Source organism: Bombus affinis, chromosome 12 (assembly GCF_024516045.1).
Source record: "Bombus affinis isolate iyBomAffi1 chromosome 12, iyBomAffi1.2, whole genome shotgun sequence".
In the NCBI taxonomy this organism is placed as follows: domain Eukaryota; kingdom Metazoa; phylum Arthropoda; class Insecta; order Hymenoptera; family Apidae; genus Bombus; species Bombus affinis.
The window spans coordinates 11,763,452-11,835,540 of NC_066355.1; the positions used below are offsets into that span (position 1 = coordinate 11,763,452).

General features: G+C 40.1%; 2 protein-coding genes across 5 annotated transcripts; both read right to left on the reverse strand.

Moving 5' to 3' along the window:
* Positions 1 to 32,913: 32,913 nt before the first annotated feature.
* Positions 32,914 to 45,864, reverse strand: LOC126922843 (uncharacterized). The gene is made up of 4 exons (XM_050735788.1): positions 45,707 to 45,864; positions 43,525 to 43,974; positions 42,054 to 42,454; positions 32,914 to 38,654 (listed from the first exon to the last, which is right to left on the reverse strand). Exons 2-4 carry the CDS (start codon positions 43,961 to 43,963, stop codon positions 38,448 to 38,450), a joined length of 1,047 nt encoding a protein of 348 aa, XP_050591745.1. The 5' UTR covers positions 43,964 to 43,974; positions 45,707 to 45,864; the 3' UTR covers positions 32,914 to 38,447.
* Positions 45,865 to 46,351: 487 nt separating this feature from the next.
* LOC126922821 (probable methylmalonate-semialdehyde dehydrogenase [acylating], mitochondrial) lies at positions 46,352 to 52,442 on the reverse strand. Of its 4 annotated transcripts, none has more exons than XM_050735750.1 (8): positions 52,277 to 52,442; positions 49,957 to 50,029; positions 48,970 to 49,169; positions 48,732 to 48,810; positions 48,077 to 48,444; positions 47,307 to 47,735; positions 46,810 to 47,088; positions 46,352 to 46,727 (listed from the first exon to the last, which is right to left on the reverse strand). In XM_050735750.1, the coding sequence occupies exons 1-8, from the start codon at positions 52,307 to 52,309 to the stop codon at positions 46,626 to 46,628; spliced, it is 1,563 nt and encodes a 520-aa protein (XP_050591707.1). In that variant the 5' UTR covers positions 52,310 to 52,442; the 3' UTR covers positions 46,352 to 46,625. The 4 variants fall into 4 exon arrangements, with proteins under 4 accessions (XP_050591707.1, XP_050591706.1, XP_050591709.1 ...); XM_050735749.1 differs by lacking the exon at positions 52,277 to 52,442 and adding an exon at positions 50,737 to 52,221; XM_050735752.1 differs by lacking the exon at positions 49,957 to 50,029 and having other exon boundaries at positions 52,277 to 52,436.
* Between the last annotated feature and the right edge of the window lie 19,647 nt (positions 52,443 to 72,089).

Here is a 72,089-nt window from a genome sequence, read left to right on the forward strand (position 1 = left end):
AGGCCGGCCGGTTCTCGTTAAAGCCCAGCTAAAGCTTCGAATCTTTGATCTTAATTATAGCATTAATTAAGAGTTTATCTGACTGGCAACTAGTCGACGATTGTCTCGGTTCTAACGGGTTTTCTTCTTTTTCCGTCGCGTTTCGTATCGGTTCTCCCTTTCCTCTGAATAATCGGGCAGGCACTTTTATAAAATGAGAACTGGTTCGGTGGCACGGGTAAACCGCACGTGTCGAGCCCCATGGAAAATTAGATTTCGCGTAATTGGGTCGAATAAGTGGAAACGAGCGAGCAGCCAAAGGTAAAAATAACAATCACGATTTTACGTAGCTACCCTCGCCCGCCGTGGTTACCGTTCACGATGTAATTAACCGTGGAATGCTAAACAGCCACGATTTCGACCGGCCACTTTCCAAAGCGAATACATATAATCCTGCGATTATTTGTCGTTTATCGAGCCTTCGTAGAGTTACTGTTACTTTATTCTAGAGATCTAGAGATCAAAAACTACGTTGTATTTGAGCAACATGATTTCGTTGGAGGAAAAGATTCACGATGACAAATGTCACGATGTGTCATCGCTATTTATCGAGAGAGACAATGATCATCGAGTTAACACGGTGTATACACAGGCTTTCGACTCAATGGATGATGTTATTCTATAATTCGTAAACCGACAGCCACGAGCTTCGTCGGAACATCGTTGTCTGGATAGCTAGCTATCTCTCAAATCGTCACCTTCTTGTGAAATTATCGAATTTAACCATTTAAATGCTCTATCGGTTCGTTGACTGTCCAGATATTCGAAAAGAACATCTGAAACCGTATGCTCCCGGGATTATCCATTGGAAGAAGCCAACGTTTTCGTATCGCTCCATACCGGACTAACTCGAGTAACTTCGATCGTATCGAGAGACGTTGCTCAACTGCGAACGGCGTTAGCGAAATCGTCGACTTGTTTCACGGATCCCCCAACTTCCTTTAAAGCATTCCTATTATGTGAAAGTGCAGGAATCGTAGCTTCAGATTAACGCTCGCTCTTTCATACTTTGGTTCGTACACTCGTGTGTTCGACGCTAAAGGGCCCGTGCCCGTTAAATAAATGAATAATCGCCGATATCTACCGATTGCCTTCTGCTTATGTATTTCGACGAGCCGACAAAAGCGGAAGAGGATCGCAGTCATGGCGGCGCTGATAGAATAGAAGAAAGAAGAAGAGAGGGAGAGAGAAACGAGGAAGGAACTGGAACAACGGAACGGATTCGGGGCTCTGTGCTCGCAAGATGACGTCATAAACCTTATTTATACCTGCGCGTGTTTCAAGCGTACAAGAACGGTGCCGTTATTCGGGGCACACCTCGTCTCAGTTGGCGCGGGTGCGAGTGCGAGCGAGAACGCGAGCGAGTACGCGAACGCGAACGCGAACGCTCCGATGCGGGCGTAAATACGCGAATACCCACGCCTGTGCACGTCCGTGCTTTGCGGTTGAACACGCACCAGAGCACATCCTACACTCGAGGATTGCATCATGCAACCAGGCTGCGTTGTTGGGTTACGAAATCCTGGAAAATCTACGAGCCCACGCGAGCCAGGGTCGCGTACAATCGATTCCTTCAGCGTTCACCCATCGGGGATTCAACGTACAACATACCAATACCATCGAGGCGGTAGGATCGTTTCCTACGTCGTATTTTTCTCGTTTATTTTATTTCTTTTTAAATTAACCCAGATATTTCGCAATTCTTCGTTTTTTTTTTTTGCTTTTTCCTTACACAATAAGCGCATCTACGTTAAATTTAGTCCGAGGTAGTTAAGTTATTTGGAAAAATCAATTCGTACTTGGTCAAAGTATCAAAGCATTCGCGTGTTTCATTTAGCCTGTAACTTCAATTACGTTTGTCCGTGCAAACGTTCATCAACAATTTCGCGTTCGTGCTGTTAAGCTGCGTATCGCGAAAATTTCCCCCGTAGCATCGAATACAGTGATTCTATGATAAAACAAGAAGAAGAAAAAGATAAAAAGAGGAAACAAAAAAGGGGGGAAAGGGGAGGAGAAAGCCGATTCTCCGGTACGGAAATGGAGAGAGTCGAGGTGAATCCACAAAGCGGATCGCTACGGAGAGATTGTGCAGAAAAAGAAGTAAAAATTAAAGACCGAGGGAAATTCGGTTACGCTTTTGCGAATCACGAGCTCGCCATGACGTTTATGTGTGTATGCTCCTTTATGAATGAGATAGAGACAGAGATAAAGAACGGCGAGGGTCTGTAATGTTGCGACGCGTTTCTCCACGCGTGTGTTAGTTAACAGGAAACGGGGGAAATATAAAATGAATTACGAGTGGAACGGATACGTTTGTGTCGGCCATCATTTACAGTTAATACGAGAAAAATGCATATTCGTGTTTCCCACAGACGATGTTTTAATCTTGCCCGTTTAAACTTCCCTGTGAGCGCGTTTCTCTGTGTTGACGATATAAGATAAGACGCGGCCAGAAACCTGGGAAAATATGATTTATACGCGACGCGACCGAGTCGTCCTCGTCATTAATTTCGGCATTTACGATTTAAAATGTACGAGTAAAAATAATTGCGATTCGACGGTTAATATCATCGGATCGATAGCATCCATCGGAAAACGTCAATTGCAATTAGCTGTTTGCCAGCAATTTGTAAAACTATTTTAATTTATCGATTGATCTACTGCTAAAAGATCCGGCGTTCTCGAATTTACGAATTTTTTGAAATCTTGGTCGTAATCTTTCCAACCAGATTCGTCGCTTTGTAAAGTTACAAAATTTATTATTAACTTGCGTTTTACGAGGGAAAAACCAGCCAGTATGAAATACCGAATCTCGTTTTAAGATACGATGTATCGTGCATGACATTAAAATAAAAATAAAAATCAAGTTGCTACGAAATTCAACAACGAAAGAGGAAAGCGATGGAACGGTAGGGATATTATTTCATACGTAATTGTGAAATAACGAACGTCTGGACTCATAATGCAGATGGTAGACCAGCGCGCAGGCCCTGAATTTAAAAGAGCTCATTAAAAGAATGCAAAGAGTTCACTGACTTTGAGAACAGCCCACGAAGAAATGTTACAGTCGTTTTTTAAATTACGTCTCACGCGTCGCGGTGTTTAACAGGTGCAAAAGTCAATTTACCATCCATCAATTCTACGCTTTTATCGCTGACGAGATACCTATTGTTATATTATACGAACATATCTATTATTCGACCGACAGTCTCGAGATTACGTAACTATTCTTGTAAATAGGACTACTTCTATCTACTCGTGCGACACAAATTCTTACGAGACAATTCATCTATTTTCATAGCTCCACTGTTTCCGTCTAAGTACAATTTTCTTCACTTCGGAATTGCAGCGACTTTAGTGGTTTAAAAGGATGTTTGTTTGTATCAACAACGAATCGTGATAATTTTTTAATTATCTATTATCAATGCCCTATTGCTAATAATCCCAATTCGCGTATACCTATGTACCATATGTGCGCGCAACCAGATGTTTGGTTTTATAGTTGTCATTTGTAATACGACGATCTTGCAATATGTAAACGATCTTGTCAGAATTGGTTGGACTGATCCATAATAACGCACGTGTGCGGACGTCTTAAAGGGTCTACAAATTGGTCAGCTGGAAACGGCCATTTTAATCGTCACATTATTTATGCAAATTCCAAATGTGAAAATGTCAGCTGTAAAGTGAAATTTCGTATCGCAAAGTCAATATCGGAAGAGGAACGTGTCATGTACGAGCAATTAATTAGAGCGAAATATAAAATTTATAATAGAAGAACATCTCGAAAAAGAATTTTCTTGAAAAATATTTTATTCGATGAACGATATCCTGTTAATCTAAAGTAATGTAAAAGGAAGAGATTAATCCAGGAAAGGGATTTAATCGAGACCGATAAATTAAATAAATAAATGAATTTCCATCAGTAATTAAAAAGCCAAACAGAAAGTCGTTTCTTTCGAGACGAATAGCAATATTTATAGTCGATTAAAGCGTAGCTTTATTAAAAAATTGACGTCAGGTCGTCTACAAATTTAAATGGAATAGAATTCGAGAAGCGTAGCTTCCAATTATGCTCGTAATAGAATTACCCTAACAAAATGATCTAATAAAGATCAAACGGCGTTCTGCAACTAGGTTCGAGCCAGAGTACTTCCCTTTTATCAATGCCTCTGAATTTAGGTCATGTTTTTGTAGGGACAGAAAAGTCTTCTGCTAAGAGAAGAAACGTATTATTCTTTGAAAGCACTATAGCTCTTTCTCGCTTCTTTTGCTTGCTTCGTAAACATTTATTCCTTATAATGCTTTGTTCAGAAGAAAAACGTAACATTTTTCTTCTATAGAAACAATTGATCAAATATTCATTGCTATGAAAGCTAGCTGCCCATAACCTATAGCGCTCCAATTATATCATTATGTATAGAATCTATATTTAGTTTGATGTATTCGATCGAACAGAACAAATGACGAAAGAAAAATTCTTTTGCCCGCAACTGTTTGTACGGTGTACATATACATATACAGTAGAATCTCCGGTGCATGTCCAAATTAATCAGGACATATAACTATACGGATGGGAGAATTTTCGGATAGTTTCAAACTATTTCTTGATGTCATCGATCGTAGATTCTTGCCGTTTTTACAACACTTCCGCGTATTTTTCTAGTTTGCGAAATACCTATCTTTTGTTTTCTTTCGACGCTTGGTACAATCACGCGCTTCCTCTCTGACGTCATTATGACGTCGCCAGATAATAAGGCATACGATAAACTTGCAGAAAGGACGTATAACGGTAAAAGGCGCAAAAAAGAAATATCGTTCTGTTAATAAAACCTTCGAATAGTGGAACTTTCGTATGATACAACACTCGGATAATAAATTTTCGAATAGCGAACATGTCGCTGTATTGGTGTACTCTAGATGATTGGAAATTCGGATTTAAAGGGTTAAAAGTCCGGTAACAGGTGAAAATTTGTTTGGTGACGTTACAAATTGCACGATGTACCAAGGAAATAAAACAGTTCCCAGTGAATAATTCAAAAGCATCAAAATCGAACGGCTACCGGGCAGATATTCTCTTTTGTTCGCTTTAGCTTGCTTTCTCCCATCCGATCGGAAGAAATTCGATTTTATCATAAGCTGGTGTCTGACTCGTCGTCCCTTTCTTTCCTCGTGTCAGACACTCTTCTGTTATGTCGTAAATAACAAGGATATATATGGAGAGTCCGAGAAAGGGGCACGTGCGTTCAACGATTTCATCTGCGAACGTTGCGTGCCATTATATACAGTTCTGTTTAACATACAAAACAAATAAGATAGAACCGTTCGTATGCAGCATCGTGTTCGCCTGGGGATCTCTTTTCTCTGCTTGCCTCGTGAATTTTTCCAGCGAAATTTAATCCAGTAGTTCCAGGCGGACCTACGAGACCGATATGAACATTGCCGCACTCGGGATTCGTCTCTTTTGTTCGTGTATAGACGCATTTAAAATATTTCCAACCCCGCGTTTGCTATTCTCCAGATATCCAGATTATTTATTACAGCATTATACGTTTCTGCTAGGAAATTCGAAGAATCGACGAGCCAAGCAAAATTTCTCTTTCGAATGTTTTTCAAAAGAATTTTTATTTTTATCGATATCAAGATCTCAAGCGTTTTAGTCCAGTTCTTCGGTTTAACTGCAATTTGTCAACGGACCGCGAAAACGTATATCTGCATACGGAAGGGCAACGAGATTAAAACCTACAACTCTGTCGTTAGCGAAAGTAGAATTAAGAGAGTAGAATTAAGAAAAGGAGATCGTCTGTTTAGCCATTGATGAAAGATTCACGGAGATCGGTCTCGAAAAATGTGCATAGAATCGAGATTCTGTCGTCGTTCGTATGTATTCGACAAATTGAAAATCTGGATTTTTCTTCCGGTTGGTTTTGCCCTATATCCCCCGACTTTACCCTTCCGAATTCCTGTGTGATCCGCTACTATCTCAAACTGCATCGAATTTGTAGGGAGAGGTTTCGCGTTACGCTCAAGAGCACTGGAAACACGAAATATGTACCAAAGTAATATCCAGATTTACCTGCGTGTTGCCGATACGTTTGTTTGCTTTTCAGACCATGTCATCCAGGGAAATGGTATTTCTCGTTGTTGATTCTTTCACCGATTTGACGACTAAATATTTCTTCTGTCTCCTTTCTACGAATTTTATTCCACTATTACAGCATATTATTCTTTAAAAGGTGTGCAAATTTCAATTATGGAAGAAACGAAAAATCCATTATTTATCCGCTATTAGTTCGACACTTTGGCAAATCTCGAAAGCTTTATACGACAAAATCGAGTGGAAAGAATTCGTGTTACGGATATTTTTTCTGCCAAAAGTTCGAAGGATAAATAAGCGAACAAACAACGTATGTTGTAATTAATCACGAGTGTTTGCGTTCTCATTTTTCACACGTGTCGAGAGTCGAGCGATGTATCGTTACGTAGCAACCTGTGTTCTATTCAAATTGACAAAGATGATCGTACAGTGATAATCGAATGTTTTTCCCTCGATAATATAGATTTCTTCGTTCTTTAATATCGTGTACGATAAGCGATATTTAACAAAAGGATTAAATGAATTAATTACGTCAAATCCATTTACTCGAATGATCATAATTGACCATAGTTAATAATCAACGAAGAAACTTTTAAGCAACAAAATCAAATATATTCGACTATGGGTTCCATTTTCCAGCAGGATCGAATACAACAAAATATAGTTTGACTTTGGCGCATTGATTAAATAATATTGCGAAATGGTATTTGATAATTATCGACACAAAGAAATTATTAATTGTAAGCGAATTCAATTTCACGTCCTGTTTTATTCGCGACACACAGTAAAATCGAAGATGATTTATTTATCCGATAGAGGTATAAGGTCCCCGATGGATACATATTATATATCCTCTCGGGAGTAGGTAAACGGGAAAAAATACACGAAGAAATTCGCGCAAGTATCGTATTTAATGGCGGAAAAGGTATTAGCAAACTCGTATCATCGAATGCTTCCAGCGATAAAGAGGCATTTTAAAGCTAATAATCTTAACATCTGCACCCGTATTAATAATATAATTGGTCTTTTTTTGTTGCAGGTACAAATCGGGAAAATTGGGAGTCGAAAATCGTATACTTGGAGATTTTGGTAAGCAGCACGCACGAATCGAAGAAATTATGTACCAGCGTACCGATAATATTCCTGTCGATAATCCTAAGAACACGACGAATCAAGTTGCATCACAATCGCTTCGCTTATCTTCGAAACATATACGTATTACGCAGGATTCCTCCGATTTCCTCGAGATTACCACCACTGTGCTCGTATAATTTACGTTCTATATTCTACAGAAAGATAACAAGCGGAGTGGAGCAACGATTTCTCATGGCTATGCCCGTGCCATTCTTTCCATAGAAAGTAGCGAGCTCGAGGCAACGGTTAGCCCGTAATCTCGATTTATCAACGGACCCTCAATTTTCCTTTGCCGAAGAGCGCGCGCCGAGTGGTTGGAATTAAAGCATCAGAGTAAACGCAGAGTTCCTCGCATTAAATTATGGAAGAGAGTCGTCTTCTTCTATCTAATTTACCCTTCGCCGCGAGTTAAGCTGACGCTTGAAATTAAGCCAGCCCCTATAAATTCATTGAACGGTAACTCCACTTACGTTCAACTGTAATTCTTGGATTTTATATGGCGAGCTGGCAGGCTCGAACAATCGAGCTCGGTCAGCCTTCGAAGCGGGTCATTGTATTTCTTTGGGTGCAAAGTCTTGGTTTACTTTACTCCGCCGCGCCGTACCGCGCAGCGATGAAAGAGGGTGTTCGTCGAGAGTTCGAGAGATCGACTTATCGAAATTGACGTTAAGAGTTTCAGCGGCAACTAAAACACTCGACGATGGAATTAAGGCTTTTGGAAGCGATACTGGAAAAGTATTCGAGAGAAATCTCGAATGCATTTTCAGAAGAGGAGACGGACGAATCGCATACTTACGTGTTACGTAATTTCGTTGGACGAGCGACAGAGATTCTGTCAGAATGTAAGAATTGGACGGGCAGGTCGATTACTCTTTCGGTTTTCGGTTTACCGCGCCTGCGATTGCACGTCTCCGGAAGCTGACGCGTTCAGCAAAGAGCGTGTATGTATACGGTGACAAAGGCTTTTCAGTCGAACGAAGGACAATCAGTCACAACGCGTTGCATCACAATGTTCACGGAACGAGTGTCTGCCACAGAGAGCCTTCTGTATAAACGAGACGAACATTATCGATCCACATCTTCGCAATGAGAAATAATACATTCTCTGGAGAAACGCCGCTGCATCTCGATCCAAAAGAAAATACGCGCGAGCTGAGAATAAACCGTTTCGTATCTCTTTTTCCCTTGGAAGTACGAGCAGTAACGGCTCTGGGTTCTTTCAGCCTTGCTGACTGCTGTTCTCAAACGCATCCATTTGTATCTCAACCTTTCACCTGATTTCTCGGCTCGTTTAATCCGTTCCGTTCATTCAACATAGTCTATCTTCTTCGCCGAACCAATTGATATTTAAATTGAAACGGGCACGCCGTTTCCATGTACTTGTTTCTCGTGAAATTTAAAAGGAAGCTCCCGCTCGATTTCTGAAAAAGGTTCGCAGTTCTCGATGCTTGCGTCGTACTTATGTTTATTTATATAAATTTTAGCTTGTACGGTACGCTTTCGTTTAGAAAGCGGTAGAATTTTACGATTATTATTTCCAATTTGATCGATATATTCTGATAAAAAAGAAAAGAAAAAGGAACAAACCGGACTAGGCTGGACTCTTCGCTGAAATATTCGACAAATATCTCAACGAAGGAAATAAAAGATACGAGTAAGAAAACTTAATTTGCTCGTAAGTAAATATTCGAGCACACACACCAACGATACAAATTGCGAATAGCCCGCGAAGTTTCCACGCAGCTTATGCAAATGCAAATGTATCGAGTTTCGTCGGAGCCCTTTCCTACCTCGACGAAATATCGAATTCCAGTCGACGATTTCACGCAACCGCTCGATACCCGAATAAAATATCGAAAAACATTTTGAATCGGTTATTCGGAATCGAACGTGGGCAATTTCTCCGAGAATTTCTCCGAGTACAGTAACATAGGCTATTTTCCTTCGAGCCGTTCCATCGAGCGAAATTCCTTTTCAACTTACTCCGATAATCTAGTTACCAGAAGAATATCACCGCACGAACGACGAAGCGACACACGGAGAATCTACTCGATTCGATCCTTCTTCCAATTCGAATTTCAGATGTTCCAGCTTTCCGGCCTCTACCTCCAATCCGCTTCCGTTGATCTCCTCGAATTCCATACGTTTCGTATAGAGATACAGGAGCCAGGTAGTAACGCGAAATATCAGAAATTTTCGCGGGAAGGGTAATGTAGGGCAAACGCCTGCAGATTTTCGCTGGCTTTTTTTCACCGGTAGCCCTTTCAGCTTTCTCATCCCCGTCGGCGTACTCCAGGCCTCTGATATATAGCGCGCTTATCGACCGGTTCTTGTCTCGTCGCGGATTAGAAAGAACGGCCATACCGTGTTCAAGCGTGATTCCAATTCCTCGATCGTGTCTGCCCGATAATCACGCCACCGGATTTCTTTCCACGAAGGAACTTGGACGACCCTTCCGTCTCTCCATTCCCTATTTCCTTGCCTATCCACTTACGATCGATCGCTTTCCATCGAAGCTTTAATCCTTAACATCGGTTAAGGTGGTCGAACACAGTTGGCTCCGACTCGAGCGAGGATCGATCTTGACCAGACTTTTGCCGTTCCATCGATACGAATACCATTAATGCCGGTTTACTTTCGATTCTACCGAGCCGTACAACCGTAGTTCGGGGATTCTTGGAAAAAAAAAAAACTTTACTGTGCGGTGGTAAGGTCGTACCTACGCGCGTAACGGTGCGGATCGTAAAAGATCGTAGAAGGAGAAGAAAGCGACGGAGATAGTAAAAGCGGCGGTGGTATCGCTGCTTGTGCCGGCTGGATATATTTCAGAGTTCTTGTCCATCCGTTTCTTGCACGAGATATTGCCAGAAATTTCTGCGCGCGGAGCTTTTCTTCTACCAAAACGATTTGGTTCTATCGATTTCTCGAGCGATTCGTTGCTATCATTCTGCGGATCGAACCAACCGACGTTAACCTCCTCTTTTTTTTTTTTTTTTAGAATCCACGAACGCTGAATTCACGGAGCGCGCACGAAACGCATAACGCGCTATGCAATTAAACGGATAACAGTGATTAGACAATTACCGCTAGACACGCTCGGGTAATACACGCGGAGATTAACGGTTCGCGGCTCGGGAGATTGAAAATCCAACGAACATCGTCGGATTACAGCGTCTGGTGATTGGTTTCGCGAGGTGGTCGTAACGCGTGATACTGTGCAATTTCGTGTTCATGATTCGGAGCTTGATCACCGTTGCATCAAACGTTCCTCGTTTCAACGCAATCTTTCTTTCTCTTCCCGACAGAGAATAAAATTTGAAAAGTAACTTTCCTAGTTAGTCGGAGGAATCATAAATTTCGAAGAGGGTATAATTCCAAGGCCGGCTACAGGTTCGCCGAGTTGTAAATCTCGAGAATTATTTCTTTCTTGGAGGACAATAGACTCCAAATTTCCTTTCCATTCGTTTCGTCGAACCGTTTAAATCGGAGGTACAGGTTGTCACGGGATTCCGGCGCGGGAGCGTGTCAATTTTGCGCGGCACCCGCTGAATACGCATCCCCGTGCGAAGCTTTCGATCGAACGAGGGTTGTGCGCACACACCTTGTCGCATTATCCTACGCTCGAGTTCGAAGGCATCTTTTATTTTATCCGACGCCAGGGCCGAGAAACAGCCGTGCATCGATTTCACGGAAGAACATTCTGTTCCCTCTGTCGAATATATTGTTAGTCGAGCATCAGCTTAAACAGACTGCACAACGTCGACGGGACAAAGCGATTGATTGTAACACGATAGCGAGGGAATATAAAAGACGAGAGGAGAAAGGGGGAGAGAGAGATACGACTTTCCTCTTCCTCCATAATACTCTACAAAAGAAATCCAGCGTAGTGATTACCGACAGACGCACTCGAGGAATTGGAATAAAACTCCAGAGAAATGATATTTCTTTTTTCATTCTCCTCTTGTTTCCTTAATTTCAACCTGGAGCCGATTAACATACCAGAGCCTTTCACCTCCTGTTTTCATCTTTCTCCGCTTTCAGAATTCCTTTTGTATTTCGAGCGAGAAACTTCAGACTTTCGAATTATTTCTCAAAGATATAACGCGTGTCCACGACGATCTTCGGGCAAACTTGATGCGTATGTTTCGCGCTTTGTACGCAATTTGACTCGTTCGTATCCACGCTTCGTCTTTTTTAAAAGCCCGCAATCTCTATAACATCTTCGGAAATGTGGAACAGAGTGTCCCATACTCGTCCGTTTAAACGCATCTCCTTCTCGTTTCTTTCGGCCGTCCAGACCATCTAACAACTCGATCGCAAGTGCCCGTCTCGGGCAGAGCAATTGGCGTTTCGCGTCATTTCGCGCGAATCAGGGGAAGCTGCAATTCCGTTTACCGTCGAACACGTCATGGAGACGAGCGTTAAAGGAAAAGGGAAAACGTTCGAGCGAGAAGTCTTCAACGAGCAAGACAATGACGATTTCAACGATGCTCAAACTCGTAGAAGCTGCCAGTGATTACATAATCATAGCCTAGTAAACACGTACAATGAGAACGAATCGTTACGCGGATGCTTGGTGGTGGTGGTGGTGGTGGTGCTGCTGCTGCTACCGCCGCTCTCGCTGTCTCGTATCTGTCTTTCTCGTTCTACGCTGTTAGCTATAGTGTCTGCGGACGAAAAATCCGACATGGTACTCGTGGACGTTCTAATGCCGTGCCGTGGTCGGCGAGCTGAGAGGTTTTCATCGTAGGCTATCCACGCTCGTGGGAATCAGGGCTTTTTATCGGGCATAGTCTGCCCTCTCTTTCCCTCTTCCTGCATCGACATCGCCATCGCCATCCATCCTTCTTTATCGTCCTCCACCTTTCTCTCTCTATCCCTTTTTCTCACCTCTTTCTCTTACTCTTTCGTTCGCCCCTCTCCTCCGGACTCTCTTTTCATCTCACCACTCTTCCTCTTTCTCCCAGCCTGGCTTTGTACACGATACAGACTTTCTGCGGTATTACGTGGGTATACAGGGTGTCCGATCTAACGACCCTTATCCGATTCTCGCGTTTTCCAAAACGATCCTTCGTCTTTTTTCTTTCCTCATTTTCTTTTTTTCGAATATTCCCATCCGGTAGATACCGGCAGCTCTGCTTTGTTCGTTTGTTTCACTACGCTCGTCCTTTCCGACTTATCGCGTGTCCATCGTCTCTTTTTTCCCCTTTTTTCGTTTCGTTTCCTCGATTTCGTACGTGGAATCGTCCTCGGCTCGGTGTTTGACGAATCACGGAACAGACGCTTTTATAGAAGAAGAACTTTTTCCAGCTGGATTTTTTGCTTCGCGCTAGATGGAATAATCTGCGCTGATGTCGATTTTCTCGGTGTTTCGCGTTGCTCGACAGGTCGACTTATTTCGCAATTTATTTTTCGTGGAAATACCTAAAGACGGTTTAAATCTTTACGAGTGAAATTTTGCTTGCTTCTTATAGGAGAAAGGCGGCTTATCGAATACAATACACGACGTTGCACGAGCCATAAAGCATTCGGAATGGTAAACGATGTAAACACCAGAAACGAAGGTTTTCAATTGAAACGAAATACCGTACAAGTTAATTGAACATCGGTGCCATCGAGCCGAATCGATTCGACGTTCGCGAGACACCCCATATAAACGTCAGGTCATAGACTTCCTCTTTCTCATTCGCGAACGCCACTTTAGATCCGCTGTTCTCTTTCTCTCTGTCATCTCGCGGCCGTTTCCTTTGCCCCGCGTGACAGCAGCGCAGCCGTCATCGGTATTAGCTTTAGTTCGAAACTAACTCCTGCGCAGAAAAAATCTCAACAGACGCGACTCGTCTGCACTCGGTTTCCACAACTTTTCCATCGCCATGCCACCGCGAAACGAAGAGAGCGAAGAAAGGAAGGCTCGTGCCACTTATCCAACGCGTACCATCGAGACTCCTATGCGCGAGCTCACGGTTTTACGACGGAATCTGTTTATCGCTGGAAAAGAACCGCTCCTCTGCGTGTGTTCACGTGAAATTGAACGTCGAGTGGCACTTCGTCGAGCGTCGAATACACGCAGGAAACGGGAAATTTTTCAAGACGAGGGAGAAAACTTTCCTTTTTCTCTTCCAGATTGTACACGTCTGTCGATTTGTTCTTTCCCTTTCATTTTTCTCAACCCTTTTCTTCCTGCTATGTATTTTGTTTTTTCTTGCTGTGCTCGAGTCTGCTCGAAACGTTTTCCACGAACGTAATGGCGCGCGCACGGACGATGGGCGATAATGATAATAGGAAAGCTTTTTTTCAAGCTTCGGAAAGATTCAAAGAAATTTGTCATTTACGAAGGCTATGCCGCTGACGGTGGAATAACGTGAAAGGCCAATTAACGTTTGTCGTAAAGAGGCTTCTTCGATCGAAAGGTTTCTTTACGCCGGTTCGGCATCTGCTCTGCCATCGACTTTTACAGAAGGGAAGAGAAGCGATTCTTTTAATTGCGACTCGGTAACGATACCTCGCCCCGTTCGATCCTTCGCGTACAGACGCGTAGCGAATGATTTCGATCACCGCTTGCTACGCGCATCCCTCTCGCAATTTATGCTCTTCGGCCTTCCGAATCGCTCCAAATCTATCAGAATTGCACGATTTTTGCCGAACCACCGATCATTTGTCCTATTGTCTTCCTTTCCTTTCCTTTCCCTTTCCTTTCCCCTTTTTTTCCCCCCTTGATTTCGATAGAGACTTTGAAAATTCTATGTTATAATTCCGCTTTACCGTCTAAAGAGTCTTAATTTCTCAAAGATAATGTTTGCGGAAAACGTCGTTTCCGACGCGCGAAAGCTGTAATATCGGAATTCTAATTGGAGAAGCTAATATTTAAGTTTGCCTCGAATACATATCTCCCTTATCTCTAGTGTTACGCGATCGTAGGATAGTTTGAGAGAAATCGAGAAAATCGGCAACTAAACTTTCCAAGCGTTTTCAGGTCGTTGGCTCGCGGTTCGTTCTCGTTCCATTAGCATCCGAAAAGTGAGGTGAGCGCGTTCGAGATCGTCGAGAAAGATGAAAGAGGAAGTCTGTTGTTTGAATAAAGGAAAGAATTATTGTAATCATGGTTTGTCATGCCGGTCATGATAACCTCGGTTTTCTCGTGGAGCCCTCTGCTCGTGCCACGACTATGTGACCGAAATCAACGGTTACGATCGTTTCTTCCTGTAAAATTCAACCGCTGCGGGTAAACGTTCCCATATCTGGCCATCTTCCTTTTACTATCTTTCGCCCTCTCTTGTTCGGTCTCTTCTTTTTCGGCTGGTAGGTAAACACAGCCTGCTGCTCGACGAATATTTGTACGTAGGTTGCATTTTAATTAAGAAGCGATGCCATCTCAACGAAGATTTGCTCAAGCCCGACGGTTTTAAGGCGAACTATGGGGGAATAAAGTTTACAAGTTAAGACTCCCTGGAAAAAAAGTTGCTCCGCGTTTTGCGAACGAGTTACGCGTCGCGCCGTTCCAGTCATACGCAGATATTTGAACTTTTTACGTCGGGAAATTGTTTCGTACGCCAAGCCGCTGAACTTTTATTCTCGCGAAACACAATAATTTTCCCCCTGGTAAGGGGTCCTTGGATGGTCGACCAATTTTCTTTCGTTCGTTTTATTCGCTCTGTAAGCGTCTCTTGGAAAGCGAAAATAGCTCTTTAACGTAGCGTTGATTTTGTAATAAAAGTATCAGCGATACGAAAGAGTAGAAAGAAAGTAATTCGGATCAAAGAATATAAATATCGATCGACGGACCGATCGATGTTTACGAACGTTTAGAGTCTAACAAGGCAATAGAGAAAAACAAAGGAAGGAGATGGCGACAATGACATCAATGGTGGCAGTGGTGAAGGATGCAAAAGCAACGGAGCGTCGAAACCACAAACTCGTGCGATTCGATAGCAGTAACCTTCCGGAAATATATTAAAACAGGATGTCGACCCCGCTTCCTCTCGAATTACCAAGTACGTGCGTCGCTATTCTCGTTCGCCCGATATTACCTCTACGAGCTTCCGTCAATTTTTATTTTTATCATCGACTTTCGGTCTTTTGGTCGAACGGAGGCGATAAATTTCATTCTTCTTCCTATTCCTTTTATTTCTTATCTTAACCGCTTATTAGTTAATATCTTCGAGCTTTATCCACATTCTATGCTGTGAGCTGCACGTTGTACTCGCGTTTCGTTCGATCGAACCTTGCCGCGTAGAACGCAGCTCGGCGTTAAATTTGCACGATCCTTCTTCGTCCCTTGCGTCCCTTTCGTTTTTTTCCCAGTTTCCTGTGCGATCCTTTAGCGCATAAGGCTTCTTACGCGTATCGTGCGATCATTGTTATCGATAGGGACGAAGGTGCAAAAGAATCCGGAGGACGAGCACCGACGCGACGCGTTTGCGGTATTCCTTTACGATCGCTCCACCGTATAATCTTATCTGTCGGCAGATCGATCGATTTTGCCAAAAGCGAACAAGACAGGAGGAGATCGAGAGAGCCGAGTCACTCGAAAGACATTCGATAGCGGTTTCAGAGGGACGACAGCATGGTTCCGAAGCCTGGTTTCTGAAATAACTGCCGAACAACTGCCTTCGTGTAGGACTTTTCTTACGCTTATCTTCCTTGCCTCATCCGTCCGTGTATGTAATTCGATGCTGATTCCACAACCGACTCCGCTTGATCTTCTCGTGGCAGAGCGAACAAATTCTCCCTTTCGAGTAGTACTCTGGGTCTCTCATAATCGTATACTCTGGTCAAATATTTAACGTTTAAAGAAACAGTCTAAATAAAGCTTCTGAAATAATCGTTTAAACGATAATTTCGAGAGGTTTATTTACGGCGGTGAAGCTGAGCAATTATTATTTTTCAGCTGTTGGAAAGTTATCAACGTTCATCGGTAAAAGAAACGTCGATCGTCAAAGCGATATTTTATAGTTCGTACAATGAGAAGTTTCGAAGGCAACTCGCAAAAAGAAACGTGACCGCGTAGAACTCGTCGAAATCGTTTTACACGAAACAACCACGCGATCCATCGGTGTTCGGAAGCAATCGCTAGTTCGCGCGGCAGGGGAGGAAACACGATTTCCGCGAAGCAAACGAATTCCGTGCACGTTGAACGCTACATACAAAACTTTGCAAATGTATTTGCTGAATTTAATTTAACGCGATGTTTTCGTTGGAGCTTGCGAGAGGAAGCGGATCTGCGAAAAATGATCTCAGTCTGCGGTAACGCACAATCGGCCGTTTACTCGATTCTCTTATTTTAATGTCGCGTAGGTAAACCTGGATCGTCGCTGACGTTTCTTTCTACAAAAAGACGGAATTTTTATTTCTATGGAAAAATGTTTCGTGGATCGGGAAGCGTTCGGATGAAGGGAACGATCGGATGATTTCAAACTGAACTCTTTGTTCTAAACGCGCGTCTTGCGATTCGATTATCTCGTAGCAGGCTTTAATATCGCCTGGAAGACCGGCAGGCCGTTTCTCCAGCGAGCTCATCGTGTGGGACGTTGGTCGACGTAAAACCTGAAACTTTCTCTTAATAACTCGTAACATAAATACACGCTGGCCGGCCGGTACCGGATAGAGTGAAAACTGCCGCGTAGCGGCCTGTAAGAAGAGCATAATTTACACCCCCGTAGAAAACCGGGTTGGCTGCTTAACGCCGCGTCGTCCTTTTTTTCCTTTAAACCCTCTTTTTCTTTCGCTTCCGCAGACTCTCCCATTGCGTGCAGGAAATTTATTCGAAAATATCCGGTGAATTATTTTTCTCTTAAGCCCGTTCCCGTTGGAAATTAGAATGAAGTTACCGCGAGAGAAACTTCTCGACTCTCAGCCCTTACACGCGCGCACACACGCGCTCGTCCACCATTCTCCCCCTTCCTATTCCCTTCGTGGTATTTCGTGGTAACTGGTCGGGAGGTGGTGCTAGTGTGGTGCTAGTGTGGTAGAAAAATTTCCACCAGGCGGCAAACGACGAAGCGGAGCCGAAATCTAAATCCGTACGCTTCTCTAACGGCTCGTTTGTCATCGGAAAATTTCCGAGAGGGAGACGTTTGCGGGTAATCCCCCGTGGGAGGTGCACGGGGGGATAATAGAACGTTGTTCCGAAAGAAACAGCTGGAACAGAGAACCGGCTGTCTGCCCGATTCGCCGCTTAAAGACGACGATTCCATTCGATCGAAACGACTTTTTTCGCAAAACTTTGGCGGTGAGCGGCGACGAAACGGCCTTCGAACCTTCGTTCCTTCTTCCGCTTCCTGACTCTTCCTTCGTCTTTCCGTATCGCGTTTGCGCCAGTCGGCCAACTTGAAGCGAAAATGGAAATTCAAGGGTGAAAAGGACGGAAGTTGAAGGAAGACGCGGGCTGACTACCGGAACGAGGCGAGAGTGAGAGATAAGTGGGAATACAGTTTACGCGGGGAATGGGAAGTACTTAAAATTTACACGTTAGCCGGCGTTTTCGTTTTATCCTGTTGCCTTCTTATCTATCGTGGAGTGCGCATCTAAACGGGAAATAGTGGACGTGGCGTTGTTGCGTCGCCACGTTTAAACGTGACGCGTGTTACGTCCACGATTTCCGTTACGATATAACAAATGGAGTTTCCTTCTCGTCGCGCAAAAACACGAAATCTGCTTAAGAAACCCGAGACTCGTCCCTTCGGTATCCTGCTGCATTATTGTGGCTGGTCGTTTTGTTGCTTGCGAGTCGAGCGTTTCTTAACTTACGGACGTTACCGACCGGTTTATAGCACAATCGTGGAGATCGAGTTAAGCATTTTGAATTCGTCAACGAAATGACGATTCGATCGAACCGCTCGTTCTATAGATGGCTGTTACCTTGGCGGCTAAAAGTCTGTGCAAGCGCGATAGCGCGTAAATCGCTGTTCGTTATTGTGACTAAATTCCATCGCCTAGTACCCTGAATATTAATTAAATCGGATGTCCGATTAAATTCAAAATCTTTGCGTTCACGCGTTAACAATAAAGCGATGAAGATCTTGAAAAAGATGCAGCGTGTATTTTATAATATGACGTATTGTATTGTACGTTATATAATAATAATAATATCTATCTATCTATCTATCTATCTATCTATATATAGGTAATATAGCAAACTACGTGTTGTTCTGCTTATGGTTTCCATTAGTACCAGTGGATTACGTATTCATAGGTACTACGTCGAATCCCTGTCAAATTATGCATGCTATTATGAAATAGGATTTCAAACTTTTTACCCAACAACTTACTTCGGTAGTTACCAACAGTTTGATTAAAACTTTCAGCCGCTTCTTTCCTGATTATAGATACGAATAATTGGCATTCCTATCTATGAATATTCTCGGTTACTAGATTCGTTGAAGGTATTCATTCTCTGGTCCTGCAAACAGATTTCGATGACGTAGAATGTCAGCGACGACGATGACAATAGTAGCTCGAGCGCGCGTCTAATAGGTAGAAGTAGTAGGCTTGACCCACTTCGATCGTGACAACAAAGAAAAAAAGTCTGGACGATTCCCCGGGGTCATGAGTCGCGGACGCGAGAAATTAAAACTCGTTCTTCCGCTTGGTTGCCTTAGCGGGCACAGCCTGCCAACAAAAGTCACATGTTCCTGCTGCATGAATCCCCTCGTACACGCGGCTCTCGTTTCTTCTTCCTTTAAATCCCATCTGCGTCCAATTTTCCTGTTTCTTCGAAGACGCGGCCGGTTAACACCGGTACCGGAGCTTCGCCTCGCGGAGAAGCTCGCGTCATTGAGATCTTGCGACAGCCTGATTAGTCCAATGGCACACTGCCTTTTCTTTTTTAATCTTACGCCTGGCGTTTCACCAGATCTATACGGTGTCAAAAATAGACTAAAAATAGACTAAAACAGGCTAAGAAAATTCCTGGTGCCATTTTCGGTTATTTTCCACGATTCGCACGCAAGTACACATTTTGGTATTTTTTCGTCTTATTTAGATGTCTCAACAGTGCTTTTTAAACTTCACTGTCCAACGCGAATTTTGTTCCGCAATATTCGTCAGGTACGCGAATCCGTAAGCAGAATTGCTCCATCAGTCTTTTCGAAAACGTGAATTTTTCCAAAAACACACGACTTTGTGCAAAAATTAGGTATCGCGTGAAAACTAAAGATTTATTTTTTATACGGAAGAAAAGCTTTCCGTATCGTTCCGTTCTTTCAAAATTCTTGCAAACACAAAAGGAGAAAGAACGCAATCCGAATTATAATGGCAAGAGATTTCGAAGCGGCAACTATCAAGAATCAACGTAGCCATTTACATCGAAGAGCGTTCGATGAATTATTGAAACGATAGATTTGAAGAAGAAAAAAAGAAAAGAAGACGAAGAAAAAGAAAGGGAAAGAGGAGGAGAAGGAAAATGTGGAACAAGAACGTCTCGTCGTTCGTTCGTTTCCCATGACGATGTCGTCGGGCAATTAGATTTAGTGCTTCTTGCTCGTACTCCATTTTCTTTTGTCTCTGCATTCTAGAATTCCTCTTTTCTCTCGCATCCTTGTACACGCACACGGATGGAAAGAATGCTCACGCGACCGAACGAAAGGGCGCACAGTTTCGTTTATTCTCATTGAAAGTTTCCAAGCACATCCCCATTTGTCTCCTCGCATTCTTTCGTCTCCTCTTTTTCTTCCGCCCTCCTCTCTACCTCTCTACACCCCTTTTCCCCACTTCCGCCATCGCTCGTACCTTTTTTCCATGTAACGATGAATCTCGGATTGTTATCAAGCTACGAGGGCTCTTTAATTTTTCGCTCGAAACGCTGTTAATTTTAAGCTCGAAACCTTCGCGTACAAAGAACCTATTTTTTCGTTATTTCTATGGTCATGTTTGAAACTGGTAGCAAAATTCTAGAAATTCACCTTTCATAACGATACGGAGTATTCTCTTCGAGTTTCTCTAAAAATCACGGAATAATAAGGTTTTTAGCTTTGTTATCGAAGATGGTACGTGATCTACGTTCGATGCGCTTCTCGATATTTCAAACAACGTATAATTTCCATAACTTTAAATAAATAACGCGGAAATAAAAATTAGTCTCGTTAAATTCTTAGATCGACGTCTTGATTTAACTCGAAAGATACGACTCGAACGAGATCATAGTTCGTGGTAAAAACGCGCCGTCGATAATAGCTTAAGATATTTATCATATTGAACGACTTGCCATACTGTCTTTGAGAGACTGACAGATCAATACACGCTTTCAAACACATCATTCTATTACCTCGAGCACTGACACGACAATAACCTATCGATAACTGATCCTAATTCGCTCGAAAAGGACGATAATAACGGTGTCTCGAAGCTCCTATATCAGTTTTCGTAAGCTACACAACTGAATACAAGTATCAAACGAACTTTATATCCATCTAAACCGAATAGCAGTTATCCGAACGGATAATCAACCGTAATGGAATTACATACTACCGAGCACGATCCAGCGTGAATAATTTACAGGATCTTTAATACCGTCATGGATCGCTGATGGGCTGATGTAATAAATTAAATTAGAAGCAGACACTACGGGGATTCACGCCTATGCCACGCCTCCGTGACACGAGACGCTAACATATATAAATCACGGGAAAACGATGATTTATGTTCCGACGACGATCGTTAAAAATGCCTTGGGAAAGTAGCTTGTCCTCTTTGAAACTCGAGGAGGTCGATAAATCTCTTCCAGCTCGTACTACATAAGCGTAATTACGAAGCACATCAATTTTTATACCGTTAAGAGCTTGTTTCAAACATCATTCGCACCTCTCTACGAACAGTCTATGAGATAATCGATTAAACGAAGAACATTCACTAGGAGTAAATTTTGTCGCAAGAAGATCGATGAATAAATGAAAGAAAATAGAACTCTCTTTTCAGATTCTTCGTCGACGAATCTTACGGCATATAGAACGAAGAAGCGGATAAAGATCGACTGAGAAAAAATTACGTATCGTTAGTATTTAATGGATTAAACCGGATTCGTCCCTAGATACGTTATTCGTTTCTTCCTTTCCGATATTTCTATTTCGTTACGCCGTTTAACGCACGCAAAAGTAATCGCTCTACCATCGACGGAAACAATTTGTCTTTTATCTTGCAACAGTGTAATTTGTACGATCTGTTTGACGCTGTTCGATTAATTCCACGATTTTTAATCCATTCTCGTTTCCCTTCGGTAGTATCGAAAGTTCCATAGTTCACCGTTTGTTAATGGCCGTGTATTCAGACTGTCGCTTTTGGAAGCTACGCGTGCGTCAAACGGTCACGCGCGAGTCCCATACATATTAAACGATCGTGTAATTACGAATGTTTGCTTAAACCCTTCCGTGCTGATGCCGGTGGCGCTGCTACTGACCCCCTTTTCGCTAGTTTTCTCCTTGTTCGTCTTTTTTTCCGGCTTCCTGTCACATTTTGTGTATATATATATATCCAAACAAACACCTCACGGCGCGGCATCTAGTTAGGGACAGAGGCAACTAGATAAAGTGGCGACGAAGTCATTTCAGAGCATCTGACGTGACGTTTTTAACCGTATATGCGTTCTTCCCTATTGCCATTTCTATCTCCCCATCCCATCTTTCCTTTCCCTTTGTTTCGTTGCAAATTTCTATACAATATAAAGCACGCCAAACTCAGATTCAAGTCTATTTACGACATACTCGAAAACGCTCTCTTTTATTTTTCTATTTTTGTCTCACCTTTCTCTTCTCCGTTTTGACGTTTATTCTTTCCTCTCGTCATTTTGCTGTCATTCGGACTCTCCTCCTGATTCACCCTGATCCCCGTTCGTTCACGCAAACACGCATCCACGCATACCAAATAAAAGCGCACTCTGTCTCCCTTCGTTCGCTGGCACGTTCATAATCGCTCTCGTCATCGCATGATTCCGGCTGCATTACTTCGAAGAAAGACCGCTTTCACAAACGCTGCCAAACTGCCTGCGGTCGTTAGCCTTTATGATGCACAGGGCTCGACAATTCGGCGTCTATCGATCGACCATAGCTTCGTTTCTTCCCGATCGTCGACGTTGTCGCCGACCTCGTCCGAGGCGAAACTCAATTTTATGACCACTGCTCGTCAAATCGATTAATACGCTGAATTCCTAACAAATATTTGGGTAGCATAAAGATAACGATACTCTATTGCTATTCAGAGACAATCGTTTGTATCGTAACAGGTAAGAAGAAATGAATTGTTGTTTCGCGTTAACTCTCAACTGGTACCGTTCGATTATACGCGATAATGACGATTTCAATTAGATTCGTTTTTCATTAGTTAGTACTGATACAAGTTTCCTCTCTTTTATCAAAAGTTATGCTTTCCGTAGCTAAGATTCCGTATTTCTAATTTACCGAATTTCCATGATTTAGAATGTTATATAACCTGTGAAGAAGAGACACGGTTTTCAAGTTAATAAAAACATCGAACGTATTAGTTTCTCTATAGAATTTCACGAACGTAATTTTATATGATCCTTATTAGTACGCGTGAGAAGATATTAGTACGGAGGTGATGTAAAGTGTGCCAATTACACAAGATACGGTTGGATCGAATCTCCTACCATGTTACACGTAATCGGAAACAAGCTGGCTTGGATCTTTTTACACCGTCAATTACACAATTCGATTCACTTGCGTGTTATTAATATTATTATTGCATATGCGCTCTAAGCGCCTCGTAAAAATAATGTTTCGAATTCGCAAGTTTTCTCCAATCTTTTATCACAATCCTTTGGTTTTTGTCATATCGCTAATCAGCGAATCAAAGAAAGGTCTGATCGAACGATCGTTGTTTTTATCCCGAATCGAAATCATCTTAACTCGAACTTAATTTTCCAAAAATAGAGATAGTAATCACGACGGCTAAGCCAGCGAATTTCCATTAACCATTCGATTAAACATTCAACGATAGTAAATCATGGCTGGCGGAATGAAGAGAGTAGGTCATCGCGTGGCTGGCTCGTCTTTCGTTTAGAGGCTCTGATCGCGCTAATGAAAATCACGAATCTAATTAAATTCAAAACGCGAATTTCTCTTTTGGAAAAGCACCAGAGTAACCATAGAACGAAACCAATCGATTGTTACGATCGGTAAAAAGAGTTTCCATTCAACTTTCAAGTGGCTTCGATCGAACTGAACGACGAATCGTACCGGATCGAGGAAACGAATCTTTGGTTCGGTCGAGAGAATCCTCGAGGTGGAAAGCAGCTTATTGACGCGTGCATTTGCAACTGGAGACACTCAGGTGTCGCGGCCACGACGAACGAGCGACCGTGCGTGGCTGTGCGGATGGTACAGGCCGACAGAAAGGAGCCAAGCCAAGAAGGAAGACGTCGATGTAATGGTGAAACTATCTTGGGTTTATGCTCCGGTCACTGACATCCAACCGTAACGCTATACTCTCCGCTGCTGGACACCGAGTTTGCCCTCTGACAAACTGCGTCTGCAGATGGCGGATCTCTCTTTCGTGCTACCATCTTCCAGACTGCCACGGACACCAAATAACCATCAGATATATATCTCTGTATACATAGAAAAATACCAACTTCCTGAAATCTGGTGGGTGCGTGGAAATTGACCACTCTATCTCTTCGGGCTGGAACATGGAATCGGTCAGGTTTGGCCTTAACGGATAGAGCAACGGAAGAGCAGGAACACACAAGGCCGAAAAACCTTTACAACGTGACCATTTGGCAAATTAGAGTTATACGGTGACTCAGCAAATTATTTCGATACCTGCTACAAAAACGTCTTACGAATACGTTATGCGCGTCGTACGCAACATTTTGAAATCTCATTAGCACCGCGATGAGCCGTGATTATGTCCATAATGTCTTTTATGAATTTACGAATGTCTTTTTCTGTTCCAAGAAGCATTTAATGAAAATCCGATTTCCGCGAATAACAGGCCTTAAATATCCAACGAATACGAGAGATAGAAATCGCTATATATATATAATAGTAATAATAATAACAATAACAACAACAACAATAATAATAATAATATACATATACATATACATATACATATAGGTAAAGTACCGTCGTGCCAGAATTTTAAATAAAATTTCTATCTTCCCTAAACCCGGTGTGAAGGTGTTCTATCAAATGTTCAAACTCTGAAGTTGCAACGTAAATTGCTAATTACTTTCCCGTGGAAATTCCCATCGTCGCGAAAGTGGAAGATTAATAACCATCGATTAATTTGAAATTAGATTGATCTTTAACAGGCTTTCGGATACATTTAAGTTGCTGTTAGGCGCACTTATATGGGTGGCTGCTACTACGGCACAGCATAAACTGTGGTAATCGGTTTAGGGGCCCTCGCTCACGGTCGATCAGGTATTTAGCAAAGTGTATGTAACGATGGGATTACGTATGATTCTGACACACGAGAAACAGAACAGTTACAATGTTTTTACATCGTCTTATGGAAAAGAAGCGTTTGTTGAAAATCTGGTTACTCCGAGCTGCTGACTCGTTAAATTTTACAATCGAACGCTCGATTAAGAATAAAAGTTACAATTGATTTCAATTCGAAAAGACATAGAAAGACTAAACTGTTCGTAAAGTTCGTAGCCATTTCTAGCGATAACGGGGTAATACCACGATCAAACATTCGAACCACCGTTTTATCGATCATAGAGTTCACCGTTTCAAACACAATGAAGTCCTTAAAAAAGTCTTAAAAACGATTAGAGTCCGTTCTGCTAGAATCCGTTCGTTGACCCCGTCACTCTATGAATTATTTGCGGCCTGAATGGAATCTATTGGTAAATATCACGCGTCTTTTCAATTCTGTTTCAGCCGAACCACGAACAATGGAGATTCGAGTGTCGTCTCTCGAGGCAAAGGGAGAAAGAGCGAACAGTAGGATGAAACATGGTACGGTCTTGATTCCTTGGCTACCACTGCTGAGTGCGGAGCTTCGCAGAGTTCTCTCCGCGCTCTTCACTTCTTTCTTTCCCTTCGATTCTCTCCTTCACTATCCGACAGCCTATTTTTCCGCAACTTCTGATGGCTCTCGAGGTCCCTGTCTTACCGGTAACTCATTCCCTCGGATCTACTCTGCTCTCTCGATGAAGAATCTCTGCGCCTCTATTTTCCAGTGTCCTCGTGGCGGCGCTATTGCGTAAAATCGGAGAAGAGGTAGCGCGTTCCTCGCCCGGAGCAACGTGACAACGAAAAGAAGAAACACTCGAGCATGTCCCAGCAGTGTAAAATTCGAACGTTACGGTCGGGCCTGACTCTTTGCTCTGCCCGTATTTTTCCTTCTGGGTGAGCAAAGTTTCAGGTGTGTCCGTGACAGTCTATCGTCGCAGCGTGTGATTTATTTCCTCGGCCTATGGATCCATCATAGTCGATGCAACGAATAACCAACAATAACAATCTCCAGTCGAGCGTTGGCATTGAAAAACTGACATCGACTGGAAAACGTCCAAACTATTCTAAAGTCCACCGTATCTAGCGATAAATCGCGTCGTAAAGTTCGTTGTGTAACGAGAAGAATATTTCTTGTATTGGCTCGCGAAGCGATATTCAAATACGTAAAATTCTTCGATATATATATCGAAGAATCGATTCCTGTTTTTTGAACAAAAGCTATACCGTTTTCATATGCAAAAAAGAAAAAAGATCTGTGATCAACGAATTACGTTTCATATGTTTATTATAGATATCGCACGCGAGAGACGCGAATCGGTTTTTACGATTAAAAGAGTTTGAAACGGCGAAATTTTTAAAAGCGATACTATATCGGAATGAATCGTTTTCAAAGTATCGATGCCGGAAATTCGATAAAGCGTATGAAAGCTAACATTTCCTTGAAAAGAGTCGATTTACGAGGGTAAGCAGGGCAAAGTACGCGATAAATACCTAGGTGGAAATCAAGCATCCTCGACAGTACTCTTACGCCTGAAATTTGCTTTTTACCTGGCCCTCGTGCTCTCTTACTTTGAGAAAATAAAGGTGAGCAAAGTTTCAGGTGTGTGAGTGCGTTGAAATCAACAAGTAAACTCGAATGGTAAGAATCGACGGAATTGCGCTGCTTCGATGGATCTCTTGTAGACAAAAGTTGTAACCGTATCAAAAGGAGAAATTATATTCGCCCAATTTTCATTACGTCGGAAACACGATTAAAGAAATTATTATATATGTATATTTTATTTGCGAATCATTCGCGTACATTTTGTGATTCAAACAAAATATCAATGCGCTTAACCTCTAATTGAAAAGAAATAGAAATTTTTCCTAATCACAAATTTATTTCTTTTGAAAATTTGAGAGTTTCAATGCTATAGGATAAACGATTCGGAAGAAAGGTAACCTTGTAAAATAAAAAGCTTCGTCAATGTCGCAAACGATACGTCTAAGAGTTGGTCTAAAATTAGCAATGAAATTAGGCAGGCCTTGGAAAGACTAATAAATCAACTGAAGCGTTACGATCTGGTTTCCGTCACTGTCAGGCTTCCTCCTATATATGTAAATCAATAACCAACTGGTTTAAAGCCGATGTGGTTGAGAGAATCCAATTTCACACATTTAAACTTTTATATTTAAAATTATATTCCATCACCTGTAAATAACGAGCCTTTAATTCGTTCGTTCTTGTATGTGAAAACCAAGCAGATATTGTACGATAAAAAGTAACTGAAAGAACTATTAAAAAATTAAGAAAACAACCTGCCCAAATTATTTAAGTCGTAATAATATCCCTAACTTTACATCCTGAAAACGGTTAATGCTTACACTTGTACACGCGCCAGTCCCATTCCTAACATTTTCATGAAATAAATAAAAATTATTTATCACAAACGAACCAATTATTAACGCGAAAGTAAAGATGTAGATGAGCAAATTAAAATTTATGAACCCTACTCGAATTAAGTTATCACCATCCGCTACTTAAGAACCGATTACCAAACGAATTACTTATCCAATAATATTTAATCGTCTTCGGTAAAGTAATAACGACAAGGGACAACGATAATCCCACGAATTATTTCCATTTAAATACGAGTTTACCCCAGGCAGTTAATTCATCAAAAGCGTCCCATCACCGAAAGGGGAGCGCGCAAGAAGTTATTAGGACTTCTAGGTTTATGCTCGGCCTTTAACTTTCACCGTTCAAAACTAGAAAACCAACGAATCATAGTGGCGAAGGACGAATTTTAGAATTTTATGCGAAGAAGTCGCGTTTTTAACGATTATTTTAGCTATACTACATCGATACCGCTATTATACCGACGATAACTTGGCAAGTTCGTTATTACCAAAAGTTTCTATCATATCGGCGCTAATATTATTGCAGGCATCGAGTTTAAACTGTTAACACGTCGACCAGCCGGTATCGTGCATTCGAAATGTATTATTCGCGATAAGAACAAGCCGAATTATCGTACTTTGTACAAGAACCAGACATTGGATAAGTTGTGTGTGTGTTATCTGCTTACGTTCTTTATTACACTTTTTCAACGGTGTAGATTAATTGGAAAAGTTGCTATCCGATAGTTGAATTCTTTCTCCCGACAACGTTCGCCGCGAATGAACAAGGCAAATTATTTCTATGCCGTAAATGAACACGGAACGTAAAGGGGTATATTAGTTTTCGAAAGAAACGCTTAGATACAAAACGATATCGCCTCCTTCTCCTACAAACGTATCCAAAAGCGAATAATAGATATTTATTCACTGGCGACTATTCGTTTTCTATTTTTTTACGGTTTCAGCGTCAAACCGCGTTTCCATTCGTCCTCACGTTCGTGAATTAAACGTATGGCGTATGAAGATAAACGCTTAACCCGGGATCGGACAATACGATTCAACGTAAACAGATCCTCATACGTGATTCCTACGAAAGTATACATGTTTTTATTCGTTTGTCAAACGCAACCCGTGGAAAACAAAGCTGTAGGTGGTAATCGATGCGAATACGCGTACATATGTAGTTGTTGATAGAACGAGTATAGAGATTGTCGTGAAAATAAAGATCATCACGATCGTAACCGGAGAAATAACGCCACAGGTCGACCTTCGTAAGAGAGGAATTAGTTTAAAATTCTGTTTAGGTTAACATCTCGGAGATTGGAAAAAACTATAGTGGTCGATCGTTGCGTAGGTGATTGGTGAAACGACAAACCTGAAGCGAATATGCAGAAGTAACGTGGTAAGCTTTGCGCAATATCTTGTCAGGACAGAGTGGATATCTCTTGCGCAATATCTATAAATAAACTAGTCCATAGACAGACCATAATAACGAACCTTTGCATTGCACGGGACAGGAATAATAAATCTCCTTTTAGATTGGCAAATTTGCAACAATATGCTTCATTGCCGTTTCTTCCGTGCGTTTCACGGTTTATCGTGGATAATTTGTCGACTGGTTCTCGCGGCACGGAATATATAAATCTATCCCCCATCGACTCACCCACCTGGATTATTTGTAACCGAGTACATAAATTGAGAAATTTCGATCTTCAATCAGATTATACTTTTTAATTGATAGTACTCAATGTGAAATGGTAATATTAAAAGTACAAAATACAAAATTACTTACGTTCTTGGTTTTGAAGCATCATTAAAGTCCTTTCCAGGTTACAGGAAGAAGAGGAAAGAATGAAAAACCTTTAACAAAATATGAGTTATTGTAATTTGGTTGTTTAGGAAATTTGAGATAATGAGATATCAGATTCTATAAAAACTTGGAATTTTAATAATAATAATAAAAAAAAGATTCTAACGAACTCTCTATGAAACTGGAACATCGAAATTGAAAATTTAGAAGACTTATATATATATATAGAAACCTTTTACGAATTAGATTCGATATTATCATTATGGTGATATTTGAAACCAATTTGAAAATGTATGTACATATTTAGTGCAAGTAAATATTTCGTACAGTCGAAACAAATATTTAAACGGCCAATTGCCCATTACATTAATAAACTTCTACACTTGGTGGTACCATCTTTAACGCTCGTTATGTGTTTAAGATGGCTGTTCATACAGCATATTGACTTTCTACTAAATATATATTTCCAGTAGATATCATGTAACTTTTATACATTGTACATTTTTAGATTGCTTCTAAATTTGTTCGACATAACCACTAATAGTCATGTCTCATTACCGAGTCATTGCAATGCTAATACTTTACATGATACATATAATATACATAAAAGTTTTCTACGGTAAGTATTTTATTTTGAAATACTCTTGTCAGCCATTGTATATGGAAGTTATACATACGTATATTTACTCTTAACCAACTTTAGCGATCGGATTGGATATACATACATGTCTATGTAATAACTCTTCTAAATAATACTCATTGTTCTAATTGTAGACGAATTCGACAATATGAAAACAAATGTAAAAGCTATTGATCGTATTCTTTACCTGATAACTTCTAGATCAAACGTTTACGTTTCTTCTTCCTGTGCTTCCCACCTAAAACTGACACTTCTACGATACGATAGATCGATCGGAAGAAATTATGCACGTATATCGATTATAATTTACTATCGTAATATATGTTTGCATATTTCGCCGTTCGATTGACGTTGTAATCTTTATTTAAGATAAGATCATTGCGCGCACATTTCATACGAAGATACATATCAGATGACACTCAAACGTGAGACACGAAAAAGCGTTACATGTCATGACTATTTTGTACTTTATCCATAGTAGATCATGTACTTAGACAAGTTTTAAAAGTCGTCCCACCATGACCGTAGTTTCTTCGATGAACATGGGATACCATCTAACAGCTTATAGGTGGAACTAATCGCTTCATGTCCATATAAAAAACATACATACGTGTGTACATATAAGTACGTATAAGTATAAATTTCTCACATTCACACGTTTGAGCATTTTACGCGCGTATGCATTTCAAACTTTCTAGCTTCAGTTGTTCACATACGACTTTAATCATAGTTTCAAGTGTAGTTTGCGCGGAATTAAACATTATTCGTGTAAGTGCTTCGATCTGTTCAATAGAATTTGCAAATCTTTAAATGTACATATATTTCGTGTATTTGTTATTTGTATATTCGTTACTATCGTGTATTATTTTTATATACATTTGTAATTAACCTTTTTCGCAAATGAAAAGTCGATCGAGACTTTCATTTTATTATTTGAACTTTGATCATCCTACGTGTATAAGATTGATACATTCGTGCAATATATATTGGTACTGTTACGATTAAAAGAAGAGAAATAACAATGTAATATTACAATGTATTGCTTTATACTTTATCATTTGCTTTAAAACGATCTTTTACTATTCTAATGGCTGGTATATCAAGACTTTGTATAAATGATTCCATTATTTGAGCAAATGCGAGGCCTTTTCCTTTACGATCTGCTCGTCATTTTTTTCATCAAGTTAGTATACAACCGATAGTCCCATATTACACAATTTAATATAGATCGATAAACCAAGATATTCTGCCTGATTTAAAGAAGACGGTAAAGTATTCAATTTGTCTTCGTTGAATCGTTCCATATCTTATATTTCAACACACGCTAGAAATCTGTAAGAGGTAACTTTTCCATACTGTCTGGTTGCTTGAACGCGGCTCCTTTGGCCGGTTGGTCTGTTTCTTTGTTTTCAGGAATATCCACGTGTGCTAGTATCCAGAAAATTTGCAGTTCGTCGTCTTCCATTTGTGAACTGCAGTTGCAAATTTCAGGGTGGACGACGATTGCCTCTGTGGGATTTGGCCATAGTGCTTTGGGACCATCTGCAAAGGTATGTATGTAAGAAAAAAATGATAAATTTATTATGTCTCTGAATTCTGTACATGGAGAATTTTAAATAATTTGGTCAAGTAAACTGTGTATATTCACCTAAGTGAGTTGTATGGTGTAATTATTTTCAAATATATTGGATACATATTCAGATACATCAGGATGACACGAAGGGTACTGTACTTCATCCGTATGTTCGATTCTTCTCAGCAGGTTTTCGCGATTATTCTCCTCTTCTCGTTGAGTTGGATGTTGTATAAAACAGTTTCCTCCAGTTCTATGTATTCTTGAATGTATTCTGCCATAGAATTGGTTAGGTTGTTCAATGTTTTCTGAGTGTATTTACCATATTTACCATAGAGATATTCGATCCTGTCTCTTAAGCAATGGAATCTCAGCTATTGCCAGGATTGCGTTGTTGGATGTGATTCTACGTTTATCCGAAGGATAGTTTGATAACCATACTTGCCCAAATGTTTCTCAATTGTCTGTTGCGAGAATTTAATCAAAACATAGACTCTGAGTCACTATAGTCACCTAGCGGTGAAAAGATGGTACTAATGGTATCAGTGATATTAGCTTGGCAAAATACTATTTTGGGCATAGTGCCGCATCTACCAGTGAACCGGCGATACTAATCAGTAGGTAAATTAAAAAGGAATACAAAATTAAGAATTTGAAGAAATACATATGTTTTTAAGAGTAGAAAAAGTAATAAAATAGATGAGAAATGGGTCACGGGGTTGGAAAAAATCTAAAACCTATCAAGATGACGAGTTTGGTGATTTTAATGTTATAGTAAAATAAATCAAAATTTGATAATTATTCCGCATCTTTTATTTGGTTGTATACATTTATAGGCCCTAATTCGGCGTGAGCTATTTCACTTTTAAGTCGAATTAACAAGTCAATTCTCCAATAGTAAACGTGCCACGATCAATGATGATCTATGTCGTAATTCCCGAGACGTACGTTACAGTGTTAATAGCATGTGTACATACGCAGAATTGTTTCGCCTATTAAATCGTTTAACCGTTCCGTCACATCTTTTCACCGTTCAGTTTTCGATATTTAATATCGGTATCGACGAACGAACGCAACACCCTTTTACCGTGAGAAGTCGATACACTTTTAACGTTTGTGGTATTAATTAAGTCGATAAGTTGACTTCCTACTTGAACGTCGAAAGATCAAAGGGTAGATCGCTTTGAGTTTGTAAAGTAACGCGATCGATATCTTCCGAATCGTTAAGCATCACGCTGCGACGACCTGTTGGCACAAAAATTCCGCTTCGAACCAAGAAATGACGTCGTCGAATTGATAAAAATTACGTTTCTCAAAACGAACTAAATTCTGTAAAATTTGAAATCAAACAGTAACAGAAATCAAAGCTGGCCCGCGAAGTTCGTGGAATTGGGCCGACTAGAAATCTCCATTTATGAATAAATTAAATATTACAGCTTTTAACAAAAATTGTTGTTTCGATAAAATATACAGTATTTTATATGCTGCTTATAAGAATACCGTTTTGAAAATAGAACAAGATACCGTAAAAAACGGTCCAAAGACATCTTCTTCTAGAAAGCTTCATAATTGTTCATCTCGTGTAAGAAATTCCTTTTGGAAAGCGTATTTCCGATCTTCTTTCCGATTGCTATATCAGAATATAATATATTCATACAAATGATATTCGCGGTACGCTTAATTTTACGACTCCACATATATACATATTATTACGGATAGGATGTTCACGATTTCATGCGTTACACGACCTCCTTTTCAGACACACACGTGTGTTTCCTGTATATATATATACAATATCTCATTATCCACTTAACACTTTTATCATTTACTGTATATATATTTATTTATTTATACTTATACGTGTATATAATAGGTATGCGAATATGTATATACAATTATATGTATATATATAAATACATGTATGTGGAAGTCAAAAATTAATAAAGTTAAAAAAATATAATCTTCAAAATAGAAACTATAACCGTCTCTTTGTTCTCAGCTACAGCACTATTGTGTCACTTATAAGTCCCTTATTCTCATATTTCTTTGTTCTTTCTTCTTTGTTATTTCTTTGAAAACGCATCAAACATTTCTCTGTCTCTCTCTCTCTCTCGTTCTCTCTCTCTCTTTCTCTCTCTCTCTCTCTCGCTCTCTCTCGCTCTCTATTTTCTCATTTTCTTTGTACGGAATTGCACGTGTACTTACTATTTGCGTGTTTATTGGTTCGAGAACGAAGGAACGTCGACAACCGATTCGCCGTGATCGAGCGAGTTCGAGTTTGCTTTTTCACAAAATTTTTAACAAATCGGTCAATTGCATTCGAAAAAATACAATAAAAGCGACACAGAGAAAATGGCGAACGTTCACCGTTCGCACGTCATCATTTTCTATTGGTAAAATCTTACAAGATCGTTTTCTAGTATACTAGTGTACTAGTATCAAATAATCGATCATATCGCATGATTATGTTTAATTACACATAACACAGGTTTATACAACACATAACACGTCATTCTATACATTCATTTCAACGAACAAAATGTTTTCCTTGTTAGGTAATTGGTAACTACTGTTACTGGCCTTTCCTGCACCTATCGAAGGTAACTGCACTCGTTTCTTCATAAATCTTGATGTTGTTCCTCGCGATAAAATAATGGTAACTGAGCAACGGGTTTTATAAAGTCCTCCAGAATTTAATAATCTCTTCGCAGATTTCAAAAACTTTATTTCTTCGTTAGCAACAATTGTGAGCTTCTTTTCGGATGAATTCTAGTCGAGGAAAATCATTCAACAGTTTACGTTATTCACGAGCACTCGGAAGCATTGCAAAACTTAACGATATCTGAAAGAATGTAGCGATTTCGTAGATATAACAGTACGATACGTATTTAAATATACGTTATAATATACGTTACGTATTTAAAAAAGAAATGTAGACAATATGTATCTGTAGAATAAAATTTGAACGAAATTTGAATAATTTCTGTTGATTAGTCGCTTAACATTTATAATTATTTGAGCTTGTATCGTTGAAACATTAATAGCTAGTATCATTTAATCGAAACTCGTTTAAATGTACAAATTAATTTCTTAAATAATAACTAACTTTTTACGCTCTGTGTATTGCTCTAAAAATACTGAACGACGTTGTTTGTAAAGATCGCAGAAAAATTGGCGTGAAAAACATTGCGTTCGATTGTCTCTTAAATTTTGTTAAAGATGTCGCTTCGCGGCCATCGCTATTTAATTACACATGGAAATACATTTCACTAATGAAAGTCTTTACACCCTTAGGGAAAATGTATAACGCTAAAAACGCAGTTTCTCCGTTAATATTAATATCAAATAACGCAATTTGCGAGACAATTCGATCAATCGTTAATCATCCACGATGACAAAGAGTAATTAGTAGCTGGTGATTTTAACTCGCAACTTCCAATATTGCCTAATATATTCATTAAAATATGAATATATCTAGAAAATATGCGCTTGAAACTACGTACAGTCTTCTTACGCAATTTTTATGCACCTAGCACACGTGTTTTTCGTTTTAAATTAATACAACATTTTTTCTCGTTACGAAGCTGTCTTCCGTAATACATAGAAAATATCTGAACATGTTAGTAATTAAATAAATATCAAATAAAAATATGGAAGCAAATCATTAAACGAGTTGATCGCTATAATTTATATTATATGTGGGTGAAGAGAAATCCTCGGGTAATATTACAGGCTGTCTTTAACGGAACATGCAACTTGCATTGTGAACCGGGACGAATAGAAGTAAATCGAGAATGTTACTCATTGAATCGTACAATGAAATAAAGAAATAAAATATCGAACGTAAATGATTTTCTAAATTTTTCTGAAAATAGTCGCGCACAAGATTGCTTCTGTACGTTTCGAAGCTATGATCCTCTTGATGTTTTGTTGGAACGCAAATTGAAGCGAATCGAGGAACAACGAGTACGTTAATTTGAGAAACTTAATTTTCAATCTCCCGTAACAGTAAGTTTATAGCGATCGTAAATGAAGCAACAAATTTTCGAAGCACATCGGTGCTAGAAAATTTCAAGGTGCGATTCTTAATGACATTTCAAGAAAATCGGTCAGATATTTGTAATATTTTCTGGCCATATACAGGAGCGTATTGTGTACTGTATGCACAGTGTAGAAAGTTTAGCAAATACATAGTGTGACCGAATTAAGGAGACCGCCGACATTAACGTCTGACATTCGTTTCGACGCGTCTGTCGTTAATATCGATTGCTTTTTAAAGCCGTAACATGTCGAAGTATATGTCGGAAATGTCAACTGGAAACTCACTTGCAAATTATCAGACTGTCTCAGTCGGAATTTCCGATAATCGCAAGACCCTACGATCTTTCTACTACATTTTCTACTTCGCTTTTATAAAACCCTTAAACAAGTTCTTACTTTCGAGATGACATATTTATATATTCTCGAGTTAATTTCATTTAAAATCCGCTACGGAGATGACCAAACGTTTAATTTCACTTTCTCTAATAAAATATACGTGTTCGGTCGATCGTGATCGATAAAGCGAAACAAATAGTATAGAAAGATTGCTCGTTTCTCTAACGACTCTGTCACTCATCTGCTTTTTTAGAAACTGTCTCCTTAATCGGTCATCGAGGTACGTAACTTTGTTTTTCACTTATATATATATATATATATATATAGAGATAGATTTGTTTCTTTAGTAGCTCTTTTGTAGGAAAGAGCTCGAAAATTCTCTGATAAATTTACGACTCTCAACACGTACAGGGGATATGCAAGATGCTTTGTAAAAAATCATTAGAACTTCCTGATATCGTGAGATTAGCTTCCGTGCGATCCACTAATGTAATAGAATAGCCAGGAAGTATCTACATACCGGCAATCAAATGGAGTCCTTCTGTCGTCGAAGAAAAATTCTCGTTTGAACGACGTTTCTCAGACGTTTCCACGATTTTGAAATTCCGTTGATAGTAATTTGATCGTATCATTCCAAAAAAGATGCATCTAACACGTCATGGTCCGACCAAGTACATATTAATTATGTACTATGTTTGGTAATTATAAAGTTGTCACATTTTAAATTAATCGACTCGTCGTACCAGATATTATAATATATTCAAATATCGAAGAATTATCCAATGAAAGATAACGTCTCGATTTAAGAGAAAAGACGAGTAGTTTGAATTTCGTTTTTACTTCATGCATGGGAAGTTGAGGCAAGATGGAAATGCTAAAACAAAATTACTCTAGGATACTATATTTATTGATGTTGTATCTACAAAAAATATCATATATAATATCGATACCTGTTTATCGAAACATGTTAAAATAAACTTCCAAAACTTAACAAAAAAGATAGAAAAATATAATTTTAAAAGTAGCGAAAATTCCCTAGCGACGGGGAAAGATAGTACGCATCTATTTGTACATATCCATCGTTGTTAGACCGAATGGTAGGCCCGTTTCATTTAAATAAAATACTAATATTTCTTTGTTATATGTGTAATGTGTGTATGGGTTATGATCGTATATGTATGTTCCAGTTATGATTTTATATGTGTATATATGTATATATATATATATATATGGATTTTGTAATACTGTATGGTGGTATTATATGTATTATACATATGTACTATATGTATAATGGTAGTGTATGGTATTTGCGTGGAAACAGGATATTGTAATCCCGTAGGGAAATCAACGAAGATTTAGGCAGAAAGAATTACTAACTGTTGCTCTCGTTCGACCGAAAACACAATCGTGAAAGGTCGAAAATTGTCTTCAACATCTGTTGAGAATTTTTTCGTTAGAGAGTCAACTTCTCCAATGTAGTTTTAGGAACATTGATACAACGGCTCTCCGCATAGATTCTTCGGTCCAACTTTCTCACTCTGTTTTTCTCCTGTACGTTCATATTGTACGTCTAAAAATTATCGTTCATGGAAATGTCCCCATCTTGCCCCAAATGTTACATCCAGACTAATCGAATGACAATGTTTTTATTCGCTTACGAATAACATTCATAAACACATAAATAAGTACTTGAAAAAATTGCCTAACTTATAGTATTAAAGACATAATATGGTTGAGAATCGTTACTTACCTACTCACGTTGAAAAGATGGTAGAAAATAAGGTCACAATCGTCAGAAGTAAAAAAATCATCACTAAGCGCACAAAGACGCTATAAACTATTGAACGTAACTACTTGTCTCGTACAAAATTCACCTGTTTCTTTCGATTTCATATTCATAAATGAACAAACAAACGCATACCTCGATATTAAATTTATAAGGAATATTCGCCGTCTTTTCGTTTAGAATTTTCATGAAACATCCAATCTCCAATTTTCCAAATTCTTTTCGAGGAATTGTTTTATATCCAGCAGGATGTCACGGCACGAATAAAATATAGTATAGACACAAGCGTATTAATATTAATATCGTATATGTATCGATATACATACATATGAGATAGAAAAAAATATCAAGTAGAATCAGTAGGAATGAAAATAACTTTCGAAATAGTATTCTACGTCTTTATAAATTATATAATAGAAACATTTCGAAGACTATGATCGCGAGTCAATGATTGTAAGTAGTGTGCAGTGTCAGACAAAATTCGGCGAAAATTAATCGGACCACAACACGCTAGCGCAACCTAGCAATAGGATAAGACCGTGAACGGTGAACGGGCGAAAGCCGCGCCGTTCTGTTCAGTCGTTTTTACAAGTTATGTCTCGATTGTATTCGCAGGAAGAAGAAGGTATACCGAACGAAAAATGTCCATCTGGCCAACCTTCGAAAGCTGGTTATCTTTCGAACCATCTTCTCCCGCATAGATCGAGCATATCGGAATCAATGAAAATTCACTTTTCACGTCTAGGTATATACAAATTACGAGACAAAAACTTCGCTAGGGTATTTCAGGAAATATCGCGAATTTTAAAATGTTCGACGATATTAACGATTTTTAGCTCGAATTATTTCCTATGAAAAATAAATCCTTGGTAGGGATTACGTGACTCGCGTTCAGAAAATTTTACGTTTGTTAAAACATCACCGAGATCGATTCTCCACGAACCACTATAACCAAGTAAGCAAAATAGCAACGAAGCAACGAAGAGAACGATAATTATTCGATCAGTCAATTCCTTAAAACGGGGCTTTCAACGCTCGATTAAACGAACCCGAAAAATATTAACCGGTATTCCCAACATCTCGATGATCGTTCGTTCGGTGTTTCACGCGAAGTACCTAAATCTAAACTGACGTACACGTTGTAAAAATATGCGAATCTTACGAGCTACGTGGCTCTCCCATGGTTGAATCACGATTACTCCTTTTCCTCGGTTTCCTTGCTTTCGGCGCCCAACAAAGTCGATTTGTCCTCCTCCTGTCCCTCCACTTCTGGTTCTTTGACGCTTTGACGCTGGCGTCTTATCATAATTCGCATGTACAACATCATAAAGACGAAGAAGCTTGCGATGGCTACGAACACTGCCACGGTTAAGTAAATCTTTTTCGACATCTGGTTTAAGTCCTGTGGAATAACATAAAAATAGCTGAGAGAGACCGACGATCAATCGTTACTGTAACAAATTTTTTCATCGAAAAGTTGACAAAAGATCAAACGGTATTACTAATGACCGAAAGGGGAACGTATAAAACCTGAGACGAACTAGTGAAAGCATTGGATCGCTATTCAATTTCCTTATATCGGATCTAAGTAACACAAGTCAAGTAGGTGCTTAAAAAGTAAAGGAGATTATATTTCGAGAACATGGCCGAAGATCTGTAGTTCAAAATTAGCGTCAGAATATCGCAATTAGTTAACCAAGATTGCGCGATAAAGTTTACACGACTAAATGGACACGATGTTTTCCAGAGATGGACGCGCGCGTTCGCCAACGATACTCGTTTAAATACTTCTATGACTTCACGTTAAATTTATTCGTCAGAACGACATGAAACTCAATATCGGAAATTTTGACCCAGTTAACTAACTCGGTATGATAATGGTTTTAAGCTTCGTGTCTATTAAATCGACGACCACCCCCCCCCCCCCAATACACGTTCCATGCTTGGGAAGTTGTCGAAGAAAAAAGATAGTTCTGAATATGAATGTCGTTATCCGTTTGTTCAAAATGAAAATCCGTGTCAGCGGACGAGATACCACATTTTACACGAGGGATTCGATAATTTTAACTAAGAAACTTCCCCCTACATAGGGATATGATCAAACTAGATTTTCTTCCCGTTGTTATTCGCCTTGAAGTACTCTTAACAGAAATTATTCGTCGAAAATCGACATCCAATGGGATTTCCATTGAAATCGAACGTTGGTTCCGCGTATTCCGATAAGATGATCTTTAGCTCCGAAGAGTGGCGAGGATAACGTGTTTGAGATTCTGATTCTAAGGGTCGTCCAACGCTCGAAATGCAGGGTAATCTCCTATTTAAATAACGTCTACGTCCCCGTTAAGAAGATACATTTCTCGCAGAATATAATTCAATTTAATTTGCGAAATCGAATACCGTACTCCTTCGGGATTAATTTTTCACAGCTTTCTTTCGCCGCGAACGTGTAATCGCGAAAACCTGTTTTCGACACCGCGATATTGATATTTAATGTCATTAGCGCTGGTCTATATCGGAACGTACGATCCAATTGGAAAATGTCAGGGATAGATGGAAAAATTGTGATTATTGCAATGAAAAACTTTCTGTTTACGTGAACGTTTCGATCGTGCGCCAACAAACATTATTTCGCTAAATGCATTATATTAAAATCAATAAATACCTAGATATACATACTTTTAATTAAATTTAATCAGTTTTTCTTCTAAAATGAAACTTTTGTCGCACTATGTTGGAAATTTTATGTATAAAAATATATTAAGTAGGTAAATAAGCACGAAAGAATAGTCTTACTTCCGCAAGACGAATATCTCCGTGAAAGAAGGAAAGAATATTCATAAACATCGAAATAAGTGACAGCTGGTTACATAAATGGAGAGAAAGAGAAACGATTACCCGTCGAGATCGTTTCAGCTGTTCAGATCTTCCATCATTGTTAAGAGTTGAGAGAGGCAAGCGTTATATAATAACACCAACCCCCTCCCACACCTCGACGAGCTAATGAACCGTCTCATTTCGCGCACAGCTGATTCGCTTCTTTGTGTCTGCTACCTCAACCGGAAGCTGTGATAAACAGGTGCGCGTTATCACTGCGTTAACCGCGTTTGGCGCGATTTATGAAAATTACATAAGGCGATAGTCTGTTGCATCTCGAATCACGATAAACATACTAAAATATGAGAGGATTTGAACGGTGTAATCGCCGATAATAAAATTCAAATCAGATTCGATGCGAAATGAAAATTTATAAAATTACATTATGGCCGATTAACTGGTCGAAAATATATTGGTTTAGAACAGGTTTTTCATGATTCGGCGTAGCTAAATACCGATTCGCTTAATATCGAATATAAAATCGTGTTCCGATGCAGATCCAACGCTTTATATCGATAAACCAATTTGCATCAACTAATTTCAGACGAGCTACAGTTTATTTACACCGATTTCCATTTCCACCCACGGTGTTAATTATTCCTGCATCGTTAAGGGATGTTCGAACAAAACGAGACATCCGCTAGAGATGTGCGTTATTACAAATTTCCACGCATTGTCGTATAACGATTGTCCCCATTCCCTGTTTTTCTTTTTTAAAAATCACGCTGCAAAAAGTTCGGTCGAATAATCTGCAGCGGCTAGAGGAACGCCGGTACTCGGTATTCGGTGAGCAAGAAATTAAGAGATAAGAGATAAGATATAACCAACCACGTTGAAAATAAGTAGAAAGACGAGAACGGCAGAAGTAGTCTGTAAAGAAACGATTACGCTGATCTTTCTCCGTGTCTCGCGGCGAGAAAAAGAAAAGACAACGGCAGCCTAGCTGAAGAACCGCGGAAGAAGTACATGCATATAAAAGGAACCATGTTGTTAGATTCTCCAACATGTCCTATCGATCGTCACCGGTGCCATTCGGTTCGGACGTCTTTGCTGCAGCGCGATCAATATTTATACAGAGTATAAATTAACCTTTGGGACCCGTAAAGATTTTCCGTTCGATTCGATGCCACATCTTGTGCCCTGTGTCTCTCGGAGCGATACGCACGAAATTTTGAGAAACCTTATCCGAGATTCTCTTCTACTCGATATCGAATCTTTATTGCGAATTCTTCTTCCACCGTTACACATCGAAACAAGAATGAAAATATAACGCAGAAAGAATAAATAATATGCAAATGCACGCGAGAACGTTAAAGCGAAGGCCTTTTCAAGAGACCGGTGTGAAAGTTAACAATGAACCATAGAGTTCATGTGGTTTTTCGACGTAATCGCCCGCCATTCACCCGATGCTTGTAAATCCCGCAGCAGCAAAGTTCTCAACTATTTGGAACAGAGAGAATATAATAGGTCGTACACGGTCTACAAGAGATAAGAAACTGCAAATACGTGTTAGTAGAAATTCGCGTTATCGAGCGACATTGAACGATAATTTACCAACAATTTTATCGTATCTGTGTTGGTGATAAAAAACATGTCGATACATCTTACGCGTATACGATATTATTAAGAATTTCAAAATGTTCTACGCGTTATTGAGTCGTGGAAAATCCTAAACCTCTGTATCCTCGATACCTACGTATTGCTTTAAGTTTAACCGTTTCGTATCCTTTCGTCGGTAATTTTCTAATACTATTTCTTTGTAATGCTAATCCTATAATCCTGTCGAAAACAAGCGACGGATCGATACTTGCGACTGTATTTGATAGCTGTATCGGAAACTAGTAGCGAGCGTGCAAAGTATACAGCTCGACCCACTTATACTCGAAATAACCAGTACATTTCCACGTGCCATTACTCGTTAACTTACTTGCCGAGACGATTGTAGCTTCCATTGAAAGGAGGGGTTGGTGAAGAACCACTTTTGCGGCCAGGGGTTTATCGTTCCCTCCGGCGTCTTGAAGATCAACCCTTCCAGGCTTAGGCCGTGTGCCAGGACGCTCGTAGTGATGTTTCCTTTTTTGTATGACGCTATCCCCGCCTTCATGTACATTTGTGGTATCGTTTCGTTCTCCCTGAGCTTCAACGTCACCCTTGGCATCTTTCCCTTCCTCGTTGACGCGCTCGACGTCATCTTGGTCGCTTCACTCGGGGTGCTAGTTAACGTTTTTAAACCGGTCGACCACGTTGTCGTGGACGTGGACGTCTGTTTGACGCTCGTCGTCGATTCCGTGGATGTTTGTAAACGTTGCGTGCTACTCGTCGTGGAATCTGTGAACAAAGAGCGGACGAAAAAGAACGGTTTTAGTAGAAATTAAACAATTTTGAATATTTAAACAACAACGATCGGTACTTATGGAGAAATTCTAAATTCTATGCGCACAAACGGACTTTGAAAGTGTCAAAAGGAGGGAAACCAGATGATACAATTTTTGCATCTTTCATTGATCGAGTTTAGTAAGTAGCGTATTCGATGGTGAAAAATAAAAAATTTATCGCGATGGTAATCGAATATTGTAACATTTACAATTAGGGTTAGACAGAGTAAATGATAATCGATCAACTGTACAGGAAACACGAGGATCGTATTCATCGATAATAACAATAAACGATTAGTTTACTAATAAACATTCATTTCCCCATAAAGCAGCTTATTATCGAAATTATTTCGTTATTTAGCAGCGGCAGAAAGATGATTCATGGAAGGGAAAGCCGAGTATGTATTACGATACAATGGCCGAAGAAAATCGATAACAGTGGACGCGATAAAAACGATAAATGTCACGCAATAGAAACAGTTAAATCTAAATTCCGTGGTGCTCTATTAACATCGCGTTGCACGGAAATGTTTGCATAACGAAGGTTTCGTATGCCGACGAACGTGCTACGCGAAGCCAACGGCAGCGTTGCTACTACTTAATTTCTTTCTTATTAGGGCTCGAGGCTCTATTAAAACATTCGAGCAACTTTCAACAGGCCGATTGAAAGATAGCGTAAGCTATTGGCGCTTGGAAGATGTTGTCAAATTAGCCAGCCTTGCCGATCCAAATTGATCCGAAATTGAAACTTTGTAACTGGATAGCTCGATAGATTTTACCAACATGTAAATAAAACGCAAGAGCTTGCTTGGAGCATAATTGTCGTATATCTATCTCGTACACCTACTAACCTATCGAGTAATATCACGGAAATGGTATTTCAATCATTTTGAAATTAAAAAATACACTGTTATCGTCTCGATCGTTATTCGATTAGAAATCAACGCAAATACGCGTATTATTGCGTTAATTTTCGACATATTGACTTTTATCGCATAACTTTCGTCGAGAAACTTGAGATACCTGTGGTAGTGAACTCCTGTGACTCTTGTTCATCTACATTCGACGCCTCTGACAACGTAGTCATCTCGTCTTCGATATCCTGCTTCCTGTAAGCTTCCGCGGATGAAACCGTTGTCGTTACTGGAAGTCTGTTTTTGCTTTTGTTCGCGATGTCTTTCTCCTGACTCCTCGACGAGTTTCTAGCTATCGCGTTGTGCCCAACTCGACCTATGGCCAGCACCGTGCCGGTGAACAGCTGCTGGTCGCTCTGGCTCATCAAAAACGGCGCCGTCACGCAGGACAGCGTGATCAGAATCATCAACATGCCTACGCTGTACTTGATGATCCTCGAGCTCGACTTGTGCGATGTCTGAGGGAACCCGGAAGACGAAAACTGGTCCGTTTGCGGTAGGATTGTGTACTGTAGGCTGGCATCGCCTTTTCGTACCGTTTTGTACATAATTAATAAACCTGTTAGAAGAAACGATCTGTCAATCTCCGTGCTGCTAGATAAAAGTTATCTAGAAAATTTTACAATGTCTGATTTTATCATCTCTAAATTGAATATTTTGAATTACGACGAGCGGCTTATTTTCACACCTGTACAGACTTCAACAGGCAACGTCCCGCTTTCGACATTGTTCTATATTGATGAAACGAAGGTAGGTTTGCCTGCCTAAAGACAAAGTGGCCGTGATACGCGACCTGTTGAAAGCAGTTTACATTGTAGAATTTACCGTCCGATGAAATCCGATACGATCGGAACTCTGTTTTCTTAAACAAGGACGTAGCGAGGCAACGGAAACTCGATCTGGATAGAAGAAATAGTTTCCATTCAGGTGACAATGTAAAAATAAAATTTGACGGCCGTAAAAGATAAATGTGTTCTAGAAAGCGAAGTTGAAATCGCGACAATTTTCCATGCGTCAACTGTATTCGGTAGAAATCACCTTTTAAACAGTGAAACGCAGACGTTTCTTTCCATCCTTCGTTAAAATGCTTTTATTCCCTTTGAAATTATACGAATACCCATTGATCGATTTTTCGAAAAGTTGTTGATAGAAACAAAAAGATCAAAGGTAAAAACATTTCCAATTTTTAAAAGCTTTAAAAGCGAGTTTTTCTACTAATTATTTCAAGCATTATTTGAAAAAGCTTGGAAACTGCGTACTAATCGTCGTGGCCAAGTTATTAAAAAAATGGCGATGAAACGAATACAAAACATTTTAAACTTTTAACAATTTCAACCAGCCCTTTTGTAATTTTATATGACGTTAACTTAAACTTTAAACTTTAGAAACTGTTTTATTTTAAGGCGCGAGATGAAACGCGTTAAAATCTGAAGCTAAATGAAATGCGTTTAGAAAATAGGTAACAAAATTTTGTAGCGGTGTAAGTATCCTTTAGCGAATTTTAAATTTCACAACGACAAGGTAAAAAAGTATGACAACACTAAGGATAAAGGGTAATGATCAGAGTACCAAACAGACAACGAAACCTATTCTTTAAGACGGATAATATCGAACGATGGATATAAAGTGAGATGTAAAATAACGCTGTTGTTGTAAATGATCTAAATATTTGTAAAAATACGAGATATTAAAATGTAAAATTTCAATTCTCCGTTGTTTATACTTCAATAGCAACAACGACCGATATTTTTTCAAAATTCCCAAGGGATTATCGAGCGTGGCTAGAGAAAAGAAGGGACAACAGACGTCGATGTCTTCCGCCGGGAGAAATCGATTCGTGATTTTCCACGGCAAATATTAAATCCTCAGGCAGCCTCGTCAACGTCGTATCGGTCGCTCACGTACGAAGGTTAATACCGCCGAATTCTCGTAATGCGATCGAAAGGGACAAAGAAAAAGCACAAACGGACAGAAAAGGAACGAGAAAGGGACAAATAAAAAGATCTCCGGTCGAGAATCGAAATAAAATTTTTCCCAAATGAATAAACTATTCTTTAGTACCGGAACGGGGCAACGACTTTCGCGAAAAGTTAACGAGCAGCGGAACAAAGGCGACCACGTCGATGAAAACAAATGAACCGACGACAATCTTAACGAGGCGCTATTCCTTTGCAAACAAATGGCAAGATTCGAGGAACGTCGTCCATTGGACGAGCAAAAAGATCGCGCAGCGTGTAAATATCGTTGGATAGAAAGCGGAGAAGAACGAACGAAGGCGTGCAGATACTCACGATATGCGAAGAACCGAAGGGGTTGGTTTTCTTCGTTTGGACTTCCGGCAGCCTGCTCCGTCGGAACGAACGCGACGATCCGGGACGGGCAGAACCTCGCCTGTGAGAGAAATTTTGTTGGAAAATGCGCAGATGCGTCTGGCCAGGAGGTGCTAACGCGGCTGCGCAATGCGCACACGTCACAGCCAACATCCGGAAGACCGTCGCTATTTCAATGTTTTCAGCCGTCGCGTCGACGATCGACGAGGGCGCGAGCAACTAGCTTGGGTTCAAGGACGTTGGAGGACGCATCGACCTTGAACCTCTCTCGTTACATACGTCCAGCGATGAATCCTTTATCTTCGATCTTGGGTTTTGGATAGAGATCTTTCTTATCTTTATTTACCGGTTGGTGGTGGTGATGGTTTCCGTAGGAGCACGGGGGATAATCCGACGTATCGGTGTCGGAGGAATTGCTTTTCTACTGGGATTAATTCGATACGGTAGGGTCGAATTAAATAACAAAAAAGCTATAGTTATATTTGCCGATACGTAGTTACATTTTTCAGGACTATCGGAGAACGGAAGATTACTAAAAAAAATAGTAGAAAAATCTACGTTATTTTATAAACGTATATGTTCTTCCAAAGAATATAGAACACAAAATTTCACCGATGGTATTTTATTATTTTGTTACAAAATATAAACAAACATAGTAAACACAATAGGAAGCGTATTTCTTTCGACTTATCCGACAGTAAGTTATTTCGGACTAATGGAAGACATTGTTCGTTACAGTGGTATTAGAAATTATCCAGTATAAGAAACTCGTCTTTTTCTAAAAAGAGAAATATCGTCCGTTTATAAAATTTCGTATGGAGTATAGAGAAAGGTTTCCAACTGTAACGCTTTGTATCACTGTAATCGAGGAACATTTGTTTTATTGCATGGTTGGCATTGCCGTCGAGGAAGCGATATCACCAGCGTCTCCGGATCTCCACAGCTGCGTTATCGTTTTTACTTGCGTGTGGAAATTTATACCCTAGACAAATGTGACACGTGCATTCGAAAAATATTTTCGAAATTTATAGGAAAAGTACGATAGTTTATGTAACGTTACTTACGTGCTTGCCGTAAAAATGATTGTCGCCTAAGAAAGATCCCTTATTTCCGGTGAAACTAAACATGGGCAGTGGCACTGGAATAGGAACGTTTACGCCAACCTGGCCAGCCTCTATTCTATTTACGAATGCTCTAGCCGTTGCACCGTTCGACGTAAACACAGCAGTTCCATTTCCATAAGGACATTTGTTAATAATGTCGATAGCTTCGTCCAAAGTATCAGCGAAAATACACGAAAGAACGGGCCCAAAGATTTCCTCTGTGTAACATTGCATCGAGGTCTGAAACGTATTACGCGATTTAACATAAATCAAAGCACTTAAAGCGCTGCGATCGATGATGTACAGGAATTCGATAGCCTTTTAAGAGAAGTTTGTTTCTCTCTTTCTACATCGATCGATGGTAACCTTACGGTAACACGAATTTCCTGTATCATCATCGAAGGCATCGATTGTCATTCGCGTTTTCGTAACACGATTATATATCATAGGTGTACCACCTTCACGTTTGTCAATACGGTTGGTCCAACGAAATTTCCCTTTTCGAAACCACTGACAACGAGACCTCTGCCGTCGAGAGCCAACGTGGCACCATCTTTCACCCCCGTCTCGATCAGATCGCATATCCTCTTCTTAGATCGCGGAGATATAACGGGCCCGAGATCGGTTCCAGGTACGTGTCCCGCATTTACCTTTAATCTCTTTGCGGCTTCCACCAATTCTGTCACCCAATCCTTCGATTTACCCACGAATATTGCCACAGAAAGCGCCATGCATCGTTGGCCGGCAGCCCCGAAAGCAGCTCCCACGATTTGAGAAAGGGTTTTATTCTTATTCGCATCTGGCAGCACCACGCAATGATTCTTCGCACCCATGTTGCACTGCACGCGTTTTCCATGCGCGCTGCTCTGTCTGTAAATGTATTTTCCCTGTAAAATCAGACATACTTATCGTACACGCGTATTTTAGTTTCAAACGGTTTCTTAGAAATTAGACACGTCGATTTGTCGAGATCGTTCGTTCGGTATCGTTTCGTGTATTTACGAGTTCTTCGATTATTTCCTTCTTAATGAAAGAAAATAAAAGGGATATAAATGGAAGAGGAAGAGGAACGGATTAATTTCGATTCACTTGCAAAATGAATGGAATATGGTTGTCAGTTATTGCGATTTGATATTATCGATGGCGTTTAGAATCAACAACTTTACATAGGAGGAACGTTATTCCGCTGAAACGAACGCTCACAAAGCAACGATCGATAGCAACGTACCGCTTGATCAGAACCGACGAAAGAAACTGCCTTGATATCAGGATGCTCGCAGATGAAATCGACAGCGGCGTGTTGGCCGTGGATAACGTTCAACAATCCTGGTGGAGCACCGGCTTTGGCGAATAGATCGGCCAGGATCATCGAAGCTCCTGGTACACGCTCGGACGGTTTGAGAATCGTGGCGTTTCCACAGGCGACCGAGACCGGAAACGACCAAAGAGGTATCATCGCGGGGAAATTGAACGGACAGATGGAGGCAGTTACGCCAAGGGGAACTTTGTAGGAAATTATGTCCATATCTGTGGCGATGTTTGGCGTGCTCTCGCCCATTTGCAGGCAAGGAATCGCGGTACACGCGTCGACGACCTCTGTAACATAAATCAACACCAGGCGTATGATCTGTCGCTTGTACGATGATGCGATTACGTTTATGGGGCGGGCAGGACACAGGCGGAATGTAATTACGATAGATTGCTCCGTCCGCGTATGCGTGTATGCCTATTGATCGAAAATTTCAGAACGAATTTACATTGTTCGCATACAGGTGTGTAGCAAGTTTGATAAAAGATCGATGACTCTCGAATATCCTCGCTATCGAGGTAGATCGAAATATTTACCAGGACTATGATATAATACATCTATCAAGAAAACTCACGAAGTCCTCGAAGAACGTCGCCTTCGGCATCAGCCATTGTTTTCCCATTTTCCTTCACCATGTTCTCTGCGATTTCTTTCTAGGGAAGATATCGATATTTCTATTATAAATACTATTCTTCGTATAAATATTTCTCGTATAAATATAAAAAAATATAATACGCGTTAAATTCTGATTTGTAATAAATTATAGGATCTTGGCCAACCCATTTCTTCTAAATAACTACGAATAAGCTTACCGAATGTTCGCGTATGAGAGTTTGATACTTAAGCATCAGCGTTTGCCTAGTTAATACACTGGTATTTTTCCATTTCTTATACGCTTCCTTCGCACTTTTCACGGCTGTCTCCATTTCCTCTTTCGTGCACTTTGGCGTGCGACATAACAGCTCGTTCGTTGCTGGATCATGAACGTCGGTGAACTCTGTGGCCTTCGATTCTGAAACAGATGGAAACGATCAAGCAAAATAATATCGATTTGTCGACATTTAATTTTAGATATTTCCGAGTGTAGCACGTTGAGAAACGTTTACGGAAAGAAAAATATGCACCGCTTCTGAAATTGACGCGACACGTTTTTTGGAACTTTTCCCATGCCACTTTTACTCGAAGCATAATTATTCCATTTAACTTTGATGCCTTCTTTATAATCGGTGCTATTTATATTATTCGTAAACGTTCCTCGTTAAAGCAATTCTTAGAATCGAATTCGCCTCGGAACATAACGCCTTTTCTGTACAGTTTCAACGAGTGCTCCAGCGGTATTCATGGACCACGAGCTTCGATTAAATGCCTTCAGAAGCACGCTTTAAATATTCATAACGAGCTGTATCGTACGAAAAAATAGGTTCAAGAGCGCTTCGAAGATCAAGTATCTGTTTCGTCAAGATTGCACGTCTCGATCTCGATAATGCCAGTCTTAGCTGTCTTACTTTCTGGCAATTGAATCGTGAATGAGCCAATTCAACCAAGTAAACACGCGTTTCAGTGCTTCAACGGATGCATTAAATACGGCTAAGTAACGTTATTTCCTATTGAACTTGTAATCTCAAAATATCTATTCGATTTAATACCAATTTAATACCAATAATAATATAATCCGTACCCTCTTAGACTAAGAACTTTTTCTTTCGTATAACTCTGAAAAATTTGGAACGACAAACGACACCGAGATACAACATTCGTGAAAATCGATACGTAAAAGTTAATAACCAAAAAATAATTACCTACGAATTGGCCATCAATGTACATCTTAACCGTTGGTACGCTACTGCTGTAAGTCCTTGCGACAAATTGCGCCTAAAAGATCATTCGGTTAATGTTAAACAACCCTTGTTTCGATATTATGTTATTCGGTCAAATTCTACGACAATAAGACGTTTCGCTACAGAAATTAAGTATTATAATAAGGTATTGGAATTGTCGGGAATGATTTTCAATTGTAAAGTATTTAAATTCACGACCTTTGCTTCTCATATCATTTACAATTACAATTGTTTAAGATTATAATGCAACAGTTAAATAAGGCAAAGGAAATGATAAATATCGAACTAAAATATTTAGAATCGATATACGATGACTTGACGTTCAATGTCGCCGCAGGAAAAAATGATAAAATAACAAAATAATTTCACCCGTTTTTATTTTTTTTTTTTTTTTTTTTTTTTTTTTTTTTTTTTTTTTTTTTTTTTTTTTTTTTTTTTTTTTGAAAAATTTGTAAACGTATAGATATGATAAATTTCAAAGATTATACATTTAAGATCGTCTCTATTAGATTGCAAGTTTTGCCACTCTTCGTCACGTAGAAATAGAAAGGAATGATAGAAAAAAGCAACGGAGAATACGTTCCTGTAATTTCATATCAGTCGATAATCGATGATCTCTTGATGAAAAAACGACAAAAGTTATAAAACGCTCTAATACTTTTTGCGTAGCCTGTACTTGTATTTCATATCAACCCTATTCGAACCAGCGAATCGTAAACGAACGAATCAACGTTAGTTCACCGTAAAATAATCTCGAGTCCCTGATCGATAGTCCAATTCTATCCGTCGGATAACGTGCAAACGTATCAACTTCCACGGAGACCCGTATGTTTCTTGCTCGAAAAAGCTTAAATACAGCATCGGAATAAATTCATCCAATTGGCCTGCTTCTCCGAGCGAGCATGACCTCGATAAGAAACGAAATCCAGCGGGAGCAATTGTTTGCTCCACACGCGATAAGAATCGCTTTGACACGATACTCTTCTCACAGACAAATCGATTCGTTCCCAGTTACGTAAAGTATGCAAACTCTATTACGCTAGATCGATAGTCGTATTGCTCTTGACTAGCGTTATTAGCACCGGTGATTCTAGCTTCGTAATCCAAGTCAATCGCAGCGAAGACGCGTAGTCCCTTTTCAACTACTTTGTGCAAGAGTATTACAGAACGATGCGAGTATTCCGACAAAATGTTTGATCGAAGAGATGACTTTAAATCGAGGTAGTTACATTTGTAAATAATATACCATTCTCTGCAAATATGCCAGTCATTGGAACATTTACTTGCGTAGACCACCCTGTACATATTTGATATTACAAGTAAAGTATGTGCGTACATTTTATACCTAATCAAGCGTTAACTAACATATAAATCAAAAATTTGTATTTCACGTAACATCTTCACGTGTAAAGAAACATTGGTATTATTTAATGACGAGGCAACGCATATACCGATAACATCTACGAATAACAGTACATAGTAGGGATAATAACGTAACACGATCACTGTTTACAGAAATAATACAAGACGATATAAAGTATGTGTGATTCACGATAGGAATGGATATATCGCGATGAATTATGGTACTTTTACTATACAAATGACGTACGTACAGTTGAATATTTACAGCGATAATATGTTTGTTGATAACACGCGGCATTATCACGAGTAGAAAATTCCACGATAGTTCGAAATTCTTCATCTGACCGAATATTCTGGGGTATTTCGTCAACGCTTGAGTAATACCAATGGAAACTTGTTAAATATATACACATACTTAACGTCTTAATATTTATCATTCAATCGTTTTATAATATATATATAAGATGAATTGAACGTAATACAGATATACATAAACTTAGTTAAATAAGTTTACAATTTTCCACGTCGCTACATTCTGAGAATAAAATTTTATTTTCTCCTGAAACGATTTAACCGGATATAACTGTATATTCGCTTTAAAATTCGATTGAAATCTTATAAAAAATTGCTCAAACCATTCAACTATTTCAAATACTTTGCCTCTAACCTTACATCTGAAGAAATTTCCATACAATCATACAGATATGTACAATCGTGTAGTACAAGTATATCGTATAAATATATCGATGCAAATCATAACATAAACCAAACGAAGTTTAAACGCAGAATACGTTTGTCGAATCGGAAATTGTAGTAAGCATTTATTCGTTTTGATAACATGGAACTAAAACTTTCTAATAAGATATGTCGGTAATAAGATGTAAAAGTCGAGCGAAAATATTATAAATGCTAAACGTACCTCGCACTTAACGATTCTCGCGAGGAACGCCATAGCGGTAGAGCAGGTCCGTTGTTGTCTGTACTAGGACTGTCTGATTCACTGAAAAAATGGCCTTGCCTACGGTTGTACCAGCGACCGTACGTTTTCATCGAGGTTAATCGCGTCTGTTTACAACGTTCTTCAGGCTCGATGTTTTTAGCACCGTCCTCGTCCGTACTGGTTCGGCGATCTCCGAAGAATTTACGAAGATAGCCGAACGAATAGCGTAAGCGTCGCTATTGATTCAAAGTTTATTACACCGGGTAATCGATAAAATAACGAACGCAGCAACCAATGTTTCGATACTTTGGAACAACGTTGCAAGAACGTTGTATTTGTGCTTAATAAACGTATAGAACGTTGTAAAGATTTTAGTAGCGAGCCAATGTGTCCTAATGGCGCGAAATTTAAAAAATCCGTAATCTGCTGCCCCTTTTAAATTTCCTACAGAAGCGAACGTGAGATGATAACGGATAGGTCGATAAGGAGGGAAATTCGAATCGGAATTATCAGCGGTTGGAAATATCGAAAGACGTGTCGTTTGAAAATTTTAGATGCCACTACTCGATAGTAATATCGCTCGCAAAATATTTATCGAATCTTTCGAGGCCTTTTATTCGAAATGTTTATGAATATTATAGCCCTTTTATTATCACGTTTACAAGAAATTAAGACATCGTAAGACGCTGAAACAGCTGGTGGTAAAATAAACATCTTGTTAGAAATATCGAACACGATGTCGAACAGTCGCTCTTAATCGATTAATTTATAATCGATTGCCGCCAGAATAATGGTATCTGGTGTGCAAAAAATGGTACGAGGAACAAGAGAAAGCAAGAATGTTGGTAATCGTTAGGTGGCCCGAGGCATGCGTAACAACTAACCGACCGATTACACGGAAGTCGATTGGCAAACAATCGTTAGAGCCGATAGACAGGTTCTGGTTGCTTATTGAAGTCTCGTGCGTCGGTTCGTTTTATATGTATGTGCGTACTTTATCCGCCTCCGAAAGCAGTCTATCGATATAGTATCGTGATTATGTATGGCGAAGAAAGTGAAACGCGATGGAAATTCAGCCTAATAAGGTGAACAAAACGTGCGCCACATTGCTTATTAGCGATAACTATCGACATGGCGCTAGAAAATAATATTACAGGTGAGATTAAAATATGAGAGAAAATTGCTCTTGATATGCGCACAGAAATACAAGGAGCACTAGAACACAGTTTCTTAGGATGCTAATAAATTTCAACGAATATCGCTAAAGTTGAAGTAAGAGCTTTTCTCGGCTATGTTGCTAAATCAATTACAACTGTAATTAGCAAGCGAGCGACCTGTTGTTTCCAACAGATTAAAGTTAATTACTATTTAATCTTTCATTAAGGAGTCTCGTTAAACCCGTTCGCGTAATCTGTAAAATTTCCCATCGATTGAAAAACTTGTCGTAATTATACTTGATTTTAGATTCAATTTCATAATCGCCAACGTATTCTTTAAATCGAAGTAATCGGAGCGACGAAAACGATCGTACGAACGATATACATATACTACGTTCGATAAACTAAAGTAAGCCTGAATATCGAGAAGCAAAAGTTGGGTTACGCTCGCGATGGAAATGAATATGTTATGGGGAAAACGATGTTGGAAAACGAGTTTGACTCGGTGAAAGTAAAACAGAGTCGTTAGCGAAAATTTCATTCAAACAGTTTCGCAATATTATCGGATACTTCTAATTATTGTAATTTTATACAAAACACGCAATTACGACAAAATTCATTACGTAAAATCCACTGCGAACTTCGTAAATATATATTACTCGATAATGGAATAAAACGACGAGCTAATGGATCCTGACTAGTTGGTTAAAAATAAAATATTCAACTGTGTGATTATAGATTCTGCTTTCTTTTTAAAGAAATTCGATAATAACTTACGAACTGTGCTAACGAAGAAGTATAATAAGGAAAAACTATAACCAGCGATAAATAAAAAGGCTGCTCCTTTCTCGTCTCAGGTTTTCAACAACCATAATTCTCTCGTAGCCAGCGATAAACGTTGGACAGTGTTTGAAGAAGTGAAACCTCGAAACTAGTCGAAAGTAGACAACCTCGTGCCATCCGTCCCGAGCGGTGGAATAGAAGTGAAAACGGAACGAAGTACGCTTCTTGTAAACAGTACTCGTCGTATTGAGCCGCGTGTGTGACATAACGGCGACACGATTGTGTTCGACGCTAATCAACGTGCGTGCGTCAATGTTTACGCGTTCGTCGTTACTTTCACGTTCGAATTTCCTTCGAACGACCTGCGATAAAGGGAAACAAAGTTCGTGCCAAGTTCTTCGGCGTCGCAATCGATTCGTACTCTCGATAAAAAGAGCAAACCGACTTTCTATGCTTAAGACTTTGGAATCGTTATTAATGTTCATAGTTTACGAATCGTCGTCACCTTGTTTTTAGTAAGCTATGGATTGATCGAAGCGAGGCATTCGACGAGTATGATCTATCGGTCAGCTAAACGAGATGCTTCAACGCCGATGTTTACTCGAATTTCTATTTTACCGAATAAAATCGACAAACGATATTCTACGACGTTTACATGCGCAACGAGAGTTTCTTGAGCGTTGTGCAAAGATTATGTTATCGTCTTGGCAGGGATATCGTAACGTGTTTTGTAACTTGTCGCTTGGCGCGCTGAATATTAAACTCACTTTACGATGCTCGCTGAGAAGTCGCTAAAGAAAATTAAGTAACATCCTTACCGTTTACGAACGTTCCTTGACGAAATCGGGGATCAATCGTGAAAACAACCTGTACGAATATCACGCTAGATGGTAAACGTTAAACTTTCAACAAATTTCACGAGTTTGTGATACATAAAGAAAAAAAGAAAAAAAGAAAAAAAGAAAAAAAGAAAATTAAGAAAATGATTACTCGAAACGTTATAACCTATTGATATTTCTAATATTATTGTCCACTCTTTTTTACCTTTTTCATTGATATAATTTTTCGTTCATCCGCGTCTGAAGCATTTAAAGGCGAGAATTAAACGATATTTCGTTCGATCCTAACATCCGTACAGATTTCAATTTCGTGTTTCACATTCAGAGACCACATTGTTCGTTAAACGGAACGGATCCTTCGACATTGTGCGCCATGATTCATGGCCGGGACAATTCCGTAAGGAGATATTTGTGAAAGTTCGTCACCTACCTAGACATATTATAGTAGAAAGTTCATTTCTTTTTTTATCGAGCCGGTTAAAAAACATCGCTTATACAGTACGTATTTGTCGAAAAGGGCACTACTGTTCGATGAAAGTGACACGAGATACCTGAACGTATGGACCTTCGAAGCGTGATTTGGAAATACGCGTGACTCATCGGAGTGGAACACGCGCGATGTATAGAAAATTTCCTCTTCTTTAATGCAGTTAATATTTAACGATAGGAGAAAATTTGATCGGTGGTTTGGAGAACGACAGTTTACGTATCTAGTAATTCTTCTCCGCTCTGGATGGATCTCCTCGTGTAAGCTCGCGCGTGAATCTACCGATGGGTAAGGCTATCGATAGACGAGCAACGTTTTAGCAATAAAAATTCGGGGACTCGGGGCACACGTGCTTAGCCACGAAGAGTCATAAGCGAGACACGGGCAGAGCGCGTGCGACAATTCTCGCGTAATACCGGCTTAATATTCAGCGCAACGGAACGGCCCGATTACGAAACTGCGCCGCAAAACACCTGGTAATTCGATAATGATGTACGTGGCTGCGTGCAATACTACGGGACGACACGCGGCGTCGAACCATTTCGAAATTGGAACCGAACGACTCTCGACGTCCGTGCACTCGTTTCCCAATTGCATCGAGTCTCGGCGCTCCGTCGATCCTTCCTCCGTCGCGAATCAGCTGGAAACATTTTTCCATTTTGAATCGATGATCGCCCGTTTGAACGTGGACTTTCTCGTTGTCGGTTTCGCTCGTTACCGAATGGTTAATAAAATGAAACGACTGGCTGCGGGGCTGACGCGCGAAGCAGGTTTCCAAACGATACCGAATATTACGATTCTCTTTATTAAATTCCACGTTAGGATCGTAAAGTTAAAGATAGTTTTAAAAAGCTTTATAAAGTAACGATCAAGTTCTGCGTTTCGTTGATTTTTATATAGAATCGGCCGGCGACTAGCGACGAATCTTAAATTTATGTATATTTTTCCATTTATAAAGCTATCATCTGATCGATAAGGACGAGTCGAAAAATGAATTATACATATTTAGCATTCACTTTGTGCCAAAGTAATTTGTAAAATATTTTCGTCTAATTTTATACAAGGCTGATCTTCAAGGCTGTAGTTTGGTGATTTCAACACTAACGAAATTCTTTTCACACGCTTCAAATATGTTTCTCATCCTATTATTTCGTCACTAAAATTTCTACCTTCGAAACATGCAAATCACCGAAGAAGCACTTGCCGACATTGGCAGCGCGTTGAAGCGAAATTTCTATTATACTTGTAACAAACGAGTAGACGATACGCGTAATCTTATTCCGGCAATATGAAACCGATTAATTCAATGGAATAGAATTTATAGAAGAATAGAATCTACAAATGAAAAATGAACAAGAACGTGTTATTTATTCAGCGGACGCTCTTATTACGGATATTGGGAAATTTTTTACCAACAAAAGGCAGACATTCTTTCTTGAGAAGAAAGGAAGCCAAGAAATTATTTATTCAAGTGCATTCGATATTTCGAAAGAGTCGTAATCCTTAATTAAACTTTCGATATACATGATTAACAACCGGCGTAATTTGACACGCAACGATCACAGACTCTTCCAATAATTCAAATCATTAATCTTTAAAATTGATCTCGAAGGACGAATCATTCTAAATATATCTGTACTCAAATTTACAAACGACGCACTTTCTAGCATAATATTTCCTAAAACCTGTTTCGGTATTAAAAATTAACGTGTTTTTTTAAAGACTAGCGTTTGTTGGCTACGCATTAACAACGTTTTCCATATTTTACGATCGATTCCAAAATCATAAAACCTATCTTTTACGAGGCAAAATGCTACCAACGGAATATCTTTGAATAAAATAGCGAAATGTGTATTTTCGTACAATCGTGCAACATGTGGTGTTTATAATTTCTATGCGCAGGTACTTTCCTTTAAAACACGCAGCCAACTGTTAAACAAATAAATAGATAAAAAGCTTAAATACGTAGATACCGGTAGATGAACGAACGAATGGATAGGATGAAATTGACAATGTCGGAGAAGTAGGTAAATGAACAGCTAAATAAACGTGTACACAAGACGATATGACAAGCGAGGAGAAGATTCTTGAAGTAAGAGAATGGAATATTTAAATAAATGGATAAATTTTTAATACCGAGACACCGTTTCAGCAACTTCTTTTACCAATTAAACACGTTTGTTTCGTTAAATAGCAACGTAATTCTACGGTAAAGAATCTCTAAAGAATATTATTTCATTCGGAAAAGCATAGAATCGTTTCCTACTACTGATAATTCATTCCGTAATTGCTTCGACGCGATGGAATTTCCAAACTCCATTAAGATTCTAATTTCAAGCGTAACGCGGCAAGAATAAACGGCGAATGCGCAACAATGCTCAAAATTGCCTTACGATTCAACAGACGCGATTTCCAGCGAGTAACTATACAACGTTTACAATTACCTAGATGGAAAAGTCGGGATTCTCTGCTGACATGGAAAATGTATTCGCAGCGCTCGGTGGACGAGTTTACACGAGCCACGGAAGATTCCCAAGATTCTTGGCGATCGGCCAAAGACAATGAGAGGTAAAAGTCGCTCATTCCCTCGGCAGCATCATCGTAGAGACCGAGAATTCGCAAATCGGGAGTCACGATTGCTCGTTTTGTTTTGGCTGCGTTTAGACCTGGCTCCGCTTCGCTCGCATATAATTCTACGGCCGATCGTTTCAAATAAAATAATTTCCTTACGGACAACAGGCCTCTGCATTTAGACCAACAGGCCGAGGGTTTTCCTTCTGCGTGTACTGGTGCGCACGCGGGAAAATTGCACGCGCGTCTCGCCCCAGTGCTCCCTCATCTTCGCCATTTTCCTTTTATTCCGAGCATCCTTAATTCGGACCTGGCTTCGTGTCGTCAATTTGCCTGTACGATTCGAACGATTCGCATTTCCAAATATTACATCTAAAATCGCTCGACCGCTACATTTACACATACCCTGTATACGCTTAAGACGTACGTAAAGAAAATTAAAATATTCCAAGAGAATTAGAATTTGCTAATCGTACAGGTTTTACTTGCAATTCTTTTTGTTTTTCTGGCTGATGTATCCGAGGCGTAAGCATCTTGTTTTATCGCCGAGAACTTTGATAAAATTTCAAGTTACAATAATATCGTAATAATTACAAGCGATAACTGTTTCAACACTCGGCGCTGCTCGAGTACATTTAATACGTAGAAACGATTATACAAATTGCGTAAACGTATCTTTCGCATTGACGCTTTCCAATTGCTATTCAACGTTTCCAAGGTAGAATTTAAATTTATATCAAAAGTATTATAATTACATCGTCACGGTACAACGTTATTACATCGATCACAACTTGTCGATATCTCAAGTGTATACGCGATAGAAAAAATTAATTCCCAACGTCGTAGCGGTGATTTAAGCTTACAATACGATTTAACGTGGAAATCTCAATAATTTTTCCATTCTAGATTGACTCGGTAAAAAAAGATACTAATAATTACGTCAATAATTTAACATTATACCAAGTATTATATTACGTTTCTTTCTATGGTACTGTACGTATTACATACATTGTACTACATTATTGTACGAATAGTTATAGCTACTATAAATGGCTATCTAAAAAACGGACAGTACCCGACATTGTCTTTCGATTCTAAAGCAGAAAATACTATGAAACACTTGGAGTGACTCGGTGAATTCCGTGGAAGCCGAGACGGATTGTGATAATTTCCTTTCCGATTAAAGATGAGTAGGAAAATGTATACCAGAATAGGATAGAACGAGGTAACTAGAATGATGCAACTTGTACCTTTCGCTCGCATATGTTTGCCTTAATTTACAGTTTTTATGAAACAGAACGATATTTTTCTATTGAAAATGTATATTTACGAGACGTGATAAATTCCGAGTCGCTAATCCACTTCGTTATTACAGGTTTATACGCGTGTGATTTTATCAAGTAGCTGTATGCAGAACAATAAGGGAAAACAACTTATTGCGTAAGCTAGAGTAGCAGTTTCATTTAAAAATATAATTGTGTCGGCAGGCTAGTTCTTATTAAGTCACTCGGTGATTCGCTGTACATTCTTGTTAAACTTTCTCTATCGTGCTTTCGAAAGAAATTTCAGTCTAATTCTACCGTAGAAACGATCCTTTTCCTAGAAAACAACTCCGATCGCATCCACGCGGACTAAGAAAAATACGAGAAAAAAGAAAAAAAGGAAAACGCGCAACAGCGGAAACACTGCAGCAAAAACCACAGGGACAAAGGGTGAATTAAATCCGCTTTACGAGCGGGGTCAGCCAGACCCCGGAAGAGCGTGTAAGCGGTGGGGATTAAGGCGAGGCCATGCCAGGCGACATAGCCAACATAATAAAAGTCAGTCCCCGCGTTCGATCGTTCGACGTGGCCGGGGACGTTTCTTGATCGTTCTCCAAAAGGTATCGGTCGTGAGGCGGCACCGCGAGCCCGCGTTCCAACCTCTCCTCTCCCCATTTTGACCTTGGACACCTGGTTTCCCTGTTCCGCATTCTAAAAATATTTACCGTGCGTGGATAGCTAATCGCGATAAACAGCGATTCGTCGACTCGCCGATCCTCTTTTGTCCTTTTCCGTCACTTGTGCGTATTAGAACCGTCCAGCTGTTCTATCGTCTTTCGAATCGGAATGGTTCTCCCGCCGTTTAGCCATACTTAAAATTTCCTCCAGAGAAGAAAACATTTCTTCATAACGCTCTATATAAATCGCACATTCCGAATTTCCGAAATTTCCACTCGTCTCGAAGCTCGTCGATTTACGTACACGATTTCGTTCACGAGAAAAAGAAAATCTGTTTAGTTTCGAGAAACTAGGCAATCGCGTTAAGAAACCAAGATAATCTATGCGTTCTAAAAAATTATGATCGTTCGTTTTCTCGATTAGAAACGCGAGATATAATAACTGTTTCGCCGGACACGCCGCACGCTTTTTTCTCCATGTTTCCGCGTCGTCCTTTCGATTTCTCGATTATCGAGCTCGAATCTGCGAATCGGTGCACGATTATTTACACATGCGAGAATTATAAATAAATGGAACGATGAAAGTGTTACGATTATGACGAAACGAAGCGGCTTCTTGAAATTCACTGACTCGTTTCATTCGGTCCTGCACTCACGCGGTAATACGATCGCAATATCGTGCGCTCGCACCGCAATTGTAATAATTAGTCTGCGGTTGTTTATGCGGATACGATGTATATCGAAATATGCAAAATATATGCCAGATAACATATAAACGTACGTATGCAGAAAATACGCGATACGATACGCAAAATTCCAATATTCCAATGCTTGCACGAAAAAGAGGAAGGGATTTGTTCGATTCTCTGATAACAAATTAACGATTCCTAAATTCCTTATTCGTGTACCTTGCATAAGAACGTGCATTTGCATAAACGCCTGCGTAATCTATATAGCAATTATAACGTAAGTTACGACGTTTCCCCTGATTTCGAACGATAATAACACGTAGTAGTAATTTTTGATCCAATCGGTCGACGATAATTTGTAAATTTTCATTTCGGGTATTTTTCTTTTCATCGAAGGAAATGGACAATGGCGACATTTAAATTCACGAAGCAATCTAATAATCGATCAGATATCGTTTTATCAGATAGAGTAACGAGAAAGATACGTAGCAAACGATCAACCGATACAAATCTACTTCCTCGCAAACTTCTATCTCGTTTCGGTCTATGGAAATCAAAGAGAATTCCTTTTGCAAACCACGGCCTGCCCACCCAGTTTCTGCTTTCAGTGGAACACAACCAGTTACGACGTCTCGTTTCGTGGCTGTAACCACGTAAACACGAGTAGCAATCCTGTCTCGTCGACATAAACGTCGCTCGACTTTCGCGAACTGCAAACGTGTCTTCTGCTGCACCGACGAGATTACATTGAAAGTCGCTCCGTAAGCGGTAAGTGGCCACTTTCAATTGTAACGGCAGAAATCTCGCGCAACTTTCCATTTTAATCTGGCATATTGTTCGGAAGGAGCTCCTTGCCTTCTTGCCTTCTTGCGTCTTCCATTTCGCTTCGAACAACCTACGATAATCCAGTGGTTGCCAAATTTATCAGGCTCCGCGTCCACCGCTCCCTCTCTGCACCCTCCACCATCGGATAGTAGCAAATCCGATACTTTCGTTTCATTTCAAATGTTCGAAATATCGATAATAGATTTTTATTTTTCAACCACGTACGCTCGATCTGAAATTTGTCTCTTATCAATTTGAGGAAACAAGGTTGATCGATCGATGGAGAAATACGCGGAATTATTTCCACTAAATATACATAATTTCCACGTATAATCGAGAAATCAAGGAGAAGAAATTCGAAGAAAGTACGCGTGGCTATAATTTTATTTGAGAAAACGACGTTTCATTTTCTTCTACCTGAATCCAATAGTATCGGCTTTCAAGACAAACCGTATCGAGGTTGTCTTGAAATTCGATATCGCTCGTTATACTTGATAGATCACGTGTGTCAACACGATATAGAGCAAAACACCGGTAAACACGGCATGCCAAATACAATTTTCTCAATGTTACAAAATGGGAAATAACGATTAATTTCGTTTCAGCGATGGTAGAATTTCTCAAGTAGAGAGTAGAATGGCGGTTAATTCGTAAATCTCGTAATTCCATTGCACCAAATCGATCGATGAACACGTGGTGTGGTAGCCGGTATTAAAATAAAGCGGTCGAGCTATCATGCGATACAATGGACGTTCATGCGCCTCTATAGGAAAATAGGTCGGCATAATAACGATTAGCAAAACTCGTTACCTTGTTATCTTGTAATACCATCAACGCCGCAACTCCACCAATTCGTTATTATTAAATATATTCGCTTTGCTGTATTTTACTCTCCTTTGAATCACCAAGTAAAGACAAATTACTCGAATCGCGTATACCGTGTATATTACAAAACGGTATAGAATTCAACGATAAATTTGCATCGAAAGAACTAAATTATCGAATCAAACTGTTTCTAACTATTAGATCACCCGCTAATCTCGTTGCGAAAAGATCGTATACGTAAATGAAACTATATAACCAACGATGGACCAACGGTATACCCAACGAATCGGTTCGAGCAAACTGTACGATATCGGTCGATTTTCCGACGGACGCGATAATGGAAGTAGCATCGGCTGTGACTATAATTGCTTAATTAGCAGCTCGTTGCCGCGCTTCTGCCTCTCCCGGTCGTCCAATTAAACTCTATCCCGAACTTTAATCGGTTGGATGCTCGGCTCTTTGCGCAAAGCCCCATTCTAAAAACGCTCATTCTAAAAACTGGTAACCGTCCAGTTAAGCTTGTAAACGTCACCCCGACGATAGTTGGACCGAACAACGGAGGGAACACCAGTTTCCGCTTCGATGTACGACCTTAATTGTTCCTTATAATCGCGCGGTAAATTTAATTGTTTAATTAATTCGTTGTTCCGATGTCAGCCGCGTGTTCAAATGCTTGCACAGCGTTTCTTTTGATCCCTCTTGATCTCGCGCGTCAACCCTCGATACGATGGTTTCGACTCTTGTATTTTTCGACCTCGATAACGTCCTACTCTCGTACTAGCCGCGATTGGCCGATTACCAACCATTATCGATTCGGATAATCAATTCGGAATGTCTTGTTTCGTCGACGGACGAACCAGGTTAAACGTAGGAAAATCGATTATGCCGATAGATAAATATCGTACAGTCAAAGTCACATGTGGCGATGCGTGTTAACGTATAATAATAATAATTACATGGTAAGCTTAACGCGTCGTTCGTACGACTCGTTGAAGGAGAAAGAAACGCGAGCTACGGTAATACCGATGATAATAAGTTTATTCGCGGTGATAATTCGACGTAGAATCGTAAAACTGGTCCTTTTTTCACACGGAAAATCCGTAACATCGAAAAATTCGTTCGGTAGAGAGCGGAGAGTTCGCGCGAGGCTCCGGCAATGGGCACACTTGAAAATAGAACCGAGTACGAGTGCTTGAAACTCTTCAAGGCCTCGGGCAGGAGGCCGAGAAGAGGCCGCCCGATTTTCGTGGCCAGGGCTGCGGCATCCGGCATCCGGTTGCTCAATGTTTTTATCGCGCTTGAACGCGTACTTACGTACACGACTGTATGAAAGAGCTACGAGCAACGAGGACTTTCGCTTTCGAAAGCTGCGCCACTTATATCGATCGACTTTCTTCTGTTCCGCCGTCGCTGATCGTTCCATCGATCGCTCGTTCTACTCCGATTTTACACGGCCCCCTAACGACGAATACAGCATGACACTGATCTTACGTAACGGTGTCGCTAACAGACATTTTCGAAAGTATTTTCATGGTTTTATCGCGTCCTTAGACTCGTCGCGCCGCTCGATCGCAAAGATTCCACCGATTTATCTCGCGAGGGAGATCCTCGCGAAGAAGACTCGTAGCGCCGTTTGATCTTTCTTTTCTGAAGAAAACGTATGCCTCGAGATAAATCACGGACAGCGTGGCCGGCCCGTAATAATGAAACGTTATAGAGAGCCGGCTGGAAATGGCAGTGAAGCCGAAGAAGCAACAAGAGAGGATAAAATACGGCCGAACGTCTGCCATTCAGGCTTCAAACCGGTGACTTCAGCTACCAGCCAAGCGAACGTACAACGTTCGCTTGTATTTTCGAGACCTTACCTTGCATACAGACGGATAGAGAACGTACGGACTGTAATTTCCGTTTATTTTCAATGACTTTTCGCGTCCGCGCTGAGTTACTACCGGAAATTACCGTATTCCCGACTTCGGCGCGATTTCCCGCCATGATTTACCGATATTGTTTTAAACCGATATTTTTAACTTTCGCGTTATATATCTTTCGATGGCATACGAATTTTTCCTCCGTTCTGTATTATTCAGAGCGTTAATCGGTTAATTCGAACGTTGATCGAAAAGGTATGATCGAAGAGCGAATTTTTCCAGCAATGTCTAAACTAGCGAAACTCGTCGCGGTAGAGGTTTTAGGCTGGATATAAAACGTCGTTTCCTAGTCTCGTCGAAAATTCGGCAACGGCGAAATCGAACTTATCGACTCGTACGTGTAACGATTTTACGGCACAGACCATGAGCACAGAGATCGTCCGGCGAGACAAATAGAAATCTCGGTGCGTGCAATTACGATGCACGCTGACAGGCTACTCGATCACGTCCGCCGATACATCTTTCGTACTTTGCGCGTGCGTGTTTCACGCGCGCCGCGTAATCTCGATAAGGCAATATTTTCAAACGTTCAAAATTATCCGTAAACAATTTGTTCCTTGGAAACTGACAATGACGAATTGTACGGCAAATGGCCAATCCACGTGTAATGGAAGATAATTCTCAAGGAAGACGCCGGCTTTAATACGTTTTGATTAAACAAATAACGTAAAGTATACTTGTCGAGAAATACTTTGTCGCGCAAAGAATACGTTCGTCGATATAAATCGACGACACGGTGAAAAATACATCGAAAATTCCTACCTGTACGCATGTTTCCTCTGTATGTATCACGCTATACGAAACCACATGGCGCTTTACTAGCAAACGACGCTATCAACGTCTCTGTATTTTCCGACGTGTATCTTCCTCCACAGACTATGTGGTTCCTCGATTATATTTTATTATTATACGCTTCATTAATTACACGTAGCATATATATATATATATATCTAACGTGTTTATTTAACGTCAACCGTCTTAGAATTTAATCGTACGAGAGTGAGAAACGGGCAAAACAGCGTAACGATTAGGAAACGCGTTCGTTTACATATGAAAAGAATCGAGATCTTCGGATGTGGAAAGAAAGATTATTTATGGAAAATGAAAGGAATAAATTACCATAGTAAAGAGGAATGTCATCTCCGTTTATGGTAGCTTTTAACTGTTGCCCGTGCTCGGTCTGCCCACCGTCGTTTGCAACAACTTTCACTCGTTTTACGTTACTGCCCATATGTGAAATGAAACGTTATTAAATGAAAAATGGACTATAGTATAGTATTTATCTTGGTTATTTGGAGGATTAAGTTCGACTAATATAAGTTATCTCGGCAATTAATTTCAACGGTTAAAACGTTGGCAATTTTGTAATTAAAATCGTAACGTTATGCGCCAGAGGATTAATCGAACACGACGTCTCAAACGATCAACGATGTTTCACCAACGATGTAAAAAAATTTATGCGTATCATATACGCCACGCACGCGCGTATTTGTTATAACTCGACTAGTCGGATGGGAAAATATAATTCAAAGGAAATGGCCGAACGATCCTTTAGATTAGATATTCGGGGAAAAATTGCAAACTGAAAAATATTAGCATTAACGCGCAAATCGTATCTAACGCATCTGATTACTTTAAACAAGGAAATCTTTCGCAAGCGTACCGTTTCTCTAAAATCAGACGTTCGATCGATCGCTCATCGCGTAGCTAGCAAAAAGAGGCTGCTTTAAAAATTACCACGAACACGCGGCTGAACGTTGCTGACATTTACAGCATCGACCAAGGAATCAGGTAAAAGTCATCTCAGCGGCAAACGTTGCCCAATATATTTATCTCAATTACTCAATTAACTCGTGCGCGACTGGTACGTTCCTGCGCTCCTGTAATTTCTTCGTCCGCTTTTTATTTTTATTTTTGCGAGAAATTGCCAATTCGAAGAGTTGGGAGGAGAGTCGTGGGTCGTTGGTCGATCGCAGAGCGGTGACGATCGAAAGGTTAATTTTCTGGTAAAGAAGCGAAAGATGATGCGAGCGAGGCTCACCCTGAGCCTCGGATCGGTACAGATACGTATCGCATCCGCCTACCTACGTGTAGCTACGCGGTCGCCACTACGACGTAGACTATATCTCGCCGAAGATTCTTTTAACTGCCGCTTTTAAAGCTCCGTTACAACGAGCATCTCTATTCGTCAGAAAGCGTCGTTGCAGCCGTTACGCGGCATCGAATCATTCGTAAAAAGACAAGCACGCGTCGCGTCGCGTTGCCTTGCCTTGCCATGTCGCGCCTTGCTTTGCTTTGGCGCGGGCCGTGGCCTGGAGCCGGTCGGTAATTTTTAAACCATCGTCACCAGCCGCCAGCTGTGCAGCTTGAAACTTCGTTTAGTTAATTGTAAATAACTTCGTCGTGGACTGTTAATCCCTTCACGACTGTGAACCTATGCGTAGCTTCGGTTCAAACGGTCGCTATGGTCGCTGGATCCACATACGTACGAGTATAAGTACTTTGTTAGATGCGTTCGATGTCGGTAATATGATACGTCTTTGGTCCTTGCTTGATTTTTGGGACGCGGAAACGAAGCGATTGGAGTTAGGCGAATAATTCTCCTCTGGAATAGCTGCTAATGGCCCTTTCGATCGGATGAAATTCTCAATTAAATGGCACAGAACCGTATAAAAAGAAGAAGGAGAACCATAATACTTGTTAATAGGCACGGAAATACGTGCACGCGATTAAGTAACATGGTAACTTTAAACGTCTTAAATAATCTTAATAATCGTGTAAAAAAGAAAAAAGAAAAAAATTAATTATGCCGAAAGGAAGGAGAAAGTGCAATAAATACGAGGCTAAATTGCAATTTGCTGTACGAAATTCAGGTGCGCGAAAGTGCAAGTTTTAACCGAGCCACGAATATACGCGAACACCTTTTCTTTTTTCACCACCTGTTATTTACAACATGGAAAGTTAATTTAAGGTTCCAGAGAATCGAAATTACAAAGTCGCGTTCGATATTTCGTTACTATACTTTTACGAGCTTCTGCGGGTATTAACAGGAAAACGGCAAAAGATCGATCTTTAGATTTCTATTTGCTGGATCCACGGGAAAAGGGCGGACGTATTGTCAGAAACGAAGGAACGGTGAAACCATAAAATTCTACACTTATAAAGGCGGACAAGACGAATAGAAGTATTTGTACATGACGTAGACGAATGATATAGTAGCGACGAAGTTAATTGATCAACTGGTTTGGTCATTAACCGCAATTTCGATTAGTTGCTTTCACAACGTTGACGCTCGTTACCGTTGCAAGTCGTAATTACGATGCCACCGGCACAGCATATAATTTTGAAACATGGTCGAGGTCGTGTCTACGTATCCCTACTTGAGAAACGCAAAGTTGAATTTCCTTCGACCACAAAATCGAAACGTGAAACCGAAAAATGCAATATAAAAATTACACGTTATTAAATATACAATATATATATATATATATATATATATATATATATATATAGATATACGTATGTATATGCGATAAATGCGAGTGTAATTTTACGTTACATATACATGTATATATGTATAAATACTCTATATCTATGAGTACATGTAAACTACTTACGTTTAGCTGTGTTTCAGAACAGACTATTGCCGATTACCTTTCAAATATATAGGCGTCCACACCTGCGACACGTCCAACATATTTCCAGGCTTTTATATCGTTCGCGGCGCAGGTGAAAGAACTAATTAAATCGCACGGGTGTAGGTGTGTACAGGTGTAACCATTCGTTTGGCCGATATACGAGAAGAATAAAGCGTGAACATAAAATATGGTGAAAGCAGGAATTGGACGACTGGAAGAATTTGTACAATCGGGTTTGTTACTGTTACTGAGTTGGCACGAGCGGACAAGAAACGGCGGGCACAGCGCCGAGAAAGACGCGTGCGTCGTCTTTGCGTCTCCTTTCGTATTCTCGCGTCTCTCGGCTGTTAATTTACATACAACAAAAGCAAGGTACCGAACGAGTCCTTGGCGGGTCAATGAAAGCCACGGAGAAGAGCGAAGAAGGGTGTCGTATTTTCAGCGCGCAGTGCCACGCCGTCGTCTTTCCGATTCAACCGTGTTTTCCGCTAACACATCGAGTCTCCGTTCGCTCTACAGGGTGTTTCCGTTTTTCCGGTCGTGTTCGCTAAATAATCGATAATCGTTATTCGTCTTTTTACGCGAAACGATTAAACGAAACTATTTCGTATCGTGATTCCAAAAGGCAAACGGTGAACGAATAAAACGAAACAAGGTTTCGACCCTTTGGTCGATAAATGTGAAATTAAATTCTCGCAAGAGATACGAAATAACGTAGGTTTACAGCGATCCTCGAACGATGCATCGTCTATGGAAATCTTTAGACAACGCGATAACAAGAATCCTCGAATAAAATGTAATAGCACGTACGACTCGAAGAGATTTAACAAATATCTGAATAAGATAATATACGAAACACTCGGAATGTATTTTTAAAAGCGTCGAACCGAGGACAAGACGAGAAATCTCGTTCCTGCATAAATGTAAATAATTACTTTGACGAGTTTCCCTTGTTATAATTCCTTATCAACGGTTTGTCAGCGACAAATTATAGCTTTATCTTCGAAACGTCAACTATTATTTCAATATGATCGTTCAAATTACAAAAGTAAAATATAATTCCTAAGACGAATAAATATATCAGAGCAATCTTACGATAAAAAGAAAGACAGGAAATGTTAATTCATTTACATCGTATATTGCTCGATGTATTTCGGAGAAAGAAATAACGTTAACGTAGGCAAAGAACTAAACGTCCGATGAATCGTTAGAGATTTACTTTCATCGGTGATACTTTTATTTTTAGCTGTAGCACGTGATATTTGTATCCGTAAATACGAGCACGCTTTTGTAAAGATTCTAATCCTATAGAAAAAAACGATAAAACCCTATCGATGTATCCATCGTCGTCCGAAATAAAAATTTCATTTTCTTACCGTTGAAACTAATTTACAACCGCTAATATACAACTGCTCTCCGAGAGATTCTGTTATCGATATACCGTTATCGTCTCTCTGTCTTATCGCGCGTTGTTTAATACGTTAAGCTTCATTATCTCCTTATTATGTCGCGAAGAGAACGAACGAATAAAACTCGACGCCACTCACCTTTTTACCGCCACATTTATTCTATTCCTGTTAGCGCTCCTCTCATTGTCATTGTAACGAAGGGGAACACGAACTCAGACGCGGATGATAAGAAGCTTTTATCGTGGACAAAAGCGTATCTGTTGACTTAACTCGTATCGTACGACGGTTGTCGTTGCATTCGTTCGGTAAGAATCTTAAATTATATCGCGGCTGAGGCAGATTTTAATAAGAAAAAAGAAAAATAATCGGTCGAAAGGAGGATAATTTTTGCCGAAAGAACGCCGTATACGTCGCGATCGAAGTACCCCGTGGAAAAGTAAATTTCAACCGCATCGCCGTGTCCTTTCGTTTTACTTTCTTCGCAACATCGTTATTTTTCGGTCTGATTAACGGCACTTTCGATGTTTTCACTAAACGACAAGGTCTATACACAGGCGAATTCAGCGAATCGAATTAGAATTCTTCGGATATTCGCTAATAAATACCGAGACGATTTAGTCAGGCTATTGTTAGCTTTCTCGAGCTACGCTGAATTGGAAATAGTAGAGTGTGGAGCGTAGAAGGAAGGGAAAAAACGTGGACGAGGAGGGGGAACATTTTACGCGCATGTGTTTCATTAACGGAGTTTATGAAAACACGAGTTGTCCTTGTCGAGTGCATCGCACCCGCGTTCTGGCTTCGTCCTCGTTGTACTCGCGTACTACGTAAGCTTTGTTTTTTCCGAAAGAGCGCGCACACGCTCCAATGTCGCGCAAAGAGGTGAATTATGGTAAGCCATAAAAAGACTCTGCTCGTCCCACAACTAATTCTGATAAATTGCCACGAAATTTTTTACTCCCTCTTCTCCGAAATGAACAGCGAATACAACGCTGCTCGCTTTTCCAATTGTAAGTTTGCGTCTAATCTCTAATCGTAATCGTATCGAGCGTATTCGTATAAGTATAAGTAGCGTTATTTACGCGTAGAATCCTTTTTTTTTTTCTTTTCTTTTTTTCTTTTTTCGTCGCCATGATCTTCGGTGTTACGTCTATCGATTTCGTTAAAACAAAAAACCTAAGATTAACGAGTAAAAAGCATTACGCGCAGATCGGAATAATAATTAAATAAAAGAGTTAGATCGGCAAAAACGACGTAATTCACCGAAATCCGTGGTTTATTTTTTCACCGAGGTATTTATCATACGAATTGCACAATATAACGTGAGTCGTGACCGTCCGATCGATACTCCTCGACGAAGCTCATTATCAACGGCGGGCCTGGGTTATCAGAGTCGCATGGTAAACGTTCGAGTCCGCTGCTCGAGCCTCATACATACGCATAAACCAGTCGCTTAGCAATCGCCGTTACCGCGGCATTCGCTTCTCTTGATTTTTTCTAACCGCTGCCGTGTCTCCGAACTTGGTTTCTATTGGAATCTTAATGACTTTTAGCTGGATTTATCGTCTAGTCTGTCCGTACGCCGTTACATTGATTGTTTTTATCGCGTATTCAGCGAAGGCGTGTAATCGCGTCTCTCGAATAACTTGCGCGTCGGTCGATCGTATAAAAGCCTGGAACAGGCGTGTCTTCGCATCGCTTAATATCGTTCCAAGTATCCAAAATCCATCTTCGATCAAAAAATTCAAGTACGACTTTCTTCGGCGGAGTAGGCGAAGCACGCGAAAATGAAATAGGTGGCCGTTGATCGTTAAAGTCGGTTAAACGGGGTTAAACTCTTAATGGCATGGACGCCAAAGCGCGACATTGTTTTCTGAGACGCGCAAAAACCTAGCTGTCCCAGTGTCAGAAGCGAAAACGTTTTTCTCGTCGCGCTTTACAAGCACTGCCGATAAATCCACATTTTTCACCGACAAGTGTCTCCCGTATGTTTAACTCGCACGTATGCTGCGCAGAAGCTTCTCTTCCTCTCGCTGCTTTCTTTTTTCCCCTCTTGTTTCCTACGCTTCTCTCCGCTTTACCTTCTGCTTTCTGGTGTTGTCAATTTTTTCCTTTTATTTTCCGCCTCGTGTCCTTTACTTTATTTCGTATCGTTCGCCCGTATAGCTCGACACTTTACTCGGCTCTTTATCGCCGTTTCTTTCCCCGATTACGATAATTCCGAATTTACGTCGTACGCGTCAACGAATATGCGTAACGAGATAAAACGGCCCATAAGAGATACGAGATAAGCGTTAGAACGCGTTAAAATCCACAAATTTTGTGTCGCGCACGATGAGAATCGAAGCGTTAAATAGCGAGTATTTGTATTCCTACGGGAATAAGCGCGCACGCAGACCCAACACGCATTCCGCTTCCTTCCCCATTTCCATTCCCCTATGGCTTCCTTATTTACTCCCTTTCCTACTCACCCTTTCCCTTTCTATTCTCCGTTGCTCCTTTCCACGATCCCTTCCTCCTTCTTCAGCCTCTCGGCTCATTTACCCTTTGACTTTTTCCTTTTACTCTTCCCCTCTCCTCTTCTCCTTTTTTTACCATTATCCCTCTTTTTCTTCCCTCTCGCACGTCCCACGACTCCCTACAACCGACTCTCCTTATTTACTCCCCCTCCTTCTCTTTCCCACAACTTATCAAGCCATCCTCCT

Bases quoted from the DNA above. Each gene is read 5' to 3' on its own strand.
- LOC126922843 (XM_050735788.1), bottom strand. From the start codon at position 43,963: ATGTACAAAACGGTACGAAAAGGCGATGCCAGCCTACAGTACACAATC. The intron at 42,455-43,524 runs GTATCTCAAGTT...CTTTGTTCACAG, and splicing joins ACAGGAGTTCACTACCACAG to ATTCCACGACGAGTAGCACG. The intron at 38,655-42,053 runs GTAAGTTAACGA...GTTATTCCACAG, and splicing joins AGCTACAATCGTCTCGGCAA to GACTTAAACCAGATGTCGAA.
- LOC126922821 (XM_050735749.1), bottom strand. From the start codon at position 50,856: ATGCTGTATTTAAGCTTTTTCGAGCAAGAAACATACGGGTCTCCGTGG. The intron at 47,089-47,306 runs GTGGTACACCTA...AATACGTTTCAG, and splicing joins CCGTATTGACAAACGTGAAG to ACCTCGATGCAATGTTACAC. The intron at 46,728-46,809 runs GTAAGTAACGTT...ACATTTGTCTAG, and splicing joins ATCATTTTTACGGCAAGCAC to GGTATAAATTTCCACACGCA.